Raw genomic sequence first — 72,089 nt, forward strand, 5'->3', positions numbered from 1 at the left:
ATTTGTTCTCCCCCGCGGGGGAGTGGCAAGGTTTGCAACTGACCGACTCGAGACGGTTGCGTGGCGGGATTATCGATGTTTAGAGGAAGACTCGAGTGTAGAGCGGTGCGCATCCCCACGTGCGCACACTTGCAAATATTAAACACGTGTATGAGATCTGAGCTTTCCGTATGGCTGGAAACTAATGCCTAGATCTAATTTCATTCTTTGGGTGGGCCAGAACTAAGAAAGTAAGTTGAAGGTTAAAGTTCTTTCTTTATGGCCATTCATTTGCTTGGATACGCTGTGGCCCACCCAGAGGTGCTAAATTGCCTCTTTCTATGCTAGAGGATTTGAACAGTGTAGATGACCCGATGGGAAGATCAGATCTGACACGTATTTGATATTTTCACGTGTGCCCCACGTGTGGATGGGTACGGCTCTCATACGCGTGCGTGCGTCTGAAATTAGTAAAGCACGTGCATTCGCGTGAAGATGATGACGACGATGATGAAGGGGTCGTAGTGCCTAAAATAGGGCCCACCTCTTTGTAGGACGTGTATATGTAAGCGCTTTTATTATGTGGACTTAACTGTCGAATTGTTTCGGTCTTTTCTTAATATTTAAATGTTCATTTTGATTTGTAGAGATCCGAGCCGTGCAGAAAGTGGGCCCCACCATGAAGATCACCAGGTGCTGAAATCGGGATGATCCTCTCATCAGGTGTTGTGCACCGTCTAAATCAATGGATAGTGATGATCTGTCCCAAAATTACACGTGTGGCCACCCTGATGGGATTATCTCTCCCAATGTATATACGTGTGGCCGTCTGATGAGTGGATCGGCCTGATTTTTGTACCAACTGAAGTGATGGCGCCACCTTCTGTAAGGCTCACACGTCCGACTCGTTAACATAATGTGGTTGTTTTGTTTTTTTGAGTCGGAATCCTCTGTTACCAGGTCAACGGAGAATTCCTGTTACCCTAATGGTTTGGCGTCCGAAGCTGTTTTTTATTTATTTTTATTTTTTTAGTGAGTGGTGACGTGGACCAATGAGAATTTGGGTATCAGGAATTCTCTGTTGACTTGATAACAGAGGATCCGGACTCTTTTTTTTAATGGTTGAGAGTGGATTACGTGGCACCTGCATTTTCGTACATTCATATCGTGGATCTCTAGCATGTGGCTACGATGATCCGAACCATGCATCATGTGTGCTCAGCTATTGATTGGTCCAAACCAAATTCTCTATCATCTAACCATCTATGATGGGACAGGGATCAGGAGAGGTAGGGGTAACAGCTTAATGGCTGAGGCCCTGATCGTGGGCCCCACATCGATGTATGTGTTGTATATCTATGATGTCCATCCATTTTGCGGGTTCATTTTTGGGCATGGTCCAAAAAATGAGACAGATCCAAGTCTCAGGTGGGCCACACAGTAGGGATTGAATTCCCACCATTAAAAACTTACCGGGGCTATTCATCCAGGTCTGTATGACACACTCAATACGTTGGATGGAAAATAAATATTACAGTCTGACCTTAGGAAAATTTTAATGGTGGGGTTCAATCACCACTGTTTTCTTGTGGCGTGGTCTACCTGAGATCTGGATGCATCTCAAATTTTGGACCATCCTCTAAAATGAGCTGTAAAAACGGATGGACGGCGTGGATACACAACATATAATCGAGGTGGGCCCCATGGTTAGGGCCTCCGCCACTGAGCTGTTCCCCCTGCCTCACCTAACCCGCCCACCTGTAAATGGACCTTTTCTTGCTGAACAGCAGTCGTTGCCGCCAAGTAAAAGGATGACATCTTACAAACATCCCACGAGTTAGATAATAAATGGTCCCTTTGTGTGCCCACGCAGGGACCATCTATCGCTCCTTAAGTTTCTGCAAGTGGGGCCCATGGAAGTGATCCAAACGATTGATATCATCTACTCCACTTCGGATGGCCCATTAATAGGAAAAAATAAAATAAAATCCTAACTCGTGGCCCAACAAATAGATGGTTGAAATGAAAAATACAGCAATCACTCACCTACAACCGAAACCACACAAATATTCTATGTCTAACATCTTCCAATTGGAAGAAACTTTTGGTTACTGGGCCATCAAGCGAGACCCATATATCAACGACTGGATAACTATACCATGGGCCCCATTTGTTCAAACTGAAACCGGTCGTACCATACGAAGTCTCTGTTCACATAACTATGGTACGACTCGAGGCCATTTGTCAATGGAATCCTCTATTTATATCCAAGACGAGGTCATCTAAGCATCTACTCTTCTAAAAGTTCTCAAAGTCATTTGATATCTTTCAGAATTTCAACGCTGATATCTGAGCCTTGTTTGACCTTAAAAGCGCATTGCCTTGTACGCAACCTATGAACTTTACTTCGGGAGGGAGTTACGTGTTACCCGGGTAGTAACACCTTAGTGGGTGTTACCCTTACAGTGGGGCCCACCTTGATGATGTGCTGTATATCCATGCCGTCCATTTGTTTTTCCAGCACATTTCAGGACGTGGTCCCAAAAATTAAGTAGATCTAAATCTCAGGTGGACCACACCACAGGAAATGTGGTGAATGAATGCCTCACCATTTAAAACTTCCTAGGGCCCATCCTAAGTTTTTCATAATGTTTATTTTTCATCCCAGCTGTTGATAATGTCGACCAGACTTGGATGAAGGGAAAATACAAAGATCAGCTTGATTAAAGACTCTTGTAGCCCACAAAAAGCTTTTAATGGTCATTCACCCCTGTTTCTGATGGTATGGTCCACCTGAAATTTAGATCTACTCAAAGTTTGGAATTGCATCCTAAAATCAATCAAATGGACGGCATGGATATACAACAAATTCTTAAAGATGGTACCCTAAATGATTGGAGCAGCTATATATTTGCATATAGGCATCTTCGTGGTAAGGCCCACCTCATGTCTTGTCAACCTCAAATTCATCTATGTGTCCATGTATCATCACACGAAGGTAAGTGTGTGTTTGGTAACAATTTCAAGTTAAAAATTATTTTAGAATGGCTTTCTCCCTGTAGTCTTTCGGGGAAAAATGGCCCTTAAAGAAATAGGTAGTTAGATGTGAATGCTCTCTAAGAATAAATTCTAGTCTTGCTTTCAAATGGGCCATGATAAAAGACTCAATTGTCAGTCTAGTCATGCAGCTTTTTAGACTTTCATGGGCAGTTAATGATCCTAAAACTATCTCACATATCCTAATTGATCATTTCTCAATAAATTGATGTTCTAATTCATTTTTTGACAAAGTGCCCATTAATGTATCAAGATCGTTTACCATGTAGGCCACCCATGCTAATTAGAACCATTTTGACTGGGAAATCATATTGGTTGTGGGGAAAACCGAACTACTCCATTACATGGGAAGAACAACTGTCTAACTATAAGTGATATGCCTTTGAGTTGGGGTAACCAAAGGTCCAGGGATAAGGACCATTGCCAAGTCTCTAAGCTGAGCTATCAGAGAATAGGGGGACAAAGCTTGGTGGGAGAGAACTTGCCTCACTTACTTGGAGTGTCTACAACATGGGTAAGAGACTCAAAAGGGAAGGAGATCAAGCCCTAAGTTCCCTAACACCTCAAGCTGACCAGGTCGACCATTGCTAGAGATGTTTGTGTAATCTAGAAGGGATTATGCCCCATACCTGGAAGAAGAGGACCCGACCTGATCTCAGTCGAAAATTACGCCGACCGAGACAGACTTGACAACATCTTCAAAAACGGTTTTCCATTAGAAAAGGGACCCTCTAGTGCATTCCATTAATACACGACAGTCATATATATATATAAAGAGAGGTAAGTTTGAAAACTCGAACATTCACCTTTGATCAGAATTTACTAGCCTAACTCAAGCATCAAAGGGTCCATAACGAGCCATCGGCACCCTCTCGTTGTTCATATATATTTTTTTATCCTGTGCAAATCTATCGACAAGCATACTTTCACGTTAATTGTATCTATTGGCCAAAATATGGACACAACAATGTCTATCCAATTAATGGCAAACAAAATAGATTTTCAGGATCATTATCACAAAAAGGTATGGTTATGAATTTCAACCGTCCATAAGATGGCCCCACCCTTGACATATATGCATCTAATAATTACTTTTAACTGATGACTGTGACCATTAATAAAATGCCAATGAAATGGACAAAACAAGTGATTTATGATAAGAAAGTTTTGTTGTGGATTTGGAATGTTCGTGTTGTAGGTCCCACTTATGGGACCATGTCTCTCTCAAGAATTACATTGATTTAATGATGCTAGCCAGTTGATTAGCGGCCAACAAAATGGATGGCCCATTTATGATGACATACCGCTTAATCCTGAGTCTCACCATCAATCTATAAGACCCGACCCGAGTTCATGTGTGTGCATATGTGTATAGGTATGCATTTCGTTTCTTTTGATCCCACAGTTTTATCGGTCGAATCCCAGCGACCCATGACACTTGGATAGTGTTTGCGGTCATCCTTAAGTCCGGTCATGTAGACCCAACTCGAATCAAGTCGAAACCTGTGCCATCTTGTCCGCTTTGACATTGTGGTTCCGACGCCGCGTCTTGTGCGTCCATCCGACGTGTAGATCATAAGTTGTGTGCATTTCATTTTCTAAGCCCTTGATCATGATCATATGGCCCACCTAAGGGTGGTGTGCATGAATTTCTAGGTAGTCCCATCTTTTGGCACAAGTTACAACACACATACTACCTAAACCTCATCTTCTATACCACCCACTACCTACACACTACCCATCCCTACTCTGAGCCTATGAGTCTATGAGCATTGTTTATATCACCCTAGCTTCATCATGGATTTGTCTATCCTAGGACAGAGAACTCATGATGACTCTCTCTTTTCTAGCAATTTCTCTTCTCTCCCTCTCATTTCTCTTTACTCTCTTCTCTCTCTTCTCCTAGTAACACCTCCACACGTCCCCACCCCCTCCTTCTATCTAGCCCCTTTTCTCTCTAATCCCCTCCCATCTAGCCTTCAACAACCTATCTCACCCATTGAAACATGTCCCTTGGAGTATGGAGAGTAGATTAATGTAACTTTGGAGTAGGATCCTTAAGAGGTGGGTGCATGTTCTTGAAATCTTTGGACTTCTTTGTAATGTAGCTATTCTCCCTCTCTTCTTTCATATTGGAGCATGTGGGGCCCATTAAGAGATGATGGTGGCCCCAAGACTTTATGGATGTGGTTTGAAACTCATCCTACATTGCATGCATGTGCATGCAAGGGACCATCCTCCATGTATCCCTTTATGCCTCATCATTCCTTAGATCGGGGATCTTTGGGTCATTTAAACCCTTGATTCTTGGTGGAGATTGGATCTCCACCATAGATCTTTATTTGATAAACTTGATCATGTAATATGTGCATTTTATAACAATGAAATCTCCTTATATGTGTGTGATGAAGGGAAGGGCCTCAATGAGGCGGAGACCCTTCTCTTGTGGCTGATTGCTTCTTCTTTTCTTGTTAAGAGTGTTGACCATGAGTGTGTGGCCCACCTTGTGGACCAACAAGTTCCCAACCATCCATAGAGAGGGGACGTTTTCATAGTCTCTCCCATTGAACGTGTGGCCCCTAAATGCACAAAAAAGGGTGCATGCAAGCTTGTTTTTGGTGATGGGATAGTTTGGATATTTGTGATGCCCACTTAGGTGGACCACACCATGATTTCCAGAGGTTAAATCCCCATTTAATTTATGTTTGCAATTTATTTTTATGAAGCATATGTTGCTGTCCAGTCTGTCTGGACAGATTTTGGACCATTTTGGAGCTTGATTTTTGATCTTTTGGTGGTGAATTTGATGTCATCTAATACATGTTTCTTGAAGACCTATGTCCCACCTATAAACCTACCAAATTTCAGCCCCACCTGACCTTAATTGAGGTCCCAAAGGTGTGGCCCAAGTGAGGTGGTTAGTCTGTAATTTCTGCAGTGTTCCAGCAACATATTAGTATGGAATTCCTTAAATATAAAATAATTTTTCCACTGGTGGGCCACATCCGTGGACCCTACTTTTTAGTACATATATGAGGGGATACAAAAACTATTTTCTCCCAATTTTTAGAGGCCATTAATCCACACAATTGGAAGCTCAGATCAGGGCCTGTCAAAAATCTGCACTAAACAGATTTTCTGGACAGTCTGTTTTCTTTAAATTAAATAAAATACTTCTGTTATTCCAAAAATTTACAGAGAGGTGGCCCACCCATGGTAGGACCCACCTACCAAGTTTCGGAGTCAACGGACCCCTGTGTAATTCATGGCACGGGCTGGACCGGCCCACCAGGCTGGGACGTCCAGCCATGGTTGGCCGTCCACCCTCCTTGTGGGCCCACCTTGATGTGTTGTGTATCCTCGCCGTCCATCTATTTATGGTCCACGTGGGACGTAGTCCACCTCCCTGAGGAATTGCCCATTTTTGGGACCCACTTTGATGTGTTTTGGGCTGACCAGCCAGGCCCATAGGACCGTCCACCTTGGGATGCCTAGGCCCATTGGGCTGCTGCTGGACGTCCAGTCGAGCAGCATGGCCCACCTGATTTATGTGTATCATCCATTCCTTTTACCTAGTGGGACCCACAGAGATGTGTGTGGGTCACCAGCGAGCAAAATACTTAATCTATATTTATTATTACTGGACTCTAGTAAGCCCAGGAACAGGTGAGCTGAAAATTCAGCAATAGGCCCAAACTAACTGCCCTTAACGGCATGTTTTTGGGCAGCAGGGCCCACCAGATTTAAGGATGTTTATGCACATAATCTTACCATTTTCTAATGTGCCTTTGGGCTTAATTAGTGCACATTTGAGGCCCACCCTAGTTGGGTTTTATTATATATATGTCCATAGTTTTGGTTGGACCTTGTAGGCCCATTTATCTTGGAATCTTCTAGTTAGGTCCCTTGACCTTTGGGCCTGGATCTCACCACTTATTATGATGGGTTTGTGGGCCATAATATGCAAGTAGTTGGGCCCTTGGTTGCCAACCAAAATAACCTTGTACTTGGGCCAAGTTGTGAGGCCCAACTCACTTGAATAAAGCACAGAAATTGCCCACATAGTTGGATACCGGGCAACCCATTAGGCCCACCACAATATGTGGATTTCTGACATTCATGGTTAGGCCAAAACCTTGTTTGAGGGCCCACCATATTGCCTATATGTTGGGCATAGTGTATAGCCTACTAGGCCATGGATTGTTTAGGCCTTGGGCCTTATTTCATATTCGAGTAGTGGTGAGCTACTGTTTGGGACCCAGTTGAGGTTGGATGTCCTCCCTGGTGGCTCTAAGGTAGGCCCATGGGTTGTTGTGGGTGGTTTAAGGCCCACCTAGGCCCTCTTTAGGACCTCTTATTCCCTTAGGCATATATATTGTCTTCTTTAGCTTTGTGGGCTATCCCAAAGTATTGGGCCCCCATTAGAGATTTATTCCTTAGATTAATTGTCTAAGTACCTAGACTTGATTCCCTCCTTAGGAAGGAGGAGTATGTTCTAAGTCATCATCGCCGTATAACGCACCCTCATGACCTATATGCATCATGGAGTGTTTGGATTGCATATTGTGTGTGGTCGTTAGGTTGATATGATAGAGGGATGGAGTTCCCCTCTTGTGCACATTGAGTGCTTGGAACTAGTGCATGATTAGTATGCGTGACTCATGCATCTGGCATCGCATCTCATAGATATGATAGCCCTTACTTCACTAGGGCCTTGCCTCCACAGATACATCGTGGATGGCCATGATTGGACACCAAAAATGTTACCTGAGCATATGGGTGCATAAGATGTCCTTGAGTGAAAATCTCAAAACTTCCATGGTACTAAAGATCTTCCCCAGCGCTGTGACTGAGTGGAAACTATGAGCGCACGAAGGCCTTACACCGTTAAGCCACGACTCCCACTGTCGTGTAGTCATTTGGGATGGGGTGTAGCCTTACCCGTCTGTGAGAAATGGCAATTGTTAGGCTGAGTTTGACCAGCTCATGAATAGGTCCGCTACCGTCGAGCCTTGCTGGTGTTTGGCTGACCACGGGTAAGTAGTGAGGTCTCTTACGCTTGTTTGACTATGTGGGTCTGGAGAGCGACAGTCATCCTGTAGTGCATTTGACCCTGGTAAATTCCTTATGATGGAACTATACTGATATGTGGATTAGAAATGAGGACTGACATCACTTCGCATTGCATCTGCATCAGCTGTATAAGCCTTATATTGCATCGCCTTGGTATGACGCCCAGTACTCATTACATTATATAGCCTTTGTATGACTTTCTGCATTCATGGTTTAGCCTTGGTAAGGCTAGTGATGTTGGCATTGATCATGTTTCCTTTCCTGTATCTTCTATTATTCATCTGCACACCATTGTTACACACTTTCATCACCCTCTAAGCTTTCTATAAGCTTATGCACGATTGATACATGCAGGAGATCCTAGGTCTGCGTCTTAGCAGCGGAGCTCAGATAGGAGTTGAGCTAAGAACCCCAGTGTTGTAGATCTTCTCCTTCTCTTCTTTTATCATCAGATGTATTTGCCTTTAGCATTGTATTAAATCTCAAATTTATAGTGGATTTTGTGATGAGTGCCTTTGTTATTTCTCAGATATACTTGCTTTGATCTTGGGTATGCTTGTATTGGAAATAGATATATAGTTATGAAAATCCTCCTTGTAGGATCCCAGGATTGGAACCTATCTCAGGAGCCAAGAGTAGAGTACTACGGAGGCTGTTGCAGCTAGAACCGGCTATCGGGTTCCTTGTGAGTCCAGTTACTAAGTCTAGGGCGTGACATAATCTTATGGGACACGCCTCTGCTTCTATATCTTCTCAAGAATTGCTTTAATATGAATATCGATTGGATCTTTTTCCCGTGGGATCCACTTCTAAAATCCCTATTACTCTTAGGGGGTGTTCGGCACATGGTATTAGATGGGATTAGGTGGGATGGAATTGCATTTGGTTTCGTGCCAAGAAGATTGGAAAAGCTTGGAATTAGATTAGATGGAATTGCATTGGGTCCCGTGCCAATTCCACTTAATGTTAGCAAGTTGTGTAGGTCCCACTATGATGTGTGGGCTATATCCACACCATCCACCCATTTTTCGAGATTATTTTAGAGCATGGGCCAAAAAATCAGGTAGATCTAAAGCTCAAGTGGACCCCACCATAGAAAGTAGCGGGGATTGAATACCTACCGTTGAAAACTTCTTTGAGGCCACATAAGTTTTGGATTTGCCTCATTTTTAGGCCCATGCAATAAAACGAGGTTACAAAACAGATAAACAGTTTGGATATAACACAATATGTGTTATTCTCAATAGTTTCAAATGATGGTGGGTATATCCATTCAATGTACTACCGTATTACAAACATAGCATGAAATTAAGGGCGTGTTTGGCCAGACCGATCCCATGGGATTTGGAGGGATGGAATGGAATTTAAGGTAATGATGGTGGTGTCAGTGGATGTCGTCTAAGCCCATGGGATGGAACGAATTCCAGGATGACGGAGTGCGTGTTTGGGATGGCGGTTGGATTCGGTGTAGACCGTGGATTTGCAGCCGGGTGTGTTTGGAGTAGACCTCTGCTGTATCCAACGCCCATGCATTTCATCCGCTATGTGGGTCCTACCATGATGTTTGTGTCTCATCCATGCCGTCCATCTATTTGGTGGATGAGCCGCTGTGATCTTCCTTTGTTTTTGGGGTGTCTGGTCGTTGTAGATTTTTACCATCTTTGAATCTGGTTAGACTCCCATGATAGTTTATCACCGTCTAAGAGTGACACTGACTCGTCCAAGTTAATTCTTGTATGGACATCCAGACAGTCAAGGTTGTGGGGCACATTGTTGATGGAGTGTACAACTATGATAGTGTACGGTGGAAGAGGCATTGCCATTTTTTTAATAGTGGTGAACAGTCACAGGAACTCAGATGAGGTGTGGGGTATAGCAGTGTATATCTTTTTTTCTTTTTTCTTTTTGTTTTTTTTCCTATTTATTTCTTAAACCGACGAAGGGAATGGAGAAAACAGTGGGACGGATTCACCGAATCCGATCAAAATCCCACGCAGCGTTTACGAGGGCGGCGCCATCGCCTGTACAGACACTGGCTAAACAGCTGGTGGGATGGATGAGTCTGGATAACCGCAGAAAATCGACGGATATCCCATATCCAGCGCTCGGCCAAACACGCCCTAAGCTTATCCCATGGTAACAGGGAACAATCCCTGCCATATGTAATAATTATGTTTTTTGAATCCTATCTCACCTAATCCTTCCCAATACCATGCGCCAAACACCGCAATTAGAAATGAGGACTGACATCAAATCCAAGGGAGATTCAGTGTAATAATTATGTTGCTTGTTTGTGATCCTTGCATTTGTGGCCCACAAAAGCTCAAAATTTTCTCTTTTTTGCCAAAGTATATATTTGAATGAGTTTATTACAATCATTTTATTAAATATTGCCTGCTCATATACACATATAAGCCTTTTTACGATCAGATATCCCTTTTTAAAAGAAATTTAGACTGAATTTTAAATTAAAAATGATTAGGAAATGGCCTCATCCAAACTTATTAGGAAACTTCAACCTGTTGCATTTGCATTTTTATTTTTTATTTTAGTAGTGATTAAACATTTGATTGCGATTTTAATTATAGAGAATTGATTCTCTCTGTATTATGTATAAGCTCATTGTATTGTAATAAAACTATGTAAAAATCCAGCAACAATTCGCAGCTCATCATGCAAAACCCCCGTCCACTGTCGAAAACCCATCTCTGTAATCACCTACCGCCATTAAATCCGCCACCCAAAAAGCTCCAAACTCGAACTCAAACCATCACCGTTCATTTTGCAGTTCCCCATCTCAGCCTGAATCATCACCGTACTTCTCCATGCAGTTACGCTCGCAAATGTCAATTTCTGACTAAATCACCATCTGCCCACTGTTGGTTGTTGGAATCCTCCATCTGTCGAACATAATACCCATTGTCTACCAAGGCCCGCCTTTATATAATTTAAATCATTAATTGTAATTCATAAGCCATGTTAACCGTAGAATCAAAGGGGTGATCAGCTTATCTCCACTCTTATAATGGTTATAATGATTAGGTGGTTTTCGAAAATGTAATTTTTAATTTTAACATAATTACCATTTAGAACAACTCATGTTTTTCAAAAAAATTAAAATACTACTTTAATTATACTCAAGTAAATGATAATCGGTTGATGTCGCTATCAATGGGTTAAGGGCTGATCAGAGCCGTCCGAGGATGGACCCCACGCTAAAGGGAGGGCCTGCATGCATGTGATGGGAGATGGGGGCGAAAACGTCCAACATGTCCCACATTTACTATCTTCCACTTTCTCTCCAGCTCTCTCTCTATGTGGAAATCTCTAAGAGGGTTTGGGTGTTCCAGATCACTTCCATGCTCTCTCCTTGATAGAGATAGGATTATATATAGAGATGGGTCATGATTTTAATAGGGCTGTCAATGGGCCGGGTTAAGGCTGGACCGAGTTATATCCAAGCCTAGCCTGCAAGTCTGAACCTAAGTCCAAACATCGGCCCGAGCCTGTGACGGGTTGAAATAGTCTAGCCTGAGTCCGGCATAGCACATTTACACAGCCCGACTTGAGTCCGCCTGAGCCTGAATATCTATGTAGATAAATGATATTTTGGTGTGCCGCATACGTGAGAGAGGGAGAGAATGAAAGAAATGGGGGAAAATTAGATTTAGAAAAGACTTATCAAGCCGGGCCGAGTTTATGGGCTTTTGGGTTGCTAAGCCCAAGTCTAGCTTAATTTACAATTGGGTTCCTGATTTAAGTTCGAGCCCGATCGTCAGCCTGATACACCACCCCAAACCTGGCCTAATACAGGCCAAGCTTGAAGGCCCGTCAGGACTACTCAGCCCATTAACAGCCCTAGACTTCAAGAGATGTAATTAGTAAGGTGCCACACAACTCTATAGGTTTTTGTATACCATACTACGAAGGAAATATATTTACCTTCTCAATTCATGCGTCCCAATTATCCAAATCTTTCCACTATCCATGGGTGCCTTTTCTGGGCAATCCTATGCCACCACTGAATGTCGATCAAGTAGGGATTAAAATAAATTAAGGGTTAAAACTTAAAGTAAATGCTTGAAAACTAATAATTAACAAATAAAAAACTATAAAACTGTTGGCCATTTGATGAATGGTTTAGACTAATAAATCAGTCCACATACTAACATCTGGGGTAAATATAATAGATCCCTTTGGGCCCATTTGGCCGGGTGGATTGGAAGGGATTGAATGGTATTATGGTGGATGGCATGGATTTCTAGGTAATGATGGTGTTGTCAGTGGATTGTCTTGAGATCCAGGGGATTGCTATATCCCTGAATTGCTATATCCAGTCTGTTTGGCATGCCGGGCCAATCCCGGGATTAAACCTTCCCATCCCTTCCAATCCCTTGAACCAAACACGTCCCAGGCAAATTTGAACGGATTAGGGTGGATTGGATGGGATTTAAAGGTAATGATGGTGTTGTCAGTGGATTGTCTTAAGATCCATGGGATTGGGATCAGATCACCAACTCTGTTTGGCACGCCCGGCCAATCTCGGGATTTAACTTCCAATCCCTTCCAATACCATCCAATCCTACCGGCCAAACGGGCCCTTATTGAATCAAGTAGACTTTGATTACCTTGATGTAACCATCTAATCACACTCACTTTTAATAGCCTTTAAGAAGTCTCGTAGAGTAAACCAAAGCAGTATCAATCAAGATCTCTCTATCCACGCATCCCCGTGTCAAGATATTTGTTGGAACTAGTGCAACTGCAAATATCTTCTAGTGTCGGAACGAGTCTCTCATATTAGTTACTTGCAAGCAATCATTGCAATGTAAATGATCAAAGGTCTCAATTTAGGGAACCATCCATGACACACACTCATGTTGGGTATAGCATAGGCAAGCTGACACTGAGTTGGGATCAATGGCAAGGACCATCCATCCTGACATCGGGTCAATCCCTTAAGATGACTAGTCTAAATGGTGCATGTCTAATGACTTATATGATCATGGCCAATCTCAACTACCGACAACAAACACATAACGATAATATGTTTCACACATATTAATTGAGCACATGAATAATAGATCCATATAGAATAAAGCAATGAGCAACTAAATATTGATTTTCTAAAGAATAACTCCAGAATATCCAACAGATCGTATGGATACTGCTGAACCTTGTGGACCCACCCATTAGGTCCAACTTGATGTTTATATTACACCTGACTGTTCAGAAGGTTACTTCCATTAGAATACGGAAGGGAATGCAGATTCGCCTCCTTGGTGAGGGGCCACTGCTAGTAATAGCATTGGATTAAATCCGGGCTAACACATGTGAGTTGAAATGTACTCTGTCCGGTTTAGCCAGCTTATGTTATGATGAGAACTAAAGAATGAACAAAATATAAAGACCCAAGTGGGTAACAAAAAAATAAAATAAAATTGGGAATGAATGCTCAATGTCATATAAATATCACAATCAGCCACATGTGAGTAGTTTCCTTTGGTGCGACCCACTTGGGTCTTGGATCTGTCTCATTCTTAAGCTTTATACTGGGGAGATGATGTGCGGAATGAATTATATTTGTTCTTTTGCATTAAAAAATAATAAATAAATAAATGAAGCCTTCAAAGAAAAAACTACATGCAAGTGTCGCAGGAAACTCGTGTGCGTGGAAACGTAGATTATTTTTCGGCTCCGACTCATACTCTCGCATTCCTCCCGTGGTGGAATAGAGAGAAAGGCACGTTGATGGTTATTCCTTCCTCTCTGCATCACCTCTTTCTGCACCTGAGAATACAGAGAGAGAGAGAGAGAGAGAGAGATGATGGGTGGTGTTACAGGCCACAGTGGAAAATCAGCAATGCAAGGCGGCATTGGAGGCGTGTCTAAGAACAGATGGTCGATTCTGATACCCCTTTTCGTGGCTCTCGTTGTCGTCGCAGAGATTGCATTATTGGGCTATCTCAGCACGGCGGAAAATGCAGCCATGTTGGACTCCTGGACTCGCGCATTCTACGATCCGTCTACCGTTTCGTCTTCTTCTTCTTCTTCCACGTCGGCGGCAGAGGAAGAGGAATCCGATGCGTCGGGTCCTGATGATGAACGGGCCAAACCCAGTAATTGCGAGGATTGGTTGGAAAGAGAAGACGCCGTGCCGTACTCTAGAGATTTTCGGAAGGACCCCATTTTCGTTTCCGCCGCTCCACAGGTTGGTTTTCTTTTGTGGAACTTTCTGTTCTTCTATCTTCATGACAATTGTGGTTTCAGTAATTGGGTTTTTAAATCGAGTGGCACTATCTTGGATTTGCTTGTGGAACGTATGAATTGGGTTAATCTTTTTTTTTTTTTTTCTTCTTCTTGGGGTTGAATTCATAGAAGGGAGTGGTGTTGATTTTGTGCCTGAAATGTGTTTGTGGATATTTTATTTGGAAGGAAGAAGATTATTTCGTTCCCTTATTTGAAATGGGGCGCGCTCTAGTGGCACTGGTACGGGGAAGATGTTGGGCCGATGTAATGCTTGCATAAAACCCAACCCATCCATCATATGCATCAGTGCATGTTACGTCCAGGGCCCAAAAATCAGGCTGATACATGAATTAGGTGGGCCACATCACAGGGAACAAGTTGGGAAGGAACGTCCACACTTGTTTATCCTAGAGGGCCCATTATGTTGTATATAGGAAATCCATGCCATTCAGACCCTTCATCTTGTCTGGATGAAGGGTCACGTTGAAAATCACACTGTTCTGAAATTCTATTGGGCCCCTGTGTAAATCAATGGTGTTCATCCCCTCTCACATTGTTCCGTGTTGTGGCCCACTTGAGTGTTGGATCAGGCTGATTTTTGGCACTTGGGGGTTATACGAGGAGACATCTGATGGATGGGTTGGATGTCCTTCATACATCACGTAGACCCCACATCTGCCCAGTAACACAGTAATCTTACAGTGGCATGCCCCATTTGAAGTTTTAGTAAAGTTAAGAGTTTCTCGATGGCATGAGGAAAACTGTAGGGTTTAATAGAGTAACTGAGGCTGCAGCTGGATGCACAAGAATTGAATTGCAAAAATTCATTTTAGTGAAGAAGAGGATATGGCAACAATTCCGGTGCATTTGGATGCTAGATAAAATTGAATTGCAAATATGGGATGTATGTTCTTTTGGAATGATTTCCATGGACCAAATAGGTATGTTTTAACACAGTATCAGCTTGTTCCCTTTTTCTTAATCTAATGTCATTTTTTTTGTCTCCAAGTCGAAAGGCACAATTTTCTATTTTAGAAGGCATGAGTTTGAAATAGGATTGGAAACAGGCCATGCCCGGACTGAGCTAAAGCCAAATTTTAAATAGGCACGGCGCTGATAGTTCCAACACCGACAATTCAAATTTTGGCCGGAGGCCTTTCCCAGCTGGACAAATGCTGCCCCTTTTTTGAAGTGGTCTAGTAGAGCCTCATGGTTACTTTGAAGAGAAATGAATGAGTTCTACTGCTAACTTAACACCTTTGAACTGAGTTGCTCCTGACTGGTTAACTTACCATGATCGTGCAGCCAACTAGGACTTGAGAAGAAAGAAAAGAAAAGAATAATGAAGATGCAACTTAAGCTTTAAACTTGAAAGGAAACGACTATGAAAACAAGGCTTACAAAAACAGAAAGCTTGTAAGAACATCCACAAGTAGTCCTCCCCCAACATGAGCAAGAACTCCAATACAAGATGGATAGAATGTAGTAACAAACTCTCCAAACCCCATGCTGATAAATAGAAAATATAGCTAGGATTCCTGCCGAAATCAAATTTGTAAGTCAAAATAAAGTGGATAACTAATTCCAACTCATCTACCCAACTCCCACACGTGAACCCACATACAACCAATGTTCGAATTATCTCTGATATTATCAAAATATCTCCGATATTATCGAAATATCTCCGATACTATCTTTATCTCTAGCTCAGTGATACCGATAATACTGGTAGCAATACCGATAACACTAGTAGTATAAGAAATTCCAGGTATTAACAATGTATCGCTAACTATCACCAACATATCAATATCGCTAATGTAATCATCAATATTTTCAACTATGTAAATTCTAGGTGTCGCTTGTATTGCCAGCCGATATTTTCGACTATTGAAAATTCTAGGTAATGCTTGTATCATAAGTGTATCGACGATATTTCAATAGTAATTTTTTTTTTCAAATTTTTTTTTTTCATGGGCACATGGTTATATGTAGTGTTCAATTTGTCATTGATAATATTGATAATATCTCGATATTATCGATATCGCAACATGCACGATATTGAGACCACGATCTTTTGTTTCCTTACCAATTGTTGATGATTTCTTGGTGAAATATCATGTGTTGTTGATATTTTGCAATATCAATGGATGTTTGGATGGAAGGTTAGATGGTTAAATAGGCTGGATGGGATGGTTGGATTGATTTCTTACAACCCATTAAATGGAAACTTGTTATGTATGCATTCTTTTTACAATTGTTTTATTTCTATATATGCAAATATGTCCATTTTAACATATCCTGAAGTTTCGCTGAAAATTTCGTCGTTTTTCCCTATGTTCCCCACATTTCCAGTTATCGGCGATATTATCAGCGATATCGATATTGTTTCCATATCCCTGGCTAGCGAAACTTGTAGCGATACCGATAATTTGAACACTGCATACAACTCATTCTCCCTACAAATTTCCTCTCAAAAGTTAAACTATAGTTGCACGAAGCATGAAGGGAATTATCAACAAATTCAGGTGTGGAGCAGGGAAGCATCCGTTTCCAAATGTAAGTGGCAAGTAGGAAGCAGGAGTGGGAGCGAGAGTTCAACATGTGATTCGAAGCAGGAGTGGCACCCAATTAGAAGGATCCTGCAACTAAGAAAAAAACACATAGTACAAAATAAACTAAGCATGCCTGTAATTTCAACATACTCTGAGAATTGATATCAGAGATCTACTCTAGCCAAGTGTTCCAATGTGGCACATGTGCAAGTTTTGGTCATTTGCAAAGTGGGCCTTGCTGTGTATGTGCACTGACCTGAATTAAGGCAAGTCTGGTCATGAAGTGGCCCACATGTGCATGGTGAATTAGGATCATTGGCCATTTTTTTACCATCCATGTTTTCCATATGGTGTGGCTGATGTTACCTATAACACAAAACCCCCCAAGTTTTCCATTCCAGATTGACTGATTTGGATTATGGGTCATTTGCAATCTGGGTCACTATTTTTAGTGACCACAAATTATGGTTCTATATTCTTACTATTGATTAAGTTGTAATGAAAATTTATATTACAATGTATGGATTTCTACTTCAATTTATGTAGTTATAATATAACACTAAGAACTCGTTGATTGTAATCAACTCGTTGATTATAATGAACCTATGTAATAGACTATTAGATAACGCTTGATTGTAATCAATATATGTAATAGTCTATTACAACTTTAAAAATAAATTTTAATAGTGTATTACCGGTGGGAGTTTTGTGCTTTCATTTCTGGTCCCCAACCCGGATAAAGGAGGAGGGTTGTGTTAGGTTGGCACCCAACATCAACTTATGCCATGACTTTCATCATGAATCCAAACAATATGACATTCTAAACTTGTGCTAGGGCATTACCCGTAAGCGATGCACTGCATCGGAACTTGGGTGTAGTAAGAAGTGGGCAAGGGTTAGCTAGGGCGTCTGCTGGAAGCGAAGCGCCGTAACAAGGCCCGGTTTCTGTGAGAAGTAGGCAAGGGTTCCCAAGCCATTCTGGACGTGCATGGGTGAAAAAGCTAGTCCAAGAGAATAGGATTTGCCTTACCACATGAAATATAAGAACATTGACAGTAAAAGTTGGTGGATATGATGAAACCAGCGTTTTAAATAGCGGTAGCGTGATGCGTAGCGCTCAGCCCTCTATAGCGTGTAGCGTAAGCTACTTGATACTTCTATTTTTTAATTTAAAAATAGGACAAATATAATAATTAGTGAAAAAAAAGGAAAAAAAATATAAAAATGCATAAAAGATGATTCATTTTATCAATTATAAGCATGTTAAAAAAAGTTATTAGTTATCATTTATCAAAAGCCAGTCCACATATATAAGCCAAATCAAATAATTATCACATCAATAACTTTCTAAGCAAACCACTTTAATTAATAATGTCTAATTGAAACCACAAGTTACTATTATGAAAAGAAATAAAAATCCCATAGGTTAAAAGTATCAAGTACAATACAAGTGTCACATTCCTCAATATTAGAAACAAAGAAAATGTGAAAAAAATAATAAAAAACTAAAATAGTAAAAAAATACATTGTAGCTTATGCACAGACGCTATGCGCTACGTAGCTGTAGCGTACGCTACGACCCCTATAGTGTACACTACAGGGGATTTACGCAATTTGGGACGCTACGCTATGTAGCGTACGCTACCGCTACGGTACGAGCGCTATTTGAAACACTGGATGAAACAAAGGAGAGTTAACATTGCCTTCAAGTGATCAAGTGGAAAAGGGGCCAAAACTAGAGAATTGATGGATATAAAATTTGGCATATAGTTTGTAGATGTTAGGAGAGTAAGTGATAGGACAAGTTGAAGGCTGTAAAATATCAAGGGGAAGGCTCAAAAGAACATGGATGGTAGTAAGAAAAGACTTGATGCAGGACAATCAACCACTTGCTCTAAAAGCTCGAACTAATAGAGCATGGTGAATCAATCCCTTTATCTCATAGCCCAGGTCCCACCCCGAGTGTGCCCCTGCATCCCACAGGCCACCCCACTTGAGCCCGATGTAAAAAATGCCCATGCATTAATCATCCCCTATGAGGAGTCTCGAACACTAGACCTCTCGCTCTGATACCACTTTGAGGCAAGACAATCAACCACTTGCTTTAAAAGCTCGAACTAATAGAGCATGAGGAATCAATCCCTTTATCTCATAGCTTAGGCTCCACATCCCATGGGTTAGGAGCTTGGCCGAACCCCCCTCGTGGACCTCATTTCACATGGATTTTGCTTCACACGAGCTACACGTCTCACACGTATGGGGCCTTCCTCACACGGGCCGCCCACCCCGAGTGTACCCCTACATCCCACAGGCCACCCCACTCGCCCGGTGTGAAAAGGCCCATGCATTAAGACTACTGACCTATGGTCTAATTGAAAGCATGGCCCTCGATAAATTGGAATGGTGGAATAGGATTCATGTAGCTGACTCCAAATAATTGGGATGAGGCTAGATGATAGTGGTGATGAGGATATAATACTAAGCATTTGGGATCTATAATAATGACATTCATCATTTCATATATAATTTGCAATATGAGTTCATAATCTGCACTGCGTTTCAACATTGAGGTCAATGGTTTGAGTGCCCATGTGGGGTGCGTGTGAGTTAGGAAAAAGAAAACAGAGTTCATAACTTCATATATACAACTATATTGCATATAATTAGTGTATGTATTGGCATGACATACGTGACCTACCCCTAGCATACCATGCATTGGAGGAAGTTGCGTCTGCATACCCATTCCCATACCATGTTGCAATGTGATTCATGATCTGGGTAACCTTGGTGTGGCCTGACGAGTGATGACTGGCCAAGGCTGATAACATGGTAGGTCTCACAAAGGATAGCCTGGATCTCGCACACATATGCCACATTAACATGTGTTGGAAAAGCAGAAATCAGGTGACTACTCCAGTGATTAGCCACTGCACTTCTCTGTCCCGTGAGTCCCTTATCTTGTGCTTACAATTTCTAGTTGTGAAGGATAATCATTTGGTGAGATGGTTGCAATGTGCAAAACTTTGCATTTTGAAATGTGTGATCGTATTTAATAAATTTTCTTGATGCTGAAAAGAAATGATCTTGATGTTATATTGAACTTATGTTTACTGTTTTTAACTCTCTATTTTCCAGGAGTGGCCTTCGTGCTCTGTTGGGTGTAGGTTTGGTTATAAACCTGCTTCAGGTAAGAAACTCGATGCTGTATTTGGTGTATCTCGAGATCCTCAAGCAGTTAGAGTCCTCCGATCCATGGAATCCTCGCACTATTATGCACAGAACAACCTTGCTGAGGCACGAGGGTGGATAAGCACAATCTGGATCCTTTCTTTTGCAATATGAAAGCAGCTGTTTTTGAGACTGGAATGTTTGTCTTACTAATCCAAGTTTGTTAGAATTGATACACCAGTATATTTACAAATAAAACACAAACACACACATGAAGAAAAAGACTGACGTGGATTTGTTTAGGGCAACCACTATTTACACCCATCCCTTTGATTTGCTTCCACCCATTTCCATTTTGGGAATCGAGATAGGACACAGTTTCAAATAATATGTAACTCAATGGGGTGGGTGCAGATATCATTTTCCTTTCTTTGATTGTCATGCTGGATATGTGTGTCCAAGAGTCCAAGCCCAACATGTGGGTCTGACATGACCCAAGGAAATTTCAGATTGAAATTTGTTGTTACATGTAGTCAAAAACACATAACATTCTGTTTCAAATGCACAAGAGTGCATTGGTATCTTTCGCTTAAGGTCTTCTTGCCTTCTTTTGTACTTCCACTGTTAGATTTCTTAGCAGTATCTCTTCTTGTCTGACTCCTTGGAATTTGGTAACTTCAACTACATCTTGGAACCAAGCCAAATTTGGAGCAGCTTTGTGGGAATGGAAACAACCAGCAAAAAGATTATTCCCCAGCTAATAATAAAATGTGTCATGTTTTGTAATATCGTAAATGTTACAAACAATACATCAAAGATCCTCCTATTACAATCCATCCAAACCTCCTTCATGATTGCCAATCTCCAAAGAATTTTGCCTTTAGGTTTGAATTAACCTGATTGTCAGCCCTTATTGGATCCCCAATCGAACAGAGATGACCTACTCAATATCAAAGAAGGTAAGAAATAAGAAAAAATGAAAACAAGAAAAATGAAGAGGCACAAAAGTAATCACCATATTGTAGAGGTCACTTCCAATGTAATAAGAGATAATGGATCGGTTCTGTGTGCACTCGAAACAAATATTCAGGATAGCCATATTTTGCCTTTGGACAATCATGAGAATCTTGTCTGCCACAGTTGTCCAATCAGAGAAGCTTCCACATAGATAGAGACTAGCTTATATGGTGATTGCAGCGATGAGAACATAGAATTTCTTGTATGAAATTCATAAAATCTGTTGATAGAATTTTAATTGAGTCGGAGTCAATTTTGATAAAACAATGGCTGTTGGTAGTTGGAGCAAGAGAATGTTTAGATGTGGGAATGGGAATTGGAGTTGGAGCATTCATGCTACTAAGTTGATAGATAACTTAGTCCAAGGTGTCTTCAGTGGTTCCGGATCTTCCTCCTCCCTTGCAGGCAGAAAGTGTCTGGTAAAGTGGCGACAACCTCCAATTCCTGGATGGTAGCTCCTTGGTGGAGGTGGAAGCCTGAGCAATTGTAGCATTTGAGAACTTCATGGAAGGCCCGGCGGCAAGGGAGCCAAGCCAGGGAGAATTCGTTATCTGGAGCAAGCTTGATTATAGAGTTAAGAGCTACTGGTGCCATCTCTGATCGAAGCTTTGTTTGCGGAAGCACTGGTGGTCTCTCCAATTTAAACTTTTCCAGCTAGCATTGATGAGGTAAGGGGTTTCACGAGAGCCATTTCTTTTGAGATAGTGACATCGGATCCAAAGAAGGATGGTCACACTTCCATAGCCAAACGCATGGGTTGGGTAAAGGAAGCATTGGGGCAAGTGGGAAGGCTAGTTGGAGTCACTTTTGGGGACAGTGAAGAGGACTATATTAATCTTTTCAAGTTCGTGAAAGAGAGGAGAAAGCAAAAACTTCAGGCAAACAGCTAGTTAAAATGTTTGAGGGCTGCAAGAGGAAGTAGGGAATTAAAATGCTTGATATGCACAATAAATTATGGTGCAGGATCAACATAAGGTGTGGGGATAAGGGGACGAAAGGTAGAGATGGTGACTGATGGAGATTGTCATTATGCGTGGGAGGGGACTTTAATGTAACTAAATTCTCCATTGAGAAATCTACGAGGGGTTGTCTCATTCACAGTATGAGGCACTTTTCAGACTGAATGCAGAAGAATGAGCTAGTTGATCTGCCTATGGGAGACATCAAGTGTACATGGTCCAATGGGCAAGCTTCGAATGTGGGATCAAAGCTTGACGGATTTCCTTCTCCAGAGTGGATTGAAAGGTTCCCCGTCGTTAGGTAGTGGAGCCTTCTGAGGCCCATTCCGACCATTGCTCGATCTTATTGGATGTGGAGGAAAATTGGGGCCCTCATCCTTTTCGATTTGACCTGTCATGATTAGGAGTGGTTGGTTTCGGGGGTGTGGTTAAAAGATTGGTGGGCATCGTACATGGTGAAAGGCCACCTGGGATTTGTGTTGTTCGAAAAGCTAGGGTTGCTAAAGGGCAAGATTAATTGCTGGAAGAAAGAATTAGGGAGTCAAGATCTGGAGAAAGGGTCTGTTTTTAATGAAATTCAGGCACTTTATGTCAAGGAAGAGGGGATGGAGTTGTCAGAGGAAGAGAAAGCTAGGAGGGATTCTCTTTCTTTATAATACAAAAATTGCTTGAAAGAGGAAGAGATAAAATGGTGACAATAGTTAAGAGCCACATGGCTTAAGGAGGGCGATAGGAGCACGAAGTTCTTCCACGGGATAGCCAACGCTAGGGGAAAGTACAACAAGATCCACAAAATTCTAGCGAAGATTTTCACTTCCAGGTTTGGTTCTTGGATACTTTATCTCTAAGGCCCAAGGTGCGTTTGTGGATGGAGAAATTCTTGATAGCAATATGATTGCCCATGAGTGCACAAAAAATGTATTGTAAGCAAGCTTGATATAGAGGTGTACAATCATGTTTAGTGTGACTTTCTAGACTATATGCTAGACTGTATATGGTGTGGGAAAAGATGGAGGGGTTGTGTTTAGGAATGCGTTAGATCAGCCGGGTTTTTGGCGTTGGTTAACGGGTCACCCAAGGGATTCTTTAAATCTTCAAGAGGCCTAAGGCAAGGGGATTCCTTGCCGCCCTTCCTGTTCATGGTGGTGGCAGACACTCTGAGCAAAATGTTGGACAAGGGGCTTAGCGCGAGTCTCATAAGTGGGTTCACGGTGAATAGAAATTACTTTCAAAATTTCCACCTCTGGTATGCAGATGGCATCCCTTTTTTCATGATGCCAAAGCTGTTGAGGTGGATAACTTAAGGAAGATCATTTGCTCCTTTGAGGCAGTGTCGGGTCTAAAGATGAATGTTCTTAAGAATGAGATGTTGTTCATAGGGACTACAAATGAGGAAATTGAAGCGCTTGCAGAGGTGTCCAGGTGCAATGCAACATCTTTCTTATCATCAAACTTGGGTCTCCCTTTATGTAGAGGCAAGCTAATGAAGCATCCATGAGATAGGGTGATTGAGAAGGTGGAGAGAAAGTTGTCTTCATGGAATGTTGGCATCTCTCCTTAGGTGGAAGGTTGATGCTAATCCAAGCGGCGATGTTGAATCTCCCGGTACATTTCTTATCTCTCTTTTGATGTCTGTAGGAGGTATTGGTGCATAATGAAGTTGGGAGGTTATGAATGAGGTGTTGGTGGGTAAGTGGTTGGTGGGTAATAGATTCAAAGAGGGGATTGGCTTTTGGTTGGGTGATGGTAGAAGAATCAGGTTCTAGAACGATGTATGGCTTGGGGATAGAGCTCTTTGTCAAGATTTCCTGATGTTAGCAAGTTTGTCCCCGGTTGCAAATGTGTCCATTGCCAATTGCTTTTCAGTTTTGGGTAATGGGGTAGTCTAGACCCCTCCAAATTGTAGGAATTTGTTGGAAGAGGAAGAGGGTGAGTTTATCGCTTTGTTAAAATGGCTTACAAGAGTAGTTGAGTTCCCTCCTTGTTGTCCATGGATTCTGTGGTTTGCATCTAAGATAACGCTGGCTGTTTCTTGATGCAATTGTTATACGAGCTGCTTTGCTGATTTTCTTTGAAGAAGGTTCAAGCACGCACATCGTTTCCGTGGTCTTATGGGGCTCCTCCAAAGGTTACGGCTTTGGCGCGGTGTGGGAAGGAAGAAAGTGTTGGTGATCGATAATCTTCACAAGAGAGGGTTGTTTATCATCATTGGGTGGCTCTTGTGCTTGTAGGACGCGGAGTCGGTCAACCCCCTCTTCATTCATTGCCCTTTCACTTGAGAGCTTTGGGAGAGGTTTTTGGGCATATTAAGTGTGACTTGGGTAATGCTTGAGTCAATCAAAGGCTTCTTTCTTGGCACGGGGCAAGGCAGGGAAACAGGGCAAAAAGCTTTGGAGGTTGGCATTATTGGCCGACCTTTGGGCCTTATGGGGAGAAAGGAACAATCAGTGCCTCCGCAATCATAGTGGGGCAGTTGCTGAGGTATTCGGGTGTACTATATTGGATGTTATGCATTGGGTTTTGATCTCCTTATATTCAGAAGAGTGCTCCCCTTCTTTTGGTTCAAGGGTTGCTTTATAATTCTTTAGGCTTTTTAGCCTCCTTTTAATAAAATGGTAACTTTTCAAAGAAAATTATGGCCGTGTTTTTCTCTTGTTAAATTCTTTCCATTTTCTGGGTTTAAGCATAACAATCTTCATTTCATTTGGAACAAATCATACATCACTCAAAGTTGAATCTTTTAATCTAACACACCAGTTCTTTCCTTACAGAGAAATTGTAAGGTCCCGATGCATCACAATGCAAATTTGTCTTAATGAATTTACTTGGTACATGTGGGTCATGGGGCCTATTTTTTGGAGACCCACCATGGATGGAATATGGCCCAAATACTTTATTGGATGATCCTACCGATTCCATTTATGACTATTATTTAAGAAAATTTCCAAACTTCATCAAAAAAGAAAGTAATTCCCAAAGTAATTCTCTCCTTACAATGCTACACCTGGGTACCAACTTCCTTTTACCAAGCAACAAAATCCATTCGCCTTTCAGTTTTACAATCATGAATTTAAGTAGAAGTTTCAGAGTGCAACTCACCTTGGGAATTAAATTGGTACGACTCACCATGACTTTGTACGACTTAGTATGACTTGGTAGTTGGTCCTGTATTGTTGTGCTTACTCATTTCATTTTGGATGGAAAGTGATGACTTAGACGATGCCAAGTCGTATCAGACAATGTTTCGAACCATGCCCACAATGTTTTGTAGGTGAGATTACTTCTATAAATGATCTTCCTGCATCACAATAGTATATAAGGAGTAAAAGCAACTAGCCTAGTTCTTTCATAATTCGTCCAGGCCACTCATTTTTCATTGTCTTAGGTGGGCCCTAGAAACTAGCCGATCGAGGATGAGTCCATCAGATTGCATATCAGGCCTATCTGAGGGTTAATCAAGAACACCTAAATGGTCTTGATGTAGTGTTTGAACCAAATCAATGGTTTGATTCGATGAGGGGCTCCATAGATCAATAGGATTATTATTTAATTAGTTATTAGAGTAGGAATTTAGCACTTTTTGAACAAGATTTCCAATCAGTATTTTCATCACTTATTTTGTGTGGCCAATTTTTTATTTTTTTATTTTTTTATTTTTGGGTATCAAATGATGTTTGAATGACAAAAAATAGTTGCATTGGAGAGTTAACTTTCAAATGAGCTCAAGACTATGCAACTCCGATATCCATTTGAATGAGTTACGATTCTTACGACCAACCTTTTTTTATCCAATAAGTTATGGCCAATTTCTAGAAAGCATGTCGTCATGACAGGATTGAAGGATATTTTGTCATTTTTAATGTTTATTGGAATAGATAGTTATAGGGCTATACACGATTCGAGCTGAGTCGAGCTATGTCTCGGCTAGTAGCTAACCCCAGCTCGAACTCGGCTTGACTCGGTCCTCAAGCCTGACTAGCCAACTAGGCTCGGTTCGATCAGCAGCTCGGGCCAGTTCGAGCCTGTGTGACATTTTCTCAAACACATGGAGTGCACCTTCAATTTCTCACAGTATGCAAAACATCAGCAACAATTTACAGGTATTTCATCAAACACTCAGTAGGCAACATCAAAATCAAGATACGATGGTAGTTTTATCATGTAAAGGCTTTTTTTTTTTTTGTGTAGTGATTTGTTTTGTATCCATACCTTCCTCTCCACTGGCGGATCCCGTGAAGAATGTATGCACCCGAAACAACACTTTATTGAGTCATTTCATCAAACACTTGGTGGGCAATGTCAATATCAAAATAACTGAGTAACCGAACTGATTCGATCTGAATTCGATTCGAGATCAGACAAGCTCAAATTTGGCTCGAAATATTTTCGAGCTCCAAAAATCAGCTTGACTCAGGTCGAACTCAATTTTGAACCGAGTCGAATCGAGCTTTTTCGAGTCGAGTCGAGCGAGTTAACCGATCTAACTTGGTTCGTGTACAGCTCTAGGTAGTTAGGTTAGGATTTGAAGTAATGGATAATTAGGATTACATTAGGTTTTCTTGGGATAGCATTGTAACAAAAATTCTAGCTATAAGGTTTTGAGCTACCTTAGGACATGTGATTTCCAAGGTTCAAGGGGCCTTCGTGGAAGGCTGCCAGATTCTAGACGGTGCCTTGGTCGCCCATGAATGTATCAATTGCTCGAGCGAAAGAAGGTAAAATCGAGGGGGTGGATTAAAGCATGTACTCAATCGTTTGAATTTTCAATTTTGGTCAATAGATTGCCTAGAGGTTTCTTTAAATCGTCTAGCGAGTTGAGGTAGACGAACCCCCTTTCGCTATTCCTATTTATGGCAGTCATGGAAGGTTTTATCATGATGATGGATTGGGCGGTTTCAAGGAGCATCATTCAAAGTTTCAAGGTTGATAAGGGAGAGTTTGGGATATCTTACTTACAATATGTGGACGACACTATTCTTTTTTACAAGGCAGAGTCCAAGTAGACAATTTGAGGAAGATAGTGTTCTATTTTGAAATGGTTTCAGGCCTAAAGGTGAATGTAAACAAGTGTGAAATTTTGGGCATAAGTATTTCCAAGGAGGAAACAACATATTTGGTGAAGGTGTTTGGCTGCAAAGAGGGATCTTTCCCTTCAACTTATCTTGGTTTGCCACTTTGTATCAGAAAGCCTGCTTTGCATCTTTTGGACAAGGTGGTTGAAAGATAGAGAGGAAGTTGTCTTCATGGAAGTGTTGTCACTTATCGTTGGAAGGAAGGTTAACCATCATTAAAGCGGCTCTATCGAACTTACTGATCTACTTTCTGTCATTGTTCAAATGTCCCAAGTCTGTCTCGAGAAAATTGGATTGTTTAAGGGGGGATTTGATGCAGGGACATATGATGACCAAATCCTAGATGCATGTATAATCAGGTTAAAGAATGTTCAAATAAATACACGAATCAACTAACCGTTTCCAATCAAAGGGATTAGGAAAATTTCAACACGAAGATGAGGTCATTCCGTCAAGATCATGCCCTTAGCATAAAATCGCGTAAACAGTAAAAATATAGGACCTAGGGATATGAGGATATCCTAGATCTAGCATAAGTCAATCCATAGTCAAGTTTGGATCTGATTTTACTGACTAACCATCATTCTTTTCCGTTCAAACTAGAAAGGGGATATCCGGAGAGGAACGAAATGGGTGAAGAATGAAGGGTTCGAGATGAAGAACGTACAGGTCCTTTTGTCATTAAAAAAAAAAAGAAAAAAAAAAGGAGGATGATTCTTACTTTTTCCTGCACCTCGAAGATTTAGAAAGAAAGAAACTTGAAATCGGGGTGGAATCCTTAACACCCAAGGGTCAATCTTGAAACCCTAATATCTTGAATAAAGAGGAAGAAAAGATATGAATTTCTATTTATTCAATAATAATGAAAATATGGTTTCTCACAACGTATATATAAGTTATGGAAAAAGTAAAAGTACACTAAAGCTCCTGAAAACAAGAAAAATAACAAAAAAGAAGAAATAAAAGAAAGCACAATAAAGCCCATGAAATAAGAAAAAACAACAAAAACGCCTAAAACAAAAATACCCGTGTGGTAGGGTATGAAATCTGACTCATGGATCTATGGTCAGGGTGCGGTTATGCCTCTCTTGCACTTGTAGCGCATCAGAAAATGGGTCCGATGGACCCAACGTCCATCCACATCAACTCCTCCGCTCCGGTACTCTGTCGGCGATGCCTCCTCCTCTGGTACACTCTAAAGGGTTCACCATTGATGTCTGCATCAAGATTTCTTATGGCAGGGTGCGGAGGAGAAGAATAAGTTTCATTTGATGCGTTGGGAGGATGTTTGCAAACCTTTCTTGGAAGGGGGAGTTGGCATAAAAAATCTAGCTATCATGAATGAAGCGCTTATCAGAAAGTGGTTATGGAGGTTTGGGTTGGAGGATGGCAGTCTTTGGAAGGTGTTTTTAAGACATATGGAACGGATAAGAGGGGATGGTGGACCAAAGATTCGTTCTTATACAAAGCAACGGGGTTTTGGAAAGATATAGGGAGTGTAGGAGGGCAATTTAAGGAAGCTGTTGGTCTTGCTTTCAGTGGTGGAAATTGGATTATATTTTGGGAGGATGTTTAGGTGGGGAATCAAAGTCTAAGAGTGGACCTCCCACGGTTGGTAAGTATTGCTGTGGATGGAGAAATTACAGTGACCGGTGTTACTCATCTATGGGGGCTAGGCTGGTGTGGATTCTGCCTTGTTGAAGGGATTTGTGGGAGGAGGAGTTTCTATGCTTGCTGAATCGTCTTATGGGATTAGCTCGTCTTTATCAGCAAAGGATTCAATGACCTGGCTCATCAACAAAAAAAAAGAAAATTTCTTGGTTTGATCCTTTTATATCATGCTGGAGGGTTTTTCTTCAAACACAGATTTTGTGCACACCTCATTTCGTTGGCATTGCGGGGCTCCTCCTAAAGTTGCCGCTTTTGTTGGTTGGTAGGATGAAATAAGGTGCTCACCATCAAGAACTTGTGGAAGAGAGGAATGGCTATTGTAAACATGTGTTCCTTTTGTTTGTGCAATGAGGAGATGGTTGATCATCCATTCATTCATTGCTCTTATGCAAGGAAGATGTGGGATTATTTTTTAGGCAGTTTTGGGGTGAATTGGGTGAGCCCTAGCTCTATGAAAAGTTTCATTTGGTTGTGGAGTGAAGGGAGCATCGGCAAAACTGGGTGAGGATAGTGGAGGTTGGCTTTACTGGCAGGTCTATGGGACTTGTGGGAGGAACGAAATAATCGTTGTTTTTGGACACTTTCAAGTAAGCCTTGAAGATCATTTTGAAAGCTACAATGGATGTCAGGGATTGGGGGTCTTTTTAGTTTGGTGTTGCCAGCCTGAACTTAATGTCTTGTTAGGTTTTGGTTTGGTTTGTAATTTTTGGCTACTTGGCCTGCTGCATTATGTCTCTATTAATGCTAGAAAAAAAAAAAAGAAAAAGAAAAAAGAAAAAAGACTCTGCCTAAGCAACAGTGCAAGAACACAGGCCTAAGCAGTGTCATATTTGCAAATTCTGACACATAGTTTCAGAAAATACATATATGCAAACTCTTGCATCAATTGGGATCTGGGAGTCACAAAGTCTTGTCACAAATCTTGCTATCATCTTTTGTTAATCAACATCACTTGTGTTTCTTCTAATTTATTTGTACAAATTCAATAGACGCTGATACTTGCCATTTTACGCATCGTAGGAAAGGGTATAATGTTATAATGACAACTAGTCTCTCCTCAGACGTCCCGGTTGGCTATTTTTCATGGGTTGAGTATGACATCATGGCACCCATGCTTCCGAAGACTGAGAGTGCCCTTGCAGCTGCTTTCATTTCCAATTGTGATACACACAACTTCCGTTTGAAGGCCCTTGATATGCTAATGAAGATGGATATTAAAATAGATTCTTATGGTGCATGCCGTCAGAACCGTGCCGGCAATGGTATGTATAAAAATCCATTTATTGCGTTTCAGTAGTTATCTTGTTGTTATTTATCACCATAGCTTTGTCCACCACCATTTGGGGCTGGGTCTCGTGATTGCTTGGCAAGAATTCAACAACTGGCTGCCTACTTGACATCAATCCTCCTTTACCCGGGCTGGGTACCAGCTGGGTCAACCACTATTAGGTGGAGTTAAGAAAGTTGTGGATGTATAGTGCATAGAAATTTTACATTCTGTTATGAGGTATGTTATGAGAAATTGATGGAGCACAAGTATGGAACTGAATTTCAAGTGTCAAGTTTCGAATATCCACTGGTTCAAATGACTGATTTCCGTCAATTGCTTCTGTTGAAACAAAATGTGGATATGGAAAAATGAAATCTGCAGGAAATTGATTACTGTTGATTCCAACAATGAGCCTACTGTTTGTTTTGGAGTATGATATTTCATGGAAAACCTTCTGAGAGTGAACCAAAACATCTTGGTTCACTTTCTTGCCACACCATGGAAATTAATCCGACACCTTTATGGGTCAACATTAATTTCCATGATTTTCTCAGAAACTTTGGAAAAGAATAATGATTTCGTCATTGTTTTTTTTCTTTCCTTGCAAATAGCGTAAAAAGGGGAATCCCATACAAATAGAATTCAGGTATTACACAAAAACAAACATGCCCCAAAATATGCTCTGACACCTCAATCAATCTGACAATAGATAAATCTGCAGGAACTTGATTACTGTTTATTCCAACAATGAGCCCACTGTTTGTTTTGGAGCATGCTATTTCATGGAAACCCTTGGAAAAGGGAACCAAAACATGTTGGGTCACTTTCTTGCCATACCATGGAAATTGATCTGACACCTTTTTTGGTCAACGTTAATTTCCATGATTTTCTCAGAAAACATTGGAAAAGAAACTTGATTTCCAAATTATTATTATTATTTTTTCTTGCAAATAGTGTAAAAAGGGGAATTCCATGCAAATAGAATTCCATCCTGAGGTATTACATAAAACAAACATGCCCCAAAGTATGCTACAACACTTTTCAATCAATCCAACAATAGCAAGAAATAAAGGAAAATAAGGATAACTCTCTGGAGTCACACCACAAAAGTATATAGCTCCCAAAGGCTGTCTAGACTCATCATACCACTAGACCATGTTTCTAGTCACTAGCTTACGCATCCAAATAATTCATACAATCATTCACAGGTTCATATGTATGACCATGGGGTTTACAAACAGATCCCTGTAACTCATTGATCCTTAAACAAGGAACCTTCTAGAAACCAATCTGATAACCTATTCCCATCGGTCCGCATATGCCTTTCCCAAACTAATTCCACTACACCCACATAAATTGCAATAAAAAGAAGGGAAATGAAACCAATAAAGAAATAAATATTAGAGTCCCAAACAGAGAAAAATTGCCCTTTGTATAATCATATAGCCTAAAGGCTGTAGGGTTTGTACAATTCCCTATTTTCTTATACAGTTTGTATAGAAACCGTAAAACTAAATAGGGCTGGGCTAGTGTGTCCCACAACCAATGGGTGTCTGTAAGCATTTGATTGACTATGAAGACCCCAAAGGTAAATCATTCTATGGTCCACCCAATTGGACCTGCGGGCTCAAGTCTGTCCTATTGGATCTGTGGGCCCCAGAGTCCAATTCGACAATACCCGTGGCCTATTTTGACTTGGGCAGCAGTGGGGTCTGCTGTGGACCCAGTCTGATTGATTGAATAGTCTTGCATCAGCGGTCCCCCCTTGCAGATTACAGAAATGTTTCGAAGGATTGAATTGACTCCCAAATGTGACAGATTGCCAGCACCCTATTTATAATATGTTTAGAAGCTTATACAATTACCCTTAGTGGAGGGTATGGAGACCTATAAGAGTACCCTTAATGACAGGTTGAATAATAAGAGCAGCCATTTATTCCTTAATACTGTCATCCAAGTTGGAAATTAAGCATAAACTTCCTACTCGTCCAGTAAGTTGTAGGGGATCCTTTCAGTGCAGTATTGTTAGGATATTGGCTAGTTAATACTGTGAAATCACAGAGCTAACATGCTTGATATCCAAATATCCCGAAGTTGGGCCACTTTGCGCAAAACTAATAGAAAAGAATCATTTAGGCTTTCCATCTGTTTAGTACACTCTTGCCTACCTGAGGAGTGAACCGGCCTGATTTTTGGGCCAGATGATCTAAAGAATGTGCCCTCATCTCATGTAAAGCTCAGATCTTGTACCCATGTCATATGGGCACACATACTGTATTATACATGCAGGTAGGCTTAGCAAAACTTTCTCACGCAATTATTTATTTATTGTTTGAGCTAACCTGCTGTCGTATATACTACAAGAGAGGTTCCTTTTTTTCTGAATAGTAACAAAACTTTCTTTGCACAACCCCCCGGCCCCCAATCTCACAAGCAACACTCTTCTCCACTCACCCATTAGATCTTACGTAGTGCATCCCACATTTATTTAGCCCCATTGCCCTAGAGATGACCCTACCCTTAACCCTCAGGAATACATCATCAGTGGATGTTGATTTTTTGTTGAAAGTACAATCGCTATGCTCTTTCCAAATCAAACACACCACCACCAGCATGGACAAACTACAAAGGATTCTTCTCCTTTTCCCGGATAGCCGCTAATTCCAAGCACCATACAAATCTGCACATGTACCCAGCATGGCCCATTTTGAAAAAGAAAAAGGAAAAAAAAAAAAAAAAAAAAGGAGCCAATAACTTCCTCCACACCACTGAAACGACATCACAATGGATGAAAAGATGATCAACAGATTCCCCATTCCTTAAGCACATAATACAAGAGAAGCTTCATTTTATCTTCTAAAAATCTTTGCTGCAAACATAAATTATTAGAGTTTCTTTGTATCTTTTTATTACTTTCCGTTGCTAAAACAATGCAAGAAGGGACTGCATACCGATCATGAACGTGTGGTGTGAAAAATCAGGTTGGGGTTCACAGCCGGTGCAACCGCTACTGGAAGAGAAGGGCAAGCAGGTTCACTCTGTTGGGACTGTGGGGGGGAGAAGCAATAGGAAAATGGGAGAGAGTCTGCAACTGAAAGGGTGGCCAGCAAAGGTTTGGGTCGAGGGGAGTAACAAGGTTATTGGAATATCCAACCTTGTATGTCAAAAGTTCTTCGGCAGGGTGGCAACCGATAAACTACTAAAGAGGGTTCGGACAGGCCAGAATAGTTACATAGGTTGTACCTCAAGAAAGAAACTCTAGTAACATCCGGGGCTTCGCTTTGAGACAAAGCTAGAAGAGGCCATTCAATTTACTGAATGGGGAGCATTAAACTTCAGGTTCAAAGAGCGTGCTATGGCCCTGAGCATAAGAATATAGAAGTGGAGAGATAGAAGGAGCAAGGGAAGTTTTATTAACAAGAAAAAGAGAATGACAGACTTCAGGGAAACAATGTCCACGTCCTAGGGAAAGGTGCCGGCATCATTGAACGTGAGTGGTGGAAGATCCTTCAAAGATGTAGTGATTAACTCCCCAAAGCAGGGCGTTTAGGTGCCTAAGAAAGGGGACCGGTCAGTAGAGAAGTGGGCTTGGAGGGTGTTTACGGAAGGGCCGGAAGTGCATATTAATAAGGTCTTAGATGATTCCTTGAATCCTTTTAAATTCTGTCTTGTTACTACAGTTAAATCGAGTCTAAAGGAAGAGGATATGGTGGCTAGGCTAATCCAAAATTGCAGAGGGCTTGAAGAAGAAGATAGTACCTAAGAGTCTTCAGAAGAACGTTTTCGTAGTCTCTCTAAGCTCCCAAGATCACATGGATATAGTGCTCTCCACTTGTAAAGGGTGGCGGGATGATATGGTGAGAAGGATTCAGAAATGGGAAGTGGTCTGTGTTTGGCTGGGAGGAGCACTGGTATCAAGTCTGGAATATTCCGATGGAAATGGACAACATCTTCACAGAGATTGGAGGTAGTGCAGTCTATTGATCATCAGACAAATAACAGTGAATAGTTGTGGTTTTCAAGGATGCAGATAAGAAAAAAGAAGATCGATTCGTTTATGGAATCAATCACCTTAAGAGTCAACAGTGCGAAGGTGTCAAGGTGGTTCAGGAGGACCATTCTAGAGAGGATGGTGGAGAATACAGTGCATCGTTAATGGCAGTTGATCCAATCGAAGAAGAAGGTTTACAGAGGAAGTATTCCTCAGGTCCTGTTTGGCCGGGCAGATTGGATGGGATTCGATGGGATTGGAAGATAGATCCCGGGATTGGCCAGGCATGCCAAACAGACGCGGGATCCTGATCCTGGGATATAGCAATCCCATGGATCTTAAGACAATCCACTGACGTCACCATCATTACCTTTAAATCCCATCCAATCCACCCTAATCCCTTCAAAATTGCCAGGGACGTGTTTGGTTCAAGGGATTGAAAGGGATTGGAAGGTTTAATCCTGGGATTGGCCGGGTGTGCCAAACAGACCGGATATAGCAATCCCATAGATCTTGCACCAATCCACTGACACAGCTATCATTACCTTGAAATCCATGCAATCCACTCTAATACCATCCAATCTGCCCGGCCAAACAGGCCCTCAGGAGCACCGAATGGAATAACAAGATTGTGTCGAAATTATAGAAAGAATACTGTGTATATTTGTGTCTTTTTGGGTGTTTGTGTGTGCATATATAGTGTTGTATGCTCCTGCGGAGTATGTTTTTTGTACTATTAGCCTTATAATAAAAGATGTTGGGGGTTTGTTGCCCTAACACACTAAGAAGCTTTTCTCTCAATGCTATCTTCTCTCACACTTATCTCTTGCTTTTCTCCTTTTCTTCTTTATTTCTCTTCCCAATCCTTAAAAATCAACTTGGTATCAAAACATAAAACTTCGAGTTGATTGGTTCCACAATAATGTGCTAACGTCAGCAACCGTATGGCTTACGTGAGCATATGTACGGTCCGTACGACCTGTTTTTGATCGGGAAGGACATGGTTTAATAAATCTCGATTTTAGAAGATTTATGGTGATTTTTGCAAGATTTTTTGAGATCATTTGAGGTATGTTTGAGCTAGTTTTTACATTTGCCCGAAAACTCCCAAATTTGAGTTTCATTGATTCTCCTCAAATCGGTAGCTGTTTTTTGTACTTCTCTTTACATGGTGGGTCGGATCCATTGTCTTTACCTACTCAGGGTGCCATTTTAGAATGAGGAGTGGATTTGGTTTTGATGTCAAAACATGGATTGGTAGTGTCAGTTTTCGACCCTGGTGGATCTGTGCATACATCAGAGCTTATGGTGTATGCTCCAGTGCTTAGCCTACTCTCGTGAAGGGCTTGTGTTGTTTGTTTTAGCCATCTCTTGGTCTTTGTTTCTTCTACACCTCCAGGCTACCATCTGGATCTCAGGTTTTTATGAAATTGTTGTGTTTTTGCCTCTTGTGCCTCTCTTTGAGTGATCTGTCCTTTGGGTTTGTCTTTGTGGGCCCCTATGGAGGACAAGATTAGTTCGAGCTTTTGTTTAGGATCTTCGGAATCCCATCCCTTGCCTATCACAATGATAAAGTTGAATGATAATAACTACTTGCAATGGGCTCAATTCGTAAAGCTGTTTTTGGGAGGAAGAGACAAACTCTCTTATATCTTGGATGAAGCACCAGATTCTACGGATGGAAATTTTATGACTTGAATCAAGGAAAACTACCAAGTCATGGCTTGGTACTTAACAATATGTAACCTACTGTAAGCAATTCCATCATGTTACTTAACAAAAGGGATGTGGGACACTCTTCATGATCTGTGTACTCAAAAGCCCAGAATGTTTCTAGAATCTTTTAATTGACCCCAGACATCGAGAAATTTCAACAGGATTCAAGATCCCCGAAGGAATACTTTTTAGCTCTTTAGGGTATGTAGGATGAGTTGGACCTCTATCATACTCTCCCTTCCCATTGAATAATGGACTATGAACATGTGTGAAGCAATATGAGGAAACTCGAATAATGTAGTTTCTCTCTGGTCTCAACTCTGATTATTACAGTGTTCAGATGCATATTATGGTCATGGACCCTCTTCCTCCTCTCACAGCTATCTATGCTATGTGTCAGAGGGTTGATACCTCATCCACCTTTGCATCCGTTCCGCTTGATCGATTTGCATATGCTACTAGGGACCGGCCCTCCTTTACCCATAGTTCTAGAGCTCCAATGTGGAATGCGCGGATGTGGACGTGGGAGTGGATTGGTTAGCCAAGGCAAGGGTCGTGACACTGATCATGGCAGCCATGGTAGTCGTGGCCGTGGTGGACGCGGACATGGATGTGCCGGACCTCGTACTTATACACATTGTGGAGGCACAAATCACTCAATTAAGAGATGTTCTGATCTCGTTGGTCGTCCATCTTGGGCCGGCATGTCTGTCGTTAGCAATACCTCCACCAACTCCGAGCAGACTCCATAGTTGACTGCAATAGAAAAGTCTTTCATGGGCAAGTCTGTTCTTACATCTCGTAGGCTTATGATGCATTGGTGCGAATTCATGTTCGAGAGGTTCCTGAGCCACTGCAGCGTAATTAGGCACTGCTCTCCACGTGTCATCTCCTCCTCCTCCTCGGGTCATTAACTCTAGAGCTTCTTCCCATATGACCAGTAAGTCTCACTTGTTCAGCTCTTATCTTCATTCCAGTCAGTCACATTTTGTTACGGTTGCTGATAGAAATCAAACTCCTGTATTTGGAACAGGTTTCGTCAAGCTTTCTCCTTCCATTAGTTGTCATCTATTTTACATGTTCCTCGTTTTTCCCTCAATCTATTAGCTGTTAGTTCTCGTACGAAAACCTTAAATTGTTCAGTAACCTTCTTTCCCTTTCATTGTGCGTTTCAGGACTTCCAAACGAAGTAGATGATTGGTAGGGGCCATGAGCATGACGGAATTTAGTTGATGATGCACCTATAATAGACTCTGGTGCCATGTCCTTGAACAGGGAGTCTGTGTCTTGATGGCATTGCCGCTGAGGGCACCCATCATTGTCTAGGTTAAAACTTTTGTTTCCTTTAATTTTTATATCTCAAACTTTATGTCGTGACACTTTTGAGTTCTCCAAACATCATCAACCTATATTTCCTCCTAGTTCATCTGAGAGGAGATCGAAATCTTTTGATTTGGTCCACTCTGATGTTTGGAGTCCTGATCCTGTTATCTCTACTTTTGGATATAAATATTGTGTTACCTTTATTGATGATTGCACTAAGATGACATGGGTTTATCTTCTCAAATCCAAGCGGGAAGTGTTTGGTATGTATAAGGAATTTTATAATGAGGTGGTTGCCTAGTTTCAATGTCCCCTTAAAATTTTACACTAGCAATGGGAGCGAGTACATGTCGCATGCCTTTCTATCCTTTTTGCGGGACCACGGGATTTTATCATGTACTTCATGTCCATGAACTCCTCAACAAAACAGCTTGGCTGAGCGAAAGAACTGTCACCTTCTTGAAGTCACCCGCGCCTACTCTATATGAATCTTCCTAAACGTTTTTGGGATGATGCCTTGCTTACTATTGTGTTTTTAATTAATCGCGTTCTTTCTTGAATATTATCGCATAAGTCTTCATTCAAAATTTTACATCCACATAATAAACCCTTTCCTTTACCCCCTAAGATTTTTGGATGTACACGTTTTGTTCAAATTCTTGATGGCTGGTAATGACAAGTTGAGTCCTAGGGCCATTAAGCATGTCTTCTTAGGTTACTCCTGATAAAAAAAGGGTTATAAATCTCATTGCTTGGCATAATGGCAGTGCAGAGAGAGATGGGTGCCTTGATGCGTGGCGAGGGGAGGAAACGATGTTACTTTCCCCATAAGTATTAATGAGAGAAAGGAGTCAATTGATGAAAGAGTGAATGTAGGTGCGACACGTGGCACTTTTTCTAATGACACAATTAGTGTTGAAGAAAGAGAGAGCACGATGGGAAGTGGCTCGATCAAGGAAAGATATCGCCTCTCTTGAACGTGCGAATGCTAGTTCATATGTGAAAACTTAGACTTTCACGCATGATCAAAATCACTTAACTTGTGGCACGTGCAACTCAAATGAATAGTTGCATCTCGATTAAGATGCATTTCCGAAGGCAACAAGTGGGTTACAGTTAATGAAGAAGATGGAAGCAAGAACCGACAAGGCTCCCCATCCTGAATGTTCGATTCTTCCATCAGAGTCCACAGATCTTCATGGGAGTCCAATCAAAGCTCCTCTAGAAGGGTTCTTTGGCTATGGGTGTCAGATTTCGAAGGCCTCAATGCAGGAAGAAAAGGGGTTAGGGCACAACATACACGTTAATCAGTAACTGAGATCAATTCTAGGATAGCATAGCTTCATAACCTCTCAATTAGTGACATACATAGATTTCGGCGATAATTCCCCATCATTGGACGATGATTATAGAGAGTAGAATCCAAATATCTTCATGTCGAAAGTGGCAGTGATGAATACCTAGTTGTGGCAAGGGGTTATTGGTCCAAGGGAAAATCCGCAGATAGAGGAACCAAAAATGGTGACCTCACTAGCAATTGAGCGTCAGGTGGTGGTCAGAGAAGAAGCAGCCTTGGCTTTAAAGGATGTTGATGGGGTAAGTGCATTTAGTAATTTGAGCCAAGATCAGAGTACCAAAATGACTATGGCCCAAGGCATGAAACGTATAAAAATGTTTACGGTCGAAATAGCACACTAGTGGAGTAACATTCGGTAATAGGTGATGCAGACGCATGCATGTGGCTAAATGATGAAGTGAGATCAATCATTAAATTAAATTAAATAATCAAATTCAAAAATCACGCCAAAATCATCAAATATCTCAAGAATCCAACATGAAACTATGAATAGTCTAGGCCACAATCAATAAACTACGCCATGCATGATCATTGAATACTAGAAATTACAATCTAATGGATGTAAGAACAACCAAATAGCATAGGAATACGTCTATTTCAAAAGGAAATGACTACCCTAGGGTTTGAGAAAATTGGGGGAAAAGGTAAAATTAGGGTTTAGACAGTTTAATTGGTTAATGGATTTTGGGGCATGGGTATTACTTGAGAGGAATTAGGGATTTAAGTGGTTGGAGGTTTGGGGTTTTAGGTTAATTAGGGAATTTGGAATTTTAGGGCTTGGGGAATTTACAAAAAACCTCTCTCAGGAAAGAATTCTCATAAAAAACTCTTGTCTCAAGTAAAACATAAAATAGTCCAAAAATAATAAAATAAATGACAAAAACTACTCAAAATAAACAAATCTAAACTATCCTAAATTATGCATGGTTAATGGGGTGGTCCTCGATCAAGAGTGGTCCAAAAGCCCATCGTGCGCGATCCAACAGTCCGATCGGTGCAGGCACTCAATCCAACGATCCAGACTCCTCATGAATGCAATCCTCATGCATCTTCCTAGTGTAGGGTCTTTGAAAATGCATCAAATGCATGTGGGGTCTTCAAAACAGGCCACTCGGCCCACTTGGGCCCACGTAGTGGTCATCCATCCAAAGGAAAACTGATGATGATCTCCTCCTCCTTTAGTAGATCCTGAATGGTGCTCTGATGTCCTCATTAACTCTCCCCGGCTGAGAAAGATTCGCCTATGGTGAAATGAAACTCCAATAACGTTCCAGGATGTCAGAGTCGAGTCATAGAAGCTCTATCTCTGTAATCCATGTGCAGTCTAACACCGGCCTATCCTTCCACTTGACCAAGTACTTCTAATATATGCCATGTCTAGTGAAAACCGCTTTATCATCTAAAATATCATATATTTTCTCTCTTCTCATAGGTCTGAATGGTATGGGTGGTAAAGATTGAGAAGATAGGTCAGGTAATGGCTATAGGTTAGGGACTAGGTCACGATTTATGTGAGGGTCTGAAAATGGATCAGATTGTGAAGTAACATAACCCTTATATCGTACTAGATCTTCCACATTGAAGGTAGAACTAATTCTCATGGTAGGTGGAAGGTCTACTACATACGCATTAGGATTCAAATTCTTCAATATTTTGTATGGTCCTGTACTACACGCTTGTAATTTCTTAATGGCTCCTTGTGGAAACCGTTTGCGCCTCATATGAACCATAACAGTCTCCTACTTGGAATTCCTGAAATCTGCGATGAGAATTAGCAAGTGCTTTGTACTTTTCATTACTTAAATTAATTCTCTTCCTTATCTCACTATGCAAATCATGTATGTGACGTGCAAATTCATGTGTCGGCTCTGAGAGCCTATGGGATACTGACATGGGTATAACATCTATAGGGGTCCTAAGCTCATTTGCTTCTCTTTCCAAATCCACTTCCTTCCCACGACTCATTTGATCGTGATGAAGGTTTAGTAAAGTTAACGTGTGAATGTCCCGCACGAGTGCAAACTCATCCGGTATGTCCTTTAGGAAAACATCACTAGACTCCCCCAATACTAGACTCTCCTTAGGTGGTAACTCTACATTACCCTTGGGTGTAACATCAGGTGGCATCTCCATACTAACCTTATGTATGACCTTAATTGCCATGTGGGCATACATTGTCAAGTCAACTTTAGTCTCCCCGTCAAGACTCTTTGGCATTTTTTTATAGGGAGATACTCAAACTGGAATTTCCCCACATCTTCAGGATCACATTGCTTAACGTCCTCCTTTTCCGATGTGCTTTTGGATGGAAGACGCTTCAAGATAATCCTTTTACCTTCATATATAAACGAACACGTATTCAAGTGGCTGAATAGTGTTGCATCCTTGTCGTACAACTAAGGCCTACCTAAGATGATGTGGCCTATATCCATAGGCAAAGCATCATATCACGTGTCCGTATAGGAACCAAACTGGATGAGAATGGGGCAATGCTAAGAAACTGGAATCAAAGACACATCAGCCCATGAGACTCGATAGGGTTGAGGGTGAGGAATGACTAGCAAACCTTAGCGATCCACGGTGCCAGTAGAAACCACATTGGTGCAACTGCCACTATCAATGATCACTTTGCAGTTTTTTGCCACCACACTTGGCATAGGTGTTAAAAATTGAATTCTTATGCCAATCATTACTTTCTACAATTTGGACCAAGGCGCGTCTAACAATTGCAAGTGGCACGGTCTCAAGCTCTTCAACTTCATCATCCTTAGGACTCACCTCAGGTTCCTAGACATCTTCTTCTTCAAATTCACCCTGCTCATTCTCATCCATCTCGCCAATTACAAGTGCCTTGCCTTGCTCTCTGGTGGGGTACTGTTGAGCGAAGTGGCCATATCTGTGGCATCTATAGCATCGTGTGGACTCCTCGGGCCACACTAGTACTAGCCAGCCCAACCCTTTACCCTTAACATCCCTAGGGTTGGATTAAGAACCAGTAAGGGGCTTGGATTGACTCTTAAAGTTAGATTTAGCTTCATGGTGAGTAATCTTAACATTTGAATCCCGAGAGTCAAATCGACCTCCAAATTGCGGCTTGAGGTAATGGTCGAGGTCTTGCGCCACTTGATACATTTGTTCTAGGGTGCTGACGTCGCGAGAGAGGAGTTCACGATGAATGTCGATTCGGAGGCCTGTTTTAAAATGGGAGTGTAATAATCGGGTTCTCAATATCACATTGCATCATGCATTCCTCGAATTTAGCAATGTAATCCGACACGGGCATTGTTCCTTGATGAAAGGGTTGTTACTGGTCCAAGTGCCTTTGACGGTACGAGAGGGAGAGATACTTTTCCTCCAGAATTTTTTTCATCTCTACCTAGTGCATGACTGGGGCATCTCCAGACCTCTCAATCTTCCACTCTGTGTTGGTCCAAAACAATTTGGCCTGGCCCACCAACTTTATCTTGACAAACCTCACACGACGGGCATCAGACACATCATACCACTCAAAATAGTGGTCCATGTCCGCCATCTAGTCAAGGAATGCCTTACGATCCAGGTGACCATTAAAACTAGGGGCCTCCACTTTTACACTCTTCATGACATGTGCATCTGGGTCATGGCAGTCATGGCGCTCCTCACGAGGTGGTTGCACATGCTTTCTACCACGACCCACACTTTGACCACAATCGCGTCCTCGTCCTTCAACTTGATCACCAGCTTGAGATTGAGACATCTTCCCCACTGTCGGGGTTCGCCTGAAGGGAGGTTTCGAGCTGATTAACACGCACGTTGGTCATGGTCAATTGAGTAGCAGTGGTCCTATTGTGGGCCTCAATGGCCGTTCGACGATTGTTGATAGCGATGGGTTTTGGGGTCCTCAATGGTTGAGTTCGGTTGGAGTTGAAGTTGGACGATTAAAAGTTTTTTTTTTTTTAAGATGATTTGGATGGGATGGGAAGAAGAAATGAAGAGAGTAAGGAAAGTGGTAAGTGGGTAGCCTTTCTCTTTTATAGTTTCAGAAAGAGACTTTTACAAAAAAACTCTCTTAGAAAAAAATTCTCATAAAAAAAACCATATCTCAACTAAAATATAAAAGTCTAAAAATAATAAAATAAATAACAAAAACTAATCAAAATAAAGAAATCTAAACTATACTAAACTATGCGTGGCTAATGGGGTAGTCCACGATTAAGATGGGTCACAATTAAGAGTGGTCCAAAGGTCCATCGTGCGCGATCCAACAGCCCAATCGATGCGGGCACTCAATCCAACGGTCCAGACTCCTCAAGAATGCAACCTACTTGCATCTTCCTTGTGTAGAGTCTTCAAAGATGCATCAAATGCATGTGGGGTCTTCAAAACAAGCCACTTGGCCCACTTGGGCCCACGTAGTGGTCATCCATCTAAAGGAAATTTGCTGATGATCTCCTCCTCTGGTAAACCCTGAATGGTGCTTTGATGTCCTCATCAATAGGCAGAGGACTATGTGGCCCTATTTGAGTTTGTAAAAGAACAAGGTAGGCTATCAACCTCGCAGGATGGAAATGGTTCAGATATCAATAATGTTAGAGATTTGGTGTATGCGGAGAATAACAATCAGAGTTCAAGCAGCCTGAATTGCGGAAGATAGTGTAAGGGACATCTGGGATCAACAATTGCTCAATGAAAGTATTAAGTTGGAAGTTCCTTTGTTAAGTGTTTCATTGCTGAATGGGCCTCCCATATGGATGGGATTAATGTTGATCTAGCGTTTCTTCAAACTTCCTACGATCTGCTACCTCAGCAGCTCCCTTTCTCCTGTTTTTTTCCTTCTTTTTTCCTCTTAATACAAGTTATCTTTCAAAAAAAAAAAAAAGGTGATTGGGGTGTCTGCAGAAGCAAGGTCATATAAAAAACATGTGTATAAAGTTTAAAGTGCAAATTGCAGCATTCTAGGAAACTAAGATGCAAGGGATGGATCGGAAAATTTTTAGCTCACTATGGCAGGGGAAGAATAAAGAATGGGAAGTTAAAGTTGCTGAAAAAAGAAATTTATAAATGGAAGAAAGAGGCATTAGGGGGCCAAGAGGAGGAGATGACAAATTCAAGAAATTCAGAATCTCGATGTAAACAAAGAGTTTGAAGTCCTATCGGAAGAGGAGAGAGCATGGCAATAGCTTTTCACGGGCAAAATATAATGCAAGAATGCGAGAGGATGAAAATAAATGGCGTCAACAACCATGGGCCCTTTGGTTGAAAGAGGGCAATCGAAACACAAATTTTTGATGCTATGGCGAGAGCTAGGGCAAGGGTTAACAAAATAAAATCTATTATGGTCAAGCGGGAAAGGCTAACGTATATGGTTTAATAGTCGATTTCTATAGAAAGTTGGTATTGCGTGAACATTGGAATAGGTTGTTATTTGATAATTTGTTTTTTGACTTTATTTCATCATAAGCAGCGGAATCATTGGGAAAAGGCATTTTCTAAGGAAGTTAAACAAATGGAGGAATTGGTTAGTGATAAAGCTCCAGAGCCAGAAGGCTTTCCGATGGCATTCTATAGGAAGTTTTGGAGGTTGGTCGAGAGGGATGTGCTTGCGTTTATTAACAAAATCTATGAGAAAGGATACATAACATCGAAGTTGGGGGCCACATTCATAGTGATAATTCCCAAAAAAGGTGTCGAAAGCCATTGAGACCTCAGACCCATCAGCTTATTGGGTAGCCCTTACAAAATCTTGGCCAAGATGCTTACTTCTAGATTCCGAGCAGTGCAAGTTGAAGCAAATTTCAGAATCACAAGGGACTTCTGTAAAAGGAAGGTAGATAGTGGATAGCTTTTTGGTGGTGAATGAGTATATAGACGCTTGCACTAGAAGAGGGTCAAAAGGTTTGGTTTGCAAGTTGGACATAGAAAAAGCTTATGATCATGTGGATTGGGACTTCTTGGATTATATGTTAGCAAGGTTGGGATGCGGGGCTAAATTAAGAGCTTGGATGTAAGAATGTGTGAATTTGGCAAAATTCTCAGTTCTAATTAATGGCTCCCGGAACGCTTTTTTCTCAACGTGAGAGGCCTATGTCAAGGGGATCCTTTATCCTCATATTTATTTGTAGTTATCATGGAGGCCTTGAGCAGATTGATAGTTAGAGGGGTGGAGATGGGGCTCATAAAAGGATTTAGAGTGGATAATTTGGATTTCCAAGTTTCTCATTTGCAATACGCAGATGATACTTTGTTATTTTGTAAGGTAGACTCCCTCAGTGTTGAAAACCTCACAACAATCATAGTCAACTTTGAGGCAGTTTCAGGTTTTAAAGTTAATATTAGTAATTGTTCATCAGGTATGGCTAACAAGGATGAAGTGAATATATATATATATATATATATATATCTATATATATATATATATATATATATATATATATATATATATATATATATATATATATATATCGAGAGAGAGAGAGAGAGAGAGAGAGAGAGAGAGAGAGAGAGGAATGTTGAGCATCCTGTGCACCTCTCAACACCTTTGCCCACGTGTCATGGGCACAAAATCCAAATGGTCCACATGATGTGTCACCCCTTGAAACCTCACAAGCCCAACTTTCATCCTTATACAGAACTCTGGTGGGCCATGACAAAAGGAAGTTTCCTCCCTTGATTTGCATTTCTCTTTGCTATGGCCCACTAGAGTTTTTGATCAGACTGAAAATTGGGCCCATAGAGTTTTAAGGGGTGTCGCATCACGTGGACCGTTCAGATTTTGTCCCCATGACACATGTGCAAAGTTGCACATGGGTGCTCACATAAGAAGGTGGGTGTGTGTGTGTGTGTGTGTGTGTGTGTGTGTGTAGAGAGAGAGAGAGAGAGAGAGAGAGAGAGAGAGAAGAATGCTCACCTGCACACCTTACGTAAGCACCCATGCGCACCTTTGCACATATGTCATGGGCACATAATCTAAATGATCCATGTGATGCGACACCCCTTGAAACTCTATGGGCCCAATTTTCAGCTTGATCCAAAACTCTAGTGGGTCATAGCAAAGAGAAATGCAAATCAAGGGAGGAAATTGTTTCCTTTTTCCATTGCCCACCAGAGTTTTGTATTAGGCTGAAAGTTGGGATTGTGAGGTTTTAAGGGGTGCCGCATCACGTTGACCGTTCAGATTTTGTGCCTAAGACATGTGTACAAAGGTACGTAAGAAGGTGCGCAGGTGAGCATTCCTCTCTCTCCCTCTCTCTCTCTCTCTATATATATATGTGTGTGTGTGTGCGCGCGCGCGCGCACTTACAAATCTGGGTGTAGGGAGGGTGCTTTTCCTACGTCATATCTAGGTCTCCTGCTATGTATTGGAAACTGGTGAAACATCTATGGGACAACAAAGTGATTGATTGGGTTAAAAGAAGGTTGTCTCAATGGAAAACTCAACATTTGTCTTTGGGTGGGAAAATAACTTTGATCAAGATAGCTATGTCTAATCTTTCGGTTTATTATATGTAGTTATTCAAATGACCAAAGTCAATTTTGAATAAATTGGAAAAACTTGGGGGGAGATTTTTTTGCAGAAAGGAGTGGAAGATAAATATAAAATTCACCTTTATAAGCCTTGGAATCAAGGGGGGCAGGGTTTAGGAAGTTGGAGGATATGAACTTAGCATTGCTAGGGAAATGGGTGTGGAGGTTTGGGGTAGATGTGGATTCTCATTGGAGAGAGGTAATATATAAGAAATATAGGGTGGAAGATAGGGGGTGGTGGATTAGGTCGTGATTGTTGTATAGATCATCACATCTATGGAAGCCGGTGGTGTCAGTAAAACATAAAGTTTGGGAAGGGGTTGGGTTTCTATTGGGGAACGGGAAGAACATAAAATCATCGCATCTATTGAAGCCGATGGTGTCAATAAAACACAATGTTTGGAAAGGGGTTGGGTTTCTGTTGGGGAATGAGAAGAACATCAGATTTTGGGAAGATAAGTGGGTAGCAGGGCATAGGTTGAAGGATCTTTTTACACAGTTGGCGGGAATTTCTCTTGAGGCGGATCTTAGGGTGGTTAGTTGTTTTCCATTGCAGGAGAGGTGGTATAGGCCCCACAGTGTAGAAGGAACTTGGTGGGTGAAGAAATCTTAGAATTTATTAGTTTGCTCAATATGCTTTCGAATGTATCTCTAGTTATTTCAGAACCAAACTTAATGGTATGTTTAAAAGGAAAATCTGGTAAGTTCTCAATGGAATCCCTTTATATGTTTGTAAGCGGGGAGGCTTCTTTGGATGGGATTTGTCTAACGTCGGTTGTTTGGTGATATGGTGCTCCTTCAAAGGTGGCGGCGTTCGCATGGCTAGTGGGGAGGAAGAAAGTGCTTAGATTGGATAATCTCTGCAGAAGGAATATGATCCTGCTGAATTTATGTCTCTTATGCCTTCGAGCCGAGAAAATGCTGGATCATCTATTTATCTAATGCTCATTCTCTAGAGAAATATAGGATAACTTCTTCAAATTATTTGGTGTTGAATGGGTGTCGCTGGGCTCTATTGATAACTTTTTCTTAAGTTGGCAAGGTAGGGGTGTGGGGAGGATCCGGAGGAAAATTTTGCACCTAAGTCAACTAGCAGGTATTTGGGCTCTCTATGGTTTGATAGGAATGATCAACCGTAAGGGGCCGGTTTTGGAAGTCTTCCAAAGGGCCAAATTTCATGTTTAGGAATTGGCAAGCATAAAGTTCATCTCTAATGTATCGGAATGCTGGTGGGATGTGTAAATCTGTTTTTGTTTTTATACTTGTAAATCTGCGGCTTTGACCTTTTTCGAATAAAATTGTCAATTTCAAAAAAGATAAATAATAATAATAATAAAAATAAAACAATGCAAGAAATAATACTGCTTTTTTTTTCCCCCTTTCTTCTTTCTGGAGAGTCAAATCCATAGTTTACAGCTACTCAATAGTTATTGCCATGAATTTGATGGGTGACTCTATGTATTGCAATGATGTGATGGGAAACAGTAATTGCACTATCTCCATGAATGTGATGGGTGATTATCTATTGCATGCATTTGACAATGACATCATGTATTAAGAGTTTTACTTTTCTAACCAATGGGTGCATAGAGTGTAAGTTGCTTCTTTTCATGATTTAACAGTGGACGCAATCATTACAAAATGACAATGTATTAAGAGTTTGACTCTCCTAACCAGTAAGTGCATAGCGTAACTTGCTTATTTTCTTGATTTAACAGTGGAAAAGGTAGCAAGTTTGAAACATTATAAATTCAGCTTGGCTTTTGAAAACTCTAATGAGGAGGACTACGTTACGGAGAAGTTCTTCCAATCTCTTGTTGCTGGTATGCCAAGTACTCTGCTTACAGAATTCTATTCTTGGTTCACCTTGGCAACATAGAATGCATTAGTACCTCACCCTGAGTAATAGTCCTCATAATTTTGGGGCTTCCGTTACACTTGTTATATTGTTTAGGTCTGCCTTACCACATACCTTTTAAGAGAAGTGCTGGTGTGATTTGCACGTGGAGTGATTGAAGTGGCATTTTCAGTGCATGTTGTCAGGATCCATGCAACTTATAAGCAACCATGAATCTGCTCTGGCTTAAAAAATCTAGCCAGCTCACTCATTGGAATGTTGGACAGGCCACACGTTTATGAGATTTTTTTTTTTTCCTTTTAAAGACAAACAATTGTCTATATTAAACATACATGTATATCCTACCTGATGAGTAGACCCTCGTGAATTGTCTGGCAGGGCATGCTTATGGTTGTCTCAGTAGAAAAATAAAATAACACACACACACACACACACACACACACACACACACTAGTATGAAGGAAAAGTTACAATGCTCTGCTGGTGGTACATACAAACATACACATGCACACATAAATTACACACACACACACACACACACACACACACACACACACACACACACAGTCACACACACATATTAGTATGAAGAAAAAGTTACAATGCTCTGCTGGTGGTACATACAAACATACACACGCACACATAAATTACATATATTTCCACAATCCCCCTCAAGCTCGAGCGGCTACGGCAACAACTTGTTGTGTTGTGCTTAGTCAAAGGACACACACACACACACACACACACACACACACACACACATTAGTATGAAGGAAAAGTTACAATGCTCTGCTGGTGGTACATACAACACACACATAAATTACATATATTTCCACACTCCCTCTCAAGCTGGAGCATGTATATTGATCATGCGTAGCTTGGAATACATACAAAGAAAATGAAGATAATGAGCATGGATAACAACTCCCCCTCAAGCACAACATGGTAGAACGTAGACTGAAGTTGCACTTCATCCATAGAATCTTCTCTTCAAATACACGGCCATAACAAAACTCGGCAACAATCGAGTCAATATGAGTGTACATCACTTGCAACACTCGAGAGAACAAACACAAGGTGAGGGTGCATCATGTGCAACTACACTCACAACAAACAACAGGGTGGAGGGACACTCACACCATAAACAAGCCTAATAGAAGAAAAGAAGATGAACTGAGAAAAAAATCCACCACTTGTAAAGAAACTCCCATGTAGAGTTGGGTGAAGCATAAACTCGAACACCTTGTGTGTGCCGAACCTTCTAAGCACCACGACGAGAGCATGAACATCGCAATCACCATCAACATGATTTTACCCGGCATTTTACAGCCCCATAACATCAGATCATGAAGAAGAAAGAAAATCCAGCAACAAAACTTTTTTTAAAAAAAAGAGACTAGAACACCCATCTCTCACAAAAGACGTCATAGTACCCCCAAACCTCGACACAAGGTGTTCCAAAACGGTAAAGGTGATTGTAACGGCCACCACCATTATCGTTATGATAGGAGCCATAACAGCCAGGATGGCCCCCATATCGGCTGTTACGACCCTTTTTTTTTGAAAAAACTGTTATAGGACCGTTACGGGGCTTTTATGGCCTATTTTTCTGTAATGGCTGTTACAGTCAAAACCGTAACGCGTAACGGTTATGACCGTTACCGTTACATAATGGCCATCACGTAACCAATTTTGAATACCCTGACTTGACGATTCATGAATCTTGTTCCTGGTGATTGCTCTTGACCAATCGCACCTACCCCTTGGAGAAAATCTGCTCAAATTTTCTTGAGAAAAGCATCACAACATAAGGACCGAAAATATGGTTTTTTTCAATTTCATTTTCTGCAGAATCACTACAAAAACTACTCCAAACTATGCAGAAAAATCTTCATTATTCTTCTAAAATCCGGATCTACCAGATCCCAAACTTCTCCTTCAAAAAGAACTATTGGCCATACACTGCTGACACCATCCCTGTGTACAGACAACATCAGTAGTGGGCCCCACTACCACAAGTTGCGGTCAAGTCCCGGATCGGACGCTTTGATACCAAGTAGAAAAATAAAATAAAAGAAATCTAGAGAAGATAAGAGAGGAAGAGAAGGACTGAGAGGAACAGCTAGGACAACAACTTGTTGTGTTGTGCTTAAGTCAAAAGATTAACACATACACACATTTTAGTATGAAGGAAAAGTTACAGTGCTCTGCCGGGGTACATACAAACATACACACGCACACACAAATTACATATATGCCACATTGGCATGTGTGCCATGAATTGCCTCTTCAAATCACTCCTTACACAACTGCTTCAGCATTTCTCATTGTTTAATGAAAAGCTTGTGCTGTGGTTCTGACACTATTGTTTTTATATTTAAACCCTGCAGGCACTATCCCTGTCGTCATTGGCGCTCCGAATATCCAAGATTTTGCCCCTTCTCCCAAGTCAGTTTTGCATATCAGGGAGCTGAACGATGTTGCTCCAATAGCCGAGATGATGAAAGACCTCGCAGCAAATCCTGATGCTTATAATCGATCAGTAAGGTAACATTGTTCATCTGCTGTTTTAGCAAATGAACGATTTCTCTCATGACAAGACCAAAGACTCCCCTGGCAATTTCAAAATAGTGGAGATGCCCTGCAGCTTTCAAAGATTAAACATCCCACAACATTCCTTTTCTCTTGCATTTTCTGTGATAATGAGTAATTCTTTTCTGTTCAAACACCACATTAGTTGTACACAATTCCTGGTTTTGCCTCTATGGGGAGACGTGAAGAACAGAGTTATGCAAACGATTGTGGAGTAAAATAATATGTTGTCCACAAATCAGGCAAAGATATGTTTATAGGTCGGTATTATGTAACATGCTTTTTTTCGAAAGAAAGAGGTGACCCAGCAATGGGGCAGCTGCAGGTTGCAGCCCACCTTTTGGTCCCGTTGATCTGGTGGGCCTTGTCATGGGATGGGTTATGTCTTAAAACCTCCCATATTAGATGATCCAGGTCAACTATGTAAATGGATGATCACAACCAGTTATTCATATTCAACAGAGGCCCAATAAAGCTGTTAGACAGTCCAGTGGAAGAGATTTTGGAGCCTCTCTAGTCACCCATGGGTCCCAACGGTTCAGATCACTGAAAGGTGACCCCTGCATGTACAGTTTATTGTCTGAGGAAATGCTTGATTGGACATTGTATATTTCAACTATGGCATGGTTGATTAATGGGTGGCTAAGGGCGAGTAGATTGGCGATGTTATACCTAATGCCTTTGAAGTAGTCAGTTAGAAAAGTTTATTTCTGTTCTTTTTTGGTTTTCAGCAATAAAATTCTACGAAAGGGCTAATCAAAACAAGAAACTGGGGATTTGTCCTCATCAACCTCTAAGTTTGTTAATCTTCTTAGTAATCAGCTCGAGCAGAAAATAAGAAACACCATAGCCACTCAACCACAGTGGGGATTACGTGGTCCCAGTAAAGGCCACTGGAGATGCTGGTCTTTTCTTCGAATGTTGGTGTCATTTGGCACCTCTCTTTTTTTCTTTTTTTTGGTCCCATTCAAGTCTCCTGATAATGGGGTGGCTTATTGCATAGGTGGAAGTACGAGGGTCCATCTGATTCTTTCAAGGCCCTTGTGGACATGGCAGCTGTTCACTCATCCTGCCGACTTTGTATTCATCTTGCAACAAAGATCCGAGAGCAAGAAGAACAGAGCATCAGGTTCCGGAAGCGCCCCTGCAATTGCACCAAAGGCACAGAAACCATTTATCATTTGTTCATGAGAGAAAGAGGGAGGTTTGAGATGGAGTCCATTTTCCTGAGGTAATTCTATTGCTCTTATCATCACTTTTCTGCATAATAAGACATTCAACTGTGAGATCAACTTGGTATTTTGTATAGAGAAATGCTCCAGTGCTCTAAGAGCACTACATGTTATAGTGCTCCTAGTTGCATTGGGACAGTTCAATCCATTGATCCAGACCGTTCATTGGGTCCAGCGACGCACATTTCATGGTTTACCATGCAAGCATCACACTGATCTAACAAATATAACCATTTCATCAGTAGCCTTTAATATGGACGGTCAAGATCATTCACACAAAATTAGGTCCGCTAACCAATTTGATCCGTCTATTTGTTAGGATCCATCATGTAATGCTTATGATACTAAGGGCCTGTTTGGATGCAATTACATAGCAGCAAATACTGGAAATTTCATTCTTGATTTTACCGTAGTGTGTTTGGCAAAATTAGAGAAACAAAAATTCGAAACTGTGGATTTCCCCTGACATCATGTCAGTGTAATCAAAGATATCCCACGAGAAATACATCTCACTACAGCGCCACTTGGTTGGTACCCAGAACTGGCGATTTGGGTACCACCCTGAACGTGGGGTCCACCTTGATGTATGCGTTGTATATCTAAGCCGTCCATCCGTTAATGTGGGCCCACGTGCCTAATTACCTCCCTTCCAAACACATGATTAGTCAAATCGGTGGGGAGTCCAGCAATTTACATCTTTATCCCAACACATGCATTAGTCAGTCAAAATACACTGACAGCCACCGTCAGTGTAATGGGTAAGTCATGATTGCTTATTTGCAATACAATACCACGGTAAGTGGCAATCCAAACAGGCCCTAAGAATCACTTTTGTTGGGCAATTGTAACCATCCCGTGCATGGGTTGGAAAATGCATGGTTATAAAATTAAGGCTAAATCAAGGATAGATTGTATCACCTGATCAGTGTGATTTTACTGGGTTATAAGCCCAGGGAATGTGTACTGGGCTTAATGGACAGTGCAGATCAATTGATTGGACTGTCCAAGTGAACCAGCAACTAGAAGCACTATAACTTATAGCTCTGAGGGCACTGGAGCATTTAGTAACAAATATCAGTGACATTTTGCTTATGATGTATTCTGGTATCTTTTAACATGAAAATAGCGAGAAATACTCTGCTATTGTCTGTTTATCACCACAACCCAAATTATTACCATGTTTTTGCAATTTTTCATGCTAACGATATTTCTAGAATTTCCTTAATTTTTTAGTTCTACCATTATATATTTATTTTCCCCTATTTTTACTATGTTACTTTATTTTCTACATGGTTTTCCAAAATGCTCCAAGAAAATCCCCAGAATTTGAACATCTCTTGAGAAATTCCCATGCCAAGAAATAGCAGAAAACGTAGGTTTGCTACTTTGATGGCCGTTGCCATTGAGGCTAGAGAAATGGCAAGGCAATCAGCATGTGGAGACTGGAGAGGCAGTTCTCAGCACACTTGCCAGTTTGGCACCTCTGTGGGATCTAACATTAAGTGGGGCCACTTTGAACATGCCCTGGATAAAAGCTCAAGAAGGTCCACTCATCAGATGGGTCACATGCGTACATTGAATATAGATGGTTGGCCATTTTTTTTTTTTCTCTCACCTGAAGTTCTCTTTCCTTCACACAAATGTGCCACCTATTTTTGTGCCAGAATTTGTTCAGTTCCCTACATGATGAATGAACCAGATCTTGCAAATGTGCCAGGTCAGCATGTCTGCTGCAAATCGCATCTTAAATCTCTCCCATGGGAATTGCTAGCACTTCTCTTGACTACCATTTTGTCCTTGCACCTTACGTTGCTTTCCGATGGCATGGGCATTGGTCCTGTGTCGAGCATTCATAATATGTCCAATATTATTGATAATATTGGTGAAACTATCAATACCGCTGGGGCGTGATACAGATACCGTGGGTAAAATAACATTTGCATGGTATTGTCAATAATATGGCTGATACTATCACATGTATCGACGATTCTCTGAGATATTGGCAACATCCCTTTGAACAAATATATTGTATCATTCATTTCATGCGATGCTATCAATGATAATAGTGTTAATAGGAGCAAAATTCTAGAAAATTAAAAACCATTTTTTAAAATTTTTTTGTTTAGTGATCTTTCCCAGGGGTGTTTTAAATTAGTGTATTGTACGTTCTGAATTATTGCATTATTTCTTAAAAATTACTGCCTAGAATCATGTTTATTAATTAAATACTTTTGTCTGACAATGCATAATTTGGGCCCTTATACAATGGAACCTATTATTAGTAGTTTTTTTTTTTTTTTTTTGTAATATCTGAGTTCTAAGTGTATAATCATGTCTTTTAACATATCTTGAAGTTTTATTGAAAAATTCCACAAATTTCCTAACGTTTCCCTCCGAAAGCAATATCTTACCCGGTATTTGCAATATTATCAACAATATCATGCATGCTTCGACATCCTAGGTCATCGATCACATGTACTGATATGGGTACTCTGAACACTAAGTGTCGGAACATCGATACAACCTTATTTCGAAATGTCAGCCTAACCTTTTCTTTTCCAGCGACTGAGGAAACTTGAAATTTCATTTACATTATCAAATAGTTTTTTTTTGGAAACGATGATGATATTTCATTATTAAAATAAAAAAATAATAAATAATAAAAAAAGGCTGAAGCCAGAACTATGCAAGAACACAAAAATACAAACGTAGAAATCAAAAAGCCCAAACAAACTCCCAACTCAAACTAAATATGAATTTGAGGAATAGACACTTCCTCACACTCCTTAACATTAAGAATCACCTTCCTGATAACAACTTTTACACTTCCCTTTTTGTTCCGAAAACACCGGTCATTTATTTCCCACCATAGAGCCCAAAAAACCGCTAACAAGCTTAGCCTCCACACCCTTTTTCCCGATTTCCCTATTCCCCGACCATGCCAAGATAGAAGAAAATCCTGAATCAATTGCAGAAACACCCACTCAACCTTGAAAAGCCAAAGAAGATCACCCCACACCTCTCTTGCAAAAGAGCAATGGATAAAGAAATGATCTGCTGATTCCGCATCCTTGTAGCACAATAGGCAAACATTTGGGAGAATCATATTCCTTTTGCACAAATTGTCAATGTTGAGCACTCTATTCCTCCCTACAAGCCAACTGAAAAGCCAAAAACCACCACCTTCAAAGAAATGCCGTAACGCCATAGCCAAGATGCTGGTGCTAGCCCAACAGAACTGTCCCTTTTAGAGAGAAACCGATAAAATAATCTAACAAAAAACGAGCCTGACTCGCCTTTTTGCCATTTTATGGAGTCCAGGTCTAATAGTTGTAGAGAAATGTTCTCTAACAATTAAAGAAGCTGCAAAAATTCTCCAAACTCTTCGTTGGCCAAATTCCCTCTACAGCGTGGAGACCTAGTGACTACTTCATCCCTCACTGAAAAACAACTATTAACCTTCATCTCCTCTTCCCTAGCTAACCCCACTAACAAGGGAAACCTCTCACACAACTTCACCTCTCCCACCCACCTATCCCTCCAAAAGCTTGTACTTGACTTGTCTTTTAGCCATTATCAAATAGCGTTCACCGCTGACATTGAGGAAACTTGAAATTTCATTTACATTATCAAGTAGTTTTCACCACTGACATTGGTGAGCAGGTCCGGAGATCTGACCTTAAAAGCAATGGAGTCAGCGGTGCTTGCAAAGTTCAAGTCCCTAAATCACGTGCCCATCTGGAAGCAAGAGAGGCCCCAGAGCATTAGAGGGGATGAATTGAAAGTTTATAGAGTATATCCCATCGGCATTACCCAAAGACAAGCTTTGTACACCTTCAAATTCGAGGGTGATGCCAGTTTCAGTAGATATCTGGAGAGCAACCCTTGTGCGAAGTTTGAAGTTATTTTTGTATAGCAATGCCCTCACACATTTCCTAACTTCCCAACCACTGCAGCCATCAAGCAAATACTCACACCCTTCTTGAAATGTTCAGGTATTTCAGTCCGTTTTGATTTTTAATCTTTTTTAAGGCATCTATTCTTTGTACAATCAATAAGAATATTGAATTAGACAACAAAGTTTAAGTAAAACAAACGATGCATGGTGTAACGGCCATTGCATTAGGTACCCATCGTTGGTCCGTCGTTTTGACTTTTGAGTTTTCTATGTTCCGACAATTTGCTATGATGATGATGATGGAGGGGGTAATAAATCTCATGTGTGTTTATAGCCAGGCCCCCCTGCACACCACCTGTTCCAATGTGGCACATGTGTTGAGCACTTGAACCATCCATAGATGGGCCCCACTGCGGAAATGCCTGTTCTAAAAAATCAGGGTGGTACACTCCTAAGATTTGCCATCTCACAAAACAGGCAAATGACCAGCTAGAGAGAATTTAGCTCTGTGTTGAACTGTTGCCCATCTGATGAGTAGGCTGGCCTGATTTCTGGGCTAGAGCATCCATGTGGTAGGCCTGCCTGATGGAAGGCTGGGATTTTCTGCACATGCATGACATTGGCGCATGTAAAGGCAGTATGGGGCTGGGGTATATGCAAGCATAGAAATGTTGTAACAGTTAACCATATAAACCTGTATAAAATGTGTATAATTTGGTGTCATAGGTGAGTCATGAACTTTGCAGCACTTATTTTATCAGTAATCACTAATCCTATTGGGTGGTAATGGTTTTTTTATGTTTGTTTTTTCCAAATTTTGATTTCATCTCTCTCCAGAAGCACCTTGATGGCTGATCAACCATCGGATCAATGGCTAGAAAAATGGTTGGTCTAGATCTACAATGAAAAAAGCCCATTCACCAGCCTAGGCCGTCAATCTTGTGGTCTCCACCTTGGATTATCAAAGGCACTCAAGGTTCATTTTAACCATCTTTTTTTTTTTCTCAAGGACTCCCCCCTATTAAGACTTCATTTCTCCTTGATAATTTGTCAGGGGAATTGCTAACCATTAAATTTTATGTCAAGCTAAATGGATGGTCCAGGTAATTTCAACGAAAAGGGTCCCACCCAATTGGTTTAGGTGGTCTATCAAGTGACCCGTAAATTTGAATGCTTAAACCTCTCAAGACCTTGCTTATACCATCCTAACCATCCATCATGTAGGTCGCACCATGGTTTATTTTTGCCGGTCAAAAATCAAATCAGGGTCTCATATTGTACAATGGAGATTGATTAAAAGAAAGAGGTTCAATCAGCAATGTAGACAATCCATCAAGGTCTCTACCTTTTGGAGGCATTTGTCTCACAAATAATTGAATGTCCAGCTATGGATGGGGGCAGCCCACAGTTTGCACCATCGATCCTAGCCGTTCAGCTCTGACTGTAAAATCTAGCAAAGAGGCTCAGATCATAGAGAACTGCTAGGTAGCAGGAACCCCCATGACTGCGTGCCATGTGTCATTCTAAAAGCATTTTTCTTATACAAGTCCCGAAAATATATTTGGAAAACGCTTTTAAAAGTCACCTAGCTTACACGTTCGCAGGCACTTATGGAAGGCCTAATCATCCACCATACACATGGCATCCATGTACGTCCATTCACACCATCCAAATTGTGGGCCCCATGGTGCATGGAGCATTGCTTGAAAATCAGAAATTTTGATGATACGGTTGTGGTCAGATTTCCAATTTTGGTGAAATAAGATTGTTTGGATTGCCCAATCGATGAATTTTCAGACCATGGATCCCTTGCAATTCGACTGCAGTTCTTCTTGCAGATAGGGCTATTCAGGAAGTTGGAAATCAATTTCTACGGATATGGTGTTTTCTGTCATTTGTATTATAGAAAGTAGATGTGAAATCAACTGCTGCTATTACACTTCCTCCGAAAATGAGTGAATTAATTTCTTCCCAAAAACCTAACCTTGCAATGAGATGCCTCTCGCCATTGACGGTCACCTTTCAACATTTCCAAGGAAGCCAACATATCAATGGACAGCCGACACATATGAGTGAGGGGCCCAATGAGTGGATCAGCATGATTTTCAAGACGAGTTATCTTAGGGATTGGGCCTACCATTTGTGTGGTAGGTATTTCCTTCACAAGTGGCATGTTGGCGGGAAAGATGGAATGGCAAAACATATTATCATGCAGGCAGGTGTAGGTGATCAGTTCTTTAAAAATAATAAAAAAAAGGTTTTATCAATGCATACCATACAGGCATACACATATAGCAATGCTCACAGGCAAATAAAATACAAAAATTAAAATTTGGAAAATTTTGCCAATGCATTTCACCCCTTAACACAATCAATGCACCTGAAACCACCACCGGTGCAATTATTCACGCTCAGATCAATATAAAATAAAATATTAAAAAATGACATCTGTTTCAAATCCTATACATTGCCGTGATTATTCTGATTTCTGATCAAGCGCATCTGGTTCTTTTGAAATAATTGCCATCAAAAACAGGTTAACCATGCTCTCCTATTATAGCATCTTCATGTCAACCACGTGGGCCTATTCTAATAAGACGTGACTTTACCAAGATTGAATGAAAGGAAAACGGAAAGATGTCAAACGTGGGTCACAATGTTTGGTCATCGCTCGGAGTCGTGCTTTCTTGCAGGTTGATGCGATCTATATCTATAAGACATCAGCACAAAAAATATCAAACTGTCGTAAGCATTCTAATCAGCATATTTGAAATAATATAAAGAATAATACAAGGCAGTTCAGTGTTGAGCAGTGTTCAACGTATCAGTATTGCTACAAGTTTTGCTAGCCATGGATATGGAAACAATATCAATATTGCCAATAATATCGTCAATTTCCAAAAATGCTGGAAAACATGGTGAAAACGTTAGAATTTTTCAATGAAACTTCAGGAGATGGTAAAGGAGATGCTAGAGCGCACGTATTTGCATATTTAGGAATTTAAAAAAAAAAAAAAAAAAAAAAATTGCAAAAAGAATGCATACATAGTAAGTTTCTATTCAATGAGGCCTAAAAATATGTGTTGTTGTAAGAAATCAGTCCAATAGTAACAAAACAATCACTTAAATGTCATTAAACCAATTAACAGGCAAACAAGCATGCACAATGCATTATACGTCGACGCATAAATAAGCATATAACCACAACACACAAGCATGATGATCTAACCATCTGTCTATCCCATGCATATATCCATACCCATCTAATCATCCAAACATCCAAATATCCATCCATCCATCCCATCTATCCATCCAACCATCCCATCCCATCTATCCATCCAAACACTATTTAATAAACAAAATTTTGGCGACATCATTACATTGACAATACATTAGTGATATCATTGAAATGTTGCCAATACACTGGGATACAAGCTACACCTGGAATTTATACATTTGAAAGTATTAGCAATACATTAGCGATATTGATACATTGAAGATACAAGCGACACTTGGAATTTACACAGTCGAAAATATTAGCGATACATTAGCAATATCGATACATCAGCGATACTCAGCGATATATTGCCAATGCCTAAAATTTCTGATACTATCAGTGTTTATCGGTATCACTGAGCTGGAGATATGGATAAATATGGAAGATATTATCATAATATCGGGCATACTCAAAACAATGGTGTTGAGGAATTGAGCTGATGTTTGCATGTTGAGATCAGGGGGTCCAAGGCAGTTCAAGATGTCTGAAATAGCAGAGGCAAAAGAATTTGCCTAGATCATGAACCATTTCACCATCAGAAGTCTTGAATGGATTAGATGGCATATACACAAACACGGAAACTCAGGTGGGCTACACCATAAGGAAAAGTTGAAAGGGGATGTCCAATCACTGAAACCTTCCCTACTATTTGTGGGACCCACCGATTGTGTAATTGCCATCTAATCCATTCATTAGACGCCCTGCTAGAATGAAGGGATGCCAAAAACTAGGACATTCCAAAACCCAGGTAGGCCATACCACGTGAATTTAGAGGTTCTGGGCATAAATTTTACATTGTTCCCTGCGTTGTGGCCCGCCTAAGTTCTGTATCAGCCTGGATTTTGGTTTCTATGGTGAGCATAAGGGGGAGAATGCGATGAACGGTGTGGATCTGATGCCCAGTTGATGTAGGCCCCACAACAGCCCAGTACCACCACAAGTTGTGGTGGTAATGGTACCATCTGAGCACACCTTCATGAACCATTTCATGATTGAAAGTCTTGCATGTCACACAAAACAAACCATCATAATTCATGAAACATAAATATTGATAGGGTGCCATGATGTTCTTATTTCCTTTGTGACTGGCACAAGGGTTAAACTGGTCATTTTCTTTTATAAAAGCCTAGCTGTCATAGCCAAGGCATTAGAACAGGGTCAGGTGGTGTATGCGAGACTCGCATATACATCATAGGTCCAAATAATGAGAAGAAGAATTGGATAAGAAGCATGCAACTAAAACATCATGTTTTAAAGCATTTAGTACTATAACTATATAGTGTTTGGCCGCATCTCAAGAATGACCATTCTTTTTAACAAATCAAACAAAATAATATGGTGCATGTTATTAAGTATTCGTTCCAACAATCATGATCTCTAATACATAATTACGATTAGGAAAAATGAGATGAACTCATTTTTAGGTGTCTGCCAAAAAGGCCCTAAGCATTTGAAGCACAAATGGCATTAGTTGCTGAAGATCAATGACGATGTTTGGTATGCAAGCTAAAATAATAAAATGTTATTGTACTAATATCATAGTGGTTGTTTACATCAGTAACATCCCATGTTAGGAACTCGAAGAATTGGAGTATACTGACAAAAAGGTTACGTAATGGCCATTACACAACGGTGGCCACCATTACATGTCAAGGGGTCGTAATGGCCATTACAGAAAAAATGGCCCTAATGGACGATACAGGGTTTTTGAGAGAGAGAGAGAGAGAGAGAGAGAGAGAGAGAGAGAGAGAGAGTGTGAGAGAGTGTGTAACAGCCATTACAGGGGCCGTAACGACCATTACAATCCATATCATAACGGTAACGGTGGCCATAACTTTAGTAATGGAATACTTTAGACAATGAATACTTGAGTGACACACACCGATCCATAGCTCAAGTGGTAGACTGAGTGAAGATAACCTCGTTTCAACACTAAGGTCTTGGTAGCAATTCCCAAGTGGGTTGCGGCTAACAGTGGGGTGTGTGTGTGTGTGTACTAACGTGCTAACCAATAAAAAAAAAAAATGAATACTTGGGTAATTTAAAGTTTCCTAAAAGTTTGCTTTTAGTTATGGATTCTTAGAAGAGTGGTTCCTCTGTATTGTAAAAATACTAGAAGGTTGTTGGGTTCTCCCACAATCCAAAATTTGACCCTGAATATCAACCTTGGGGAGCTGATCTTCACCTTTCTTTCTTTCTTTTCTTTTTTTTTTTTCTTCTTTTCTTTCTTTTTTTTTTTTTTGGTGATCAGTAGGAATTGATCTTCTTAAGTGGAACATATGTTCAAATCCTTCATCTAAGTTCTATTTGTTCAATTTTGCTACATCAAAGTAGAATTTTTGCTCCATGAACACTTATTCAGGTGACATTACAAGACCCCACTTTCACAAAATTTGAAGCAACAATATAGTATACATTTCGTCATCCCCCCACTAATTTCAATTTAGTACCATATTGTATTTGAATATAGAAGCAACAACAGAAGTAGGGAATTTGAAGAAAGTTACCCGTGCCAAACAAGGAAGCAAGTGAAGGTGTCTTTGAAGAACTGTTCGGTTTCATGTTTGTACCTGCCATTAATATGAAGTAAATGAGAGTATGTTCTATCATTAGCTAGATAAGATGTCAGAATACAAAGTATCTTAAATCTCAAAATGGGCAAACCTGAAACTCCTATTGATTCAATCATGTCCGATTTCTTGAAAGTATACCCTATAAAATCGGCATCTTTTGACGTCAACATCTGCAATAATCAGCAAGGCACACATCATTCCCAAAGACCTGAATATTCAATAGTTTAATGTGAAAAACATACAACAGATTACTTCATTTCCAAATCAAAAGGCGATGTCAAACTGAAGAATCCAGTGCTAATGTCCAAGTCAATAGAAGCAAGTCAAGAATCAATACGCTCAGCGGCTGTGATTGTGATTTGCCCAATATTGAACATATATACGTCAAATTTAATTGGAAGTTTGAAAATCATGAATATACCATTTTATGTTAGTAAACAATGAAATATCTAAATACAGTTTTAGCACCCTGTGTTGTTCATTCATTATTTCTGCGTAGCCCATTATCATGCCAGATGGGCGTTAGGCCATTTATCTACTTGTACCACTTCTTTGTAGAAATAAGCGTCTATTGAACAATGAAAGAGATTGTACAAGGCTCTTTACATCTAAGCTGAAGATATGTGGTGATAGGTTATTGAAGAAGGAATTGGTGAAATTCAAGGAAACACGAGAACAAAGTAGAGATCCCATGACCGGATCTGATTTCATGGTTTCAACCTTCTCATGACTGTATCATGGAAGTCGCTGCTACAAGAAGACAACCTTGTGCTGCACAAAATTCCTCTGGAAATAAAAGTAAAGAAGGAATTAAAAAAAAAATTAAAAAATCAGGCGCAGGGAACTTAGTTTCTCTAGTATAAAAGGAACAGTGTTCCCTTGTGGGTACTTGCTACCATGTGGAAGTTGGCTCTTGTGTGTTCATGAACAAATCTGAACATTTAAAAAAGGATTAATGGGTTTTCCAATGTATACAAATGCCCCTAATAAGTACAATGAGCAAGCATACTCTCAATAACCTGCACAAGTGAGAAAATTAACTGAAAGGGGGACAAAAACAGTTTATTAATAGTCTAACGGATGAATCCCTTTTGCAAACCTTTACTATTTGAAACTATTTAAAGAATTTTGTAGTCAGGCATAATGTTATGAGTCATGTTTTCAGTATCGATACTATCGGCCAATATTATCAATATCGCACTCTACGGATATGTATCCCAATGGTGCGATATGTAACGTGAAACCAATGCTGCGAACATTGCTTATGACGAAGGATGTACAAGGTGTGCCCTTGTGAAAATTTAACATGTCATGAACAAATTCAAAAGATAGAAGCTACCAAATAAGTTGAATTTGAAATTCATGGTCCACACTAATCCAATAACAATTATCACTCATTAAACCATAATCCAGGTGACAATTATTGCTTATAAATTACTTTCTGCTAAGCATCGGCACGGAAAATAGATAAACTAAAAGAACATAAAGTCTGTACCTTGCGCCAAGGTCCCACTCTTGTCAATGCTGATGGTGGATCACCTACCTATGAAGGAACAAAAGTTCAGTAAAGAAATCTCATTCTAGTTAGGAAAACTAAAAGAAACACTGTAAGGCTATGCCAAGAAATCACTCTGAGTCAAACAGTGATTACTTAAAGCATAATGGATAGATATTATCTCAATTTGTTGCCATCCTCATAATAAGGTTTGTACGATTCCTTGCAAGAATTGTATAATTTCAATAATTAACAATGTCTAAAGAAGAATTGAAGAATAATGCATCCTATGGGTGTCAACAAAACCTTCTACTATATAATGTGATCCTTAAAATGAAATCCCAAACCAGGATAATTTGATTCCAGCAAGTCATGGAATAATCAGGAAATTTTCATGAAGATATGGAAAAAAAATCTTTGTAGAATGGTTAAATATACTAGTAGATATGGCATATGCAATGCACATGGAGAGTGATCTGCAAGACGTGGGAGAGGGGTGGAGATGTGGATGTAAAAGGGGAGTGATTTGATTATTTGGCAGTGGGATGGTTGACACTTGGCACTCTGAAATTGTTGACTTCGCATTCATTAACTCAATAGCCCAAGTTGTGTGACCCACTTTAGATAGGTCATCATAAAAAACTAAGATTGATTTAACAATATGATGCAGGACCAATGCATGAATCAAATAACATGTGACATCAAGTAGCAGAATTAAGACAATTAACAAAAAAAAAAAAAAACCCACAAGCAATGCCATAATCATCACGAATCCCATGAAAACCAAAAGAACATCACGCATAATCCTAGCCTAAATCACCAACATCGTCACACAAGATCATTAAATAAAAAGAAACTAGGATTTAATGGATGCAGGGACATCCAATTAGCATAGGGTATAGTCTATTTCAAGATTAAAAAAAACATAATACAACCTAGGATAAAATTAGGGTTTGGGTAATTTGGGAAAGTAGGAAAGTTAGGAATTTTAGATTTAGGGTTAAGGTTTCAGGAATGGAAGACAAGGAAAGATGGGTTTAGGAGAAGATGAAGGCTTAGGTTGGAAGAATCGAAGAACTTGAAGAAAATACATTGATGGAGGGGAAAAGAGATGATGGTGTGAGGATAGATGGAGACCTCGCACCTCCATTGATGAAGATTAGCCTCGCACCAATCTCCCTTCCAAATCGCATGGAAGCATCTTCAAATCGCATGAAAATAAAAGAAAAATAAAGAAAATCACTCACAAAGGTGTCCAAACATAAAATAATCAAAACTAAATCCTAAAAGATGATAAAATCTAAAAAACTAATGTGGACGATCCACGATTAATGGCCCGATCATGTGATCCATACGATCCAACGGCCCAATCATTACGTCCCCCCAATCCGGCGGTCTAGATCACTCCATAAAGCAGCCCATGTGTATCTTCCCAGTGTGAGGTCCTCCAGATGCCCACACATGCACATGGGGTCTTCAGCACGATCACGGGTACTCGCCTAGCCACAGGAAAATGGGTGCAGCCCACCTCCTCTAATACATATGCAAGGGTGTACGTGACGTGATGTTCTCATCACAATCTAATTTCTGATTAATAAGCCACTGAATGTTTTCATTTTGAGGGCTTATTAATCAAAGATTAGGATCTAGCATAGAATAATTCAACATTGTCTTTCATTGTGGTAACTCTAAATAAAATGTACACAAACCTCAAGAAGTTGATCATAGCAATCATAACATCTTTTGAGTAAAAAGGCACACCCTGCGGCTACTAAGAAAATAGATACATTAAAAACTCACTTCATCAAACTTATCAAAATTTCGAGTATCCAGCTCTCCATCAACAACAGGCTTGTAGGCAGCTTCCATCTCATACAGCATATCCCACCGGATGCCTTTAAACCATGGATGTGCCTAACAAAACAGTAACATTGTAAATGTGAACATTTGGATAGTTTGCTGCTGACAAAGAGGCATGGGATTCTTTACATAAGTCACTATGCTCCAAATTCCATATCATCAAATGTTGTGTACAAAAATTTCAGTTTCATAGTTAGTGGTAGAAACGACATAAATAAAGAAATGGCTGTGGTACTCATCATCATCATCTAAGCTTTATCCTGATTACTTGGCATACCACAAAAAGTTAAAAAATGAAGAAGAAGAAGAAGAAGAAGTTGATCTGGTATTCTGTGAATTTCATACTGCAGTCAATATTGGGGACTATATCACATGTTTTAGGCTCCCAGTCTTCTTGTGTCAAGGACTATATCATATATCTAGGTTCAAAAGAGAAAACTACCTTTATTTCTTCCACTCCTCTGGTCCCCAGCCTTGTTTCAACATCACACAGCAAACGACAGATCAGATCTCTAGCCTCATTTGATAGTTTTGGCTCTTCAGGGAACTTCAAGCATGTCCTCCAATTTATTATCTGATTTACCAGAAACCATTAGGATTATCTGGCAGCAGTCAGGGTTTAAATGGACAAAACAAACATCAGCGGGTGTAACGCCAACAAAACACCAAATATGAAATACCTTCCGGCAAGTAATCCTTTTATCATCAGCACAGAAGGGAGGATATCCCACAAGCATCTCATACATGATTGCCCCCAACGACCACCTAAAGTACAGATGGTGGGTGTCAATTATGAAACTATTTTAACATGTTCAGGACAGCATTTCTTGCATTGATAGTGGTCTAATCATTGCTGGTAGAATGTCCAAAATATATGTCAGCATATTAAATAGCTACGCTAGGTAGCGTGTAGCTTACGCTACGTAGTGTAGCTTAGCCTTAACGCTATGTAGCCCATGAAAATAACTTAAGTCATGCATAGCCTACGCTACATGATGATTTGGATGCGCTACACACTACCTAGACTACGCTACACACTATGTAGCTCACATTACAAGTTATTTTTCACTACAACATTAAAATCAATTAATGTTTTCAATGATTGTTACATTTTCTATTTTCAATGCTTTTAGTAAAAATTATATAAGCAATGGTATTAAATCAGTTTTGTTGCTCTTTCTTTACCTTTATACTTAATGATTACTCTTTACTATTACCTTAGGTTGTGTTTGGTTGCAACAAAATCATGAAATTTTGTTAAACTTCATTATTAATCAGTTTAATTTGGTCAATATCATGAAATCAGTGCAACCAAGCGTAACCTTGGTTAAAAATCTAGAAGTAGCATGTAGCTTATGGTACACACTATGTATCTTACACCGCACACTTCAAAGGGGTGAAAGCTATGCTAGACGCTATTCGCTATTTAAAACACTGATATATGTAAATAAATCCTTCTTCGGGAATCTACATAATCATACGAGTTGGTATAACTACATAAATAACAACTTACTGTTAGAAGCGTTACATTGTATACACTCTGTGGTATTACTGCAGAGCATCATGTGCTTATATTAATCTTTTGTAAGTAATCTCGTCTCCATGTAAATGTGAGAGGTGATCTCAAGCTCTCTCATTGTTCCTATCCCATTTTATTCTCATGTCTTTTTTAATACCACGAATTTAACATAGCATCAGAGCAGGAAACCTAATCATATCCTTTCTCTAACCTCTTCTTCTCTCTCCCTTTTCCTTTTTTTTCTACTGCAGGCCCTGCAGGGCTATTATACCCCATAAGTGACTGGCTCTATAGGGCCCACCCATATCAGCAACAGGCTCACATGGCACACCCTCATTAGCAACCAGCCTGTAGCACTCATCCACATCAGCCTCAGACCCCCCAAAAGCCCCTCTATTCATCAGGCATGAATTGACTGTGACCTCTTATATATGGGGCCTGCAGTGAAAAGCAGAGATTCCACTGGTGAAATGATGATTTTAACCTTTTCATTGTGGGCTCCCCATCTGACACGCGCGTGGCGCTTTTCCATTGAAACATGTCAAGGGAAATCCCTGTAACCCCTGGCTACAAGCAATTTGCGTCCCTATTCATTTGCATGACCAGTGGGCCATATTAAAATGACCAATGTGTCCAGTAGGCCCTACAGGCATGGCTATCTAGATCAACAGGCCCCAAAGACATGATCAATAGAGTCCACTGGCGTATCCAGACTCCAGAGTCGGGCCCCATTGGCCAGAACAAAGTAACCAACGGGACAACGGTGTCAGACCAGACTGACCGGCAGGTCCTACAAAACTCCCCAAATTTTCAGGATCTCCCTGCTGGTGTGATCAGCTAGCTTGTGTGGCCCATCAACACGACTAGATCAGACCACGGAGCTCTCCGAATTCTGAAGATCATGCATAGGGGTCTCTCAGATGATTGATATTTTGGTCAAATCTGGACATAAGGTCAATCAGACCTATTACACTACTTTATTTCTTGAGAATGATGGATGTCTCAGAAATCGGAAGGGGCAAGTATTGGAGGTGTTTAAAAGGACTAAATCACATGTTTTGGAATGTGCGATTGCATCAAAGATCATTATTCAGTTCCCAGATAGTTGGCTTGAGCTGTAATTTTCTTTCTTTTGTTTTCGATCCTTTGTATTTCCATTGGCTTGAGCTGTAACTTTCTCTTTTTTGTTTTCGATCCTTTGTATTCTTTAGGCTGTGGCCTCTAATCAATAAAATTATCAATGTTCATAAATAAATAAATTTAAAAAAAAAAAACAAAACAAAACAAAAAAGAATGGTAGATGCTACCAATGTTCAAAAGACACTACTCTTGATGGGAAGTGGCCACTATAATCATCCCATGTCATAAATTAACCCAGTAAAACATGATGGAAAAATTTTATTTGGAAAGCTCCAGTCCGCTAAAGATGCATATTGGTAGTAAAAGAAAACTGGGTTACATAACTACAAATAAAAAGGAATCCCAAATGATTAGGAAAGTTAAAATCTGACATTGATGTTATCGCTTCTTCATTTCACACAACCTAACATTAGTCATGGACTTTTTTGGAAGACTATAAAAGAAATATACACTATTGAAGGAATATATTCCTTGAGTGATGACTGTGTGTTTTTTATCAGCTCCATAGTGAAATAACAAATATGAAACATGGAGAAATGTCAGTAGAGGAATACTTTTCGCACACTGCTAAAGAAATGCTTCTTCATTTCATGCAACCTAACATTAGTCATGGACTTTTTTTGAAGGATATAAAAGAAATATACACTATTGAAGGAATATATTCCTTGAGAGATGATTTTGTGCATTTTTTATCAGCTCTATAGTGAAATAAAAAAATGTGCAACATGGAGAAATGTTAGTAGAGGAATACTTTGATCTGATGAGACAAAAGCAGGAAGAGTTGAACCAATGTCAACCACTGGCTCACACTGCTAAAGAAATAAATAAGAAAATAGAACATCATAGGATCTTTGAGTTCTTGGCTGGACTTCACTGTGACTGAGTTGCAAAGGCTGCAAGTTCTTGCAAGGAATAACACCCTGATCCATAGCTCAAGTGGTAGACTGAGTGAAAGATACCTCATTTCAACACTGAGGTCTTGGTATCGATTCCCTAGTGGGGGTGGCTAACAGTGAAGTGTGAACTGTGAACCGACAGTGGGTGTACTAACAAGCTAACTGAAAAAAAAAAAAAGTTCTTGCAAGGAATAATTGCCTTTGCCAGAATCAGTGTATAATTATATTCAAGGAGAAGTGAGTAGAAAAGCAACAATAATCGATCAAACTGTTGTATTGATTCATGGAAAAGTCTACGCTGGTTCCAAATTCTAGAAATCCCCAGTCAAGCAGCTCTGGAAGAGAATCATCTCAAGTACAATTGCCTTCTGATGAAAGAGACAAGCTGAAATATACTCATTGTGGGAAAAGGTGAGATACTAAGGAATATTGTTGGGATCTACATCCTCACCTGTGCCCAAAACCAAAGAATGTTGCTGCCAACACTGTTGCTGTTGAGGGGGAGATCCTCTTAATTTTGGGAATTCAACAGCAGACCCAAAAGACAATGCTATAAGTTGAACAATAGTCGGCTGCCCTCAAAGCATGATTCATTCTTCCCATTCAGATATGTCAATGGGGCAGCCAGGACCCCAGGTACATTGCAACCACCAACCATTCTCTTGCTTCTCATCTCATCTTTCGACATACTAGATAGTAGATTTAAGAGCTTCTGATAATATGAGGGGTAAGACAGATGGTCTCCTTTCGATTTCCCATATGTAAGGAAGTGATGTAGTCAATGGTTTGCAAAGGTAAGGGATCTTTCTCCAATTGATGGTGTTTGAAGAATCCTCATATGTTGTAAAACCCTTGTTTCCCTCTCAATAAAATTTTCTCGCAGCCTTCAAAACAAAAGTTTTCTTACCATAAGCCCAAGACATTGTTGGCCTATGACCCATGTTCTCAGATACATGTGTGATAAATATAGACGAACATATTTAAAAGAAAAGAACTAAAATTTATGACTCATAAATTGTTTGAATTCATAGCAGAGGGATGTTTTTATGCAGCATCTGGCGAGCATTATGATTTTGTACTTCAGCAAAAAAGAAACAGAATTACTTCTCACCAGTCACACTCCATTCCGTAACCTTTCTTTAGCAACACTTCAGGTGCCATATAATCAAGAGTTCCAACAGTAGAATAAGCCTGCAGAACACATCAATGTACTGATAAGTCAACACTTAGGCTGAATAGGCTGTTCTATTAAGCATGGCCAATGTAAATGAGTATCTCATAAAATTGAATAACAGGACTGAGGATGAAAATACTACCAACACACGGCGATTGCGTTTCCATTGTTGTAATTGTTCTTTCGGCATCATCCAAGGGACGCTGTCAATCCCAGAATGTCCTTCATTTTCATCCATTTCCTGACCATTTAGGACTTCATTTTCCAATAAAATTGTTGAGTACTTGTAATCTAGGGGTTTACACAATCCAAAATCAGAGAGTTTCACGTGCCCATCCTTGTCCAGCAAGAAGTTATCTGGCTTTATGTCCCTGTACACAGAAGCATTTTGTGTTCAAAGCTCTTTAACATTTCCTCCGGAAGAAGTTTCTCCCAGTAAAAATGTAGACTTGGGTTTGAACTCCCAACATGAATAAATAAATTCAAGTAGTGAATTTTTTCATATATTAAACTGCTAATTCATTCTAGCATCCTGAAATAGTTTTAAAACTGTTGCAAAACCATTTCTGAAGGTGAATGTGCAGGAACCAATTCCTCCTAGCAAGGAATATGTAACAAGATTTACGATCATCACAGCTTCATATCCACACACGGGTAACTAAAAAACTTTTTTATATATATAAATACCTGTGGACATAGTTATGGCGGTGAATAGAATGAATTGCTAGTATACTCTCAGCTATATAAAATCGTGCAACATCTTCGGAAAGAACATTCTCTCTCATCAAAAGAGTCATAAAGTCACCACCAGGCAGATACTCCATGATAAGGTACAAGAAATCTGAGTCTTGAAATGAACAAAAAAGTTTTACGATGCACCGGCTGTCAACCTCCACAAGCAAGTTCCTCTCAGATCTAACATGCTCAACCTGAAATGTGAGAGAGAGAAACAGTGAGTAAAAAGACACACACACACACACACACACACACACATATAGAGAGAGAGAGAGAGAGAGAGAGAGAGAGAGAAATAGCAAGAAGTTTGAAATCACTAAAGATCAAGGTAGAAGAAAATTGTCTGCATGCAACAGTTTGCATTTTATTCTGTATGGCTTGAATCACGGTCATGGCTACATGCAGACAATTTTCAATAATTGCAGTGGCATAAGTGACAACTTTTGGAAGATGAAATCCTAATTTTCAATAATTGCAGTGCTGTAAGTAACAACTTTTAGAAGATGGAGTTTTCGAAAAATCCAGATTAGTCAATAGTGGGGTATATAAATGTAAGATTATTATATACTTGGACTGAATCAATGTGTGGCCAAGTCCAATTGACTAAGCCCAACTGACTTGTAGGGAACCCTTTAGGGCGCATGAAATCCAGTGGTAGAAAGTTGCTAATTTGACCTGCTAAACAAATTTATAGAATACACAATGCTATGTGTAAAAATTGGAAATTTTCACGACTACAGATGAACATGGAAGATTTAAGTTGAAAAGGAGATTGGAGAAGCTCCCGTGAATTAAGAGATAGTCAGAAAAAGACTGCAACGGGCATCTTTCTTAGTCAATGTTTTAGTTTTGATGACTATTCACCTGTCCTCGACTAAGCATCTCTGATTTCTTCAACTTTTTCATGGCGAAAATCTCTCCTGTATTTTTAACACGGCAGAGCCTTACCTGCACTAGGCAACCATTTCATGGATAAGAGCAATGAGCTAGGAAAGAGAATGAAGTTTCTAACTTTGACAAATCATTATTTGATCAGGAAAACATTAATCAACTGTCATACAAGAAAAGCCGTATAATCAATTTGCCGTAAACTGTACTAGTCAAGCAAGTCATAGATAAAAGCAAGGAGCAACGAAAAGAATGAAGTTTACAACCACTATTTGGTCAGTCAGGAAAACAATGATCATCCGAGTAAGCCGTAGAGTCAATTGCCATAAGCGGTGTAACATTGACACTCCATTTTCTAATAATTGCCATGTCTAACACTTGCTTTGACCAATTTTCCATAAGCTATCTAACAAGGATGCTGCTGTGTCCAACACTTCTGTGAACCACAATTGTCGGACACACATCAACAAGGCTACTGGGAAAAAACATCATTAATGTATCTTTTACTGTTACATTTTAGTGATATTTGTACACTATTTACAGTTCGCATGTACATGTAATTATGTAGATAGATGTTTCTGTATCTTAACAATAAAAAGGCATTTTCCATATCACTATATATCTGTGAGGTGGTGCGTATTGGGTTTTCTGAGGTCCCCATGTTTGACATGTCATGTCCATGTCCAACGGATAGACGGATAGACTCATGTACCTGTGTTTGTGTTACATAGGCTACGAGGCTACTTTGTTTCTTCATTCAGATCATTTAACTTGAAACAGACCATCAAGACATGCATAATGCTAGTAATTCATTTAAAAAGAATGCTAACAACCTTTTACTTAATCAAAAGAGGAAGATTTGTAAATTACTCTAAAAGGCTCTACATATTATTTCAAATGTCAAGCCATGCAATACCTCTCCGAATGCTCCTTTCCCAATTATAGTTAATTGTTCAAAGTCATCAATTCCCACTTTACGTCTTTGCATCCGCATA

General features: G+C 40.3%; 3 protein-coding genes across 5 annotated transcripts in view; 2 read left to right on the forward strand and 1 right to left on the reverse strand.

Annotated features, from left to right (window-relative positions):
- LOC131242489 (heat shock factor protein HSF24) overlaps nucleotides 1-625 on the forward strand; it is a 4,128-nt gene extending 3,503 nt beyond the window's left edge. The window contains exon 2 of the mRNA XM_058241173.1: nucleotides 1-625. This exon is cut by the window's left edge and continues 564 nt beyond it. Coding sequence (XP_058097156.1) covers nucleotides 1-42 — 42 coding nt within the window. The 3' untranslated portion in view covers nucleotides 43-625.
- Nucleotides 626-13,936: 13,311 nt separating this feature from the next.
- On the forward strand, nucleotides 13,937-56,271 carry LOC131242490 (glycoprotein 3-alpha-L-fucosyltransferase A-like). 2 transcript variants are annotated; one of them, XM_058241174.1, is made up of 7 exons: nucleotides 13,937-14,320; nucleotides 20,046-20,212; nucleotides 29,818-30,059; nucleotides 47,676-47,780; nucleotides 50,206-50,362; nucleotides 51,411-51,638; nucleotides 55,303-56,271. In XM_058241174.1, exons 1-7 carry the CDS (start codon nucleotides 13,937-13,939, stop codon nucleotides 55,553-55,555), a joined length of 1,536 nt encoding a protein of 511 aa, XP_058097157.1. In that variant the 3' UTR covers nucleotides 55,556-56,271. The 2 variants fall into 2 exon arrangements, with proteins under 2 accessions (XP_058097157.1, XP_058097158.1); XM_058241175.1 differs by lacking the exon at nucleotides 47,676-47,780.
- A 1,578-nt stretch (nucleotides 56,272-57,849) lies between these two features.
- The window catches only part of LOC131242491 (uncharacterized), a 16,063-nt gene continuing 1,823 nt past the window's right edge, over nucleotides 57,850-72,089 (reverse strand). The window contains exons 2-13 of one of the 2 annotated variants that reach the window (XM_058241176.1): nucleotides 72,011-72,089; nucleotides 71,071-71,154; nucleotides 70,159-70,400; nucleotides 69,614-69,842; nucleotides 69,409-69,488; nucleotides 65,423-65,507; nucleotides 65,185-65,316; nucleotides 64,683-64,796; nucleotides 62,883-62,930; nucleotides 61,479-61,557; nucleotides 61,322-61,384; nucleotides 57,850-58,247 (exon numbers count right to left, since the gene is read on the reverse strand). The exon at nucleotides 72,011-72,089 is cut by the window's right edge and continues 96 nt beyond it. In XM_058241176.1, the coding sequence (XP_058097159.1) occupies nucleotides 58,189-58,247; nucleotides 61,322-61,384; nucleotides 61,479-61,557; nucleotides 62,883-62,930; nucleotides 64,683-64,796; nucleotides 65,185-65,316; nucleotides 65,423-65,507; nucleotides 69,409-69,488; nucleotides 69,614-69,842; nucleotides 70,159-70,400; nucleotides 71,071-71,154; nucleotides 72,011-72,089 (1,294 nt within the window). In that variant the 3' untranslated portion in view covers nucleotides 57,850-58,188. Of the gene's footprint in view, nucleotides 58,248-61,317; nucleotides 61,385-61,478; nucleotides 61,596-62,882; nucleotides 62,931-64,682; nucleotides 64,797-65,184; nucleotides 65,317-65,422; nucleotides 65,508-69,408; nucleotides 69,489-69,613; nucleotides 69,843-70,158; nucleotides 70,401-71,070; nucleotides 71,155-72,010 lie in introns of those variants that run through there. The other variant, XR_009169647.1, reaches the window with a different exon arrangement.

Source organism: Magnolia sinica, chromosome 4, assembly GCF_029962835.1.
Source record: "Magnolia sinica isolate HGM2019 chromosome 4, MsV1, whole genome shotgun sequence".
NCBI lineage: Eukaryota > Viridiplantae > Streptophyta > Magnoliopsida > Magnoliales > Magnoliaceae > Magnolia > Magnolia sinica.

Coding starts and splice junctions, on each gene's coding strand:
- LOC131242490 (XM_058241174.1), top strand. CDS start 13,937: ATGGGTGGTGTTACAGGCCACAGTGGAAAATCAGCAATGCAAGGCGGC. Junction 20,213..29,817: donor AACCTTGCTGAGGCACGAGG/GTGGATAAGCAC, acceptor TACGCATCGTAG/GAAAGGGTATAATGTTATAA. Junction 47,781..50,205: donor CTTCCAATCTCTTGTTGCTG/GTATGCCAAGTA, acceptor TAAACCCTGCAG/GCACTATCCCTGTCGTCATT.